The following is a 72,089-nucleotide window of genomic DNA, read 5'->3' as shown; positions in this document are numbered from 1 at the left end:
GCCAAGAGTGTGCAAAGCAGTAATCAAAGCAAAAGGTGGTTACTTTGAAGAACCTAGAATATGACATATTTTCAGTTGTTTTACACTTGTTTGTTATGTATATAATTCCACATGTGTTAATTCATAGTTTTGATGCCTTCAGGGTGAATCTACAATTTTCATAGTCATGAAAATAAAGAAAACTCTTTGAATGAGAAGGTGTGTCCAAACTTTTGGTCTGTACTGTATATATATATCTGATGATAAAGAAAGTGCAACCCTTTAGGCCGAGAAAAGAAGAGATTGACCAGTCTGATTGTGAGAGAGAGAAGCTAGCCCCCATATACAACCTTTGGGAACTACTTTAATTGACTGTAAAGCCTGCATTTCATGTGAATAGTGCTTGTGTGGATCACCTGCTGACCGGCTTCAGTAAAGTGCTGTGGATTTGGTATACCAACACTGGTCTCGTCATAATAACACACTACATTTGCACTGCAAGTTGCTGGCATCACGACAACCGAGACCCTGCACCACACCGTAAAACAGCAACATCAAGGGCACCTCGACAGGAGAACTCCAGAACCAGAGTCTGCTCCGAAAGGGAAGAACCAGTGCACCCTTCCCGTCACTGCATGCCAGCCCGGGGAGCTTCAGGAAACCAAGAGTACAACTACTGCCCCCATCCAGCCACTCACACTCACATGCTCTTCTGCGGCCCGGTTGCTGCACCAGTGTGTATGTAAGATAACTATATGACAATTGCTAATATAGCCTTTGTTCATATTCTGTTCAGTTTGCTATATTTCATAAGTCATGCCCCCTTGTTAGGCAGAGGTCCTATCCATACGATGGCCACTAATGGAGGGTCATGTGACCAGGCAAATCACCTCCTTGTGATGTCTCCGGCTTTCAAACACTCTGCACCTGCACTAAACTCCCAACAGTGCAAGTGCAGATGTCAGGTGCAGTGTATTTGAACAGAGGAAAACATCACATTGATGTGATTTTCCTGGTCACATGACCTTCCATCAGCGGCCATTTTATGGACAGGACCTCTGTGTGGACAGCACAAAAGACTTTGTAAACAAAAGGACATACCTTATGAAATATAGAAGTGTATAATGTCATCCAAGGCTATATTAGTAATTGCCATATAATCATCTTATATATACACTGCTCAATAGTAACCAGAAAGTGGCCAACCCCTGAACATGAAAGAGGACAGTATACAGATGGATCTGGATAAATTGGAGTCTTGGGCAGAGAAGTGGCAGATGAGGTCTAACACTGACAAATGTAAGGTTATGCACATGGGAAGGAACAATACATGTCCCCTGTACATGCAAAATGGGAAAAAAAACAGTGGTGTACTTAGGGTATTTGGCATCCTTTCTCTGGCACCCCAAAAAAAAAAAAAAAATTATTGTATATGTACATGTCCCCCTGTGGCTCCCATACAGTATAATGAACCCCAGTGGCCCCATACAGTATAATGACAGGAGTCATTCTATTGTATGGGGGGGGGGGGCACTGGGGTCATTATACTGTACTGGGGGTCATTATACTCTGTTAGGGGACCACTAGAGGTCATTATACTGTATGGGGGGTACTAGGGGTTATTATACTGTATGGGGGCCACTGGGGGTCATTATACTGTGTGGAGGGGAAATGGGGGTCATTATACTGTACTGGTGGTCATTATACTCTGTTAGGGGACCACTGGAGGTCATTATACTGTATGGGGGGTACTAGGGGTTATTATACTGTATGGGGGCCACTGGGGGTCATTATACTGTATGGGGTAGGCACTGGGAGTCATTATACTGTATAGAGGTCATTATACTGTGTGGATGGGAAATGGGGGTCATTATACTGGATGGGGGTCAGTATACTTTATGGAGGGAACTGAGGGGCTGTCCCACAGCATAATGACCCCCAGTGGCCCCCTCACACAATATAATGACCCACCAGTGTCCCCCTCACACAGTATAATGACCCCCTCCCCCCCCCCCCCCAGTGGCCCCCTCACATACCTGGTTCACAGAAGATATCACAGCAGCATGTCCAGTGTGACTTTTATTGGGGACCAGAGTGCACACACAAGTACGACGTTTCGGCTACGCAGTAGCCTTTCTCAAGTATACTTGAGAAAGGCTACTGCGTAGCCGAAACGTTGTACTTGTGTGTGCACTCTGATCCCCAATAAAAGTCACACTGGACATGCTGCTGTGATATCTTCTGTGAACCATTTATGTCTATGGGACGGCGTTGGATTGGCTGTTCCACCACAGCTGGTGCATTCCAGACAGGCCAGAAGGTCCATTTTGTGCTGCTCTACAATTTATTCTTATCACCCCTCACATACCTGTCATTGCTGGGGGCCTGGCGATCATTTCACTCTCGGAGGGCGCTTATCTCCCAGTGCTTTTTCTCTCCTCTGGCCCAGCGCAGCAGTGACGTCCTGACGTGCCAGGCCTAGAGGAGATGAAGGAGCGCTGGGAGATGAGCTGTGGTCACTGAGTGAAAGGACTTCCGGCTTCCCAGTACTCAAGCAATGAGCGCTTCCATCTATATTGTTGGACACGCTAATAGCAACAGGCATCCCCCTGACTGCTGGCACCCGGGGCGTAACACCCCTCTTCCCCCTAACCATGCCACTGCCCCCAGCCCCAATGCTAAAGGCATATTTGGATAGGAGAATACAGCACTACATACCTCTTACATCCAGTGATGTCTCCTCTGATGTAGATGTTCTCTTTCCTCATCTTCTCCATTTGGCCCAGATAACAAATGACAACACCTTTCAGCCACATTTCGTCTCTGCAGAGTTTACCACACAAACATTAGTGTCCTCACTTCTCTATCATCCTCATCCTCCTGGTGACCAACTTTTTTTTATCATGTGGCTAACCCCAATACTGTGCCCACTGTGCTTCCCAATACCCCCAAATACTTATTGTGCCCAATAATATTGCCCATACAGAACCCCAGTAGTAATAATATCCCATAGTCCCCCAGAAGGGATAATGTCCCATGACAGGGTACTGGTTACTTACACTCGACCCCTTCTTCAGGCTGCTCTCCACACCATCCCTCCTCTACTTCACCTCCAACCTTCCTCCCTTCAAATAACACACCGACACCTGGATGGATAAATTGGCCACAGCAGCCTTTTATTAACAAAAACATACATATATAGTTGTCACATTAACCTAACCCAGGGGGAGGTCCTTGAAGCCCGGAAACCTTGGAAACCATGCCGGGGTGGCCAACCTTACCTCCAGCCGTTGCACCTTAGCTCGGAAGCACCACGGTTGACACACCCCAACAATCCCGCCACAGCCGCCAAGCAACCATGGGAGTCCAGCCCCCACCGTGGGGCCCTCCCATCCTCGTCCTCTGAAAACCCACCGACTCCAAGGACCTCCCACCGCCAATCTAAGCCGCCGCGACAATAACCTTCCTTCTTCTTCCTTCTTCATTCTTCGCCTTTTCTTCTTCCCTTCTTTATCCTTCCCCCTTTTTCCCTTTTTTTTTTTTTAATTATTATTTATTTATTTATTTATTTTTAAAAAAGAACCCTCAATATGCAGACAGCACGCAACCCCAACCCATACCAACAGCTATCTCCCAAGGGGGGGGGGGGGCAGCCCCCTCTCTCCCCCCCCCAAAACAAGGGTGGGTGGGCGGGGGTCAGTACGCACAAAATGGCCCCTGTCTCCTGCCACGCATCCCCTCTTAACCCCTTTTTTCCCCTCCCACCAACTCAAACCTACCAATCCCTAACCATGACCAGGGAGGGGTCTCCTTAAACCACCCCCTGTCATGTTCGCCTCCCCCTATGCTACGCCCTCAGTCCGGCTTCTTCTTGATGCCCCCAGTAGTGATAAAGCCCCCCCCAAGTGCCCCTAGTAGAAATAAGGCCCCTTAAAGTAGTAATAAGACCCCTCAGTAAGGCTCCTGTAGAAATCCCAGTACTTATAATGCCCCCTTCTAGAGCCCAGTGGTTAAAATAACCCCTATAGTGCTCCCGGTAGTTGTAATGCCCCCCTGGTACCCCCAGTAGATATACTGCCCCTATAGTGCCCTTTTTAATTTTATTATACTCACTTATATAGCACAAATATTCTGCAGCACTTTACAGACATTATCATCACTCACTGTTTCCAGTGGGGCTCATAATCTAGGGTCCCTATCAGTATGTCTTTGGAGTGTGTGAGGAAACCTGAGTACCCGGAGGAAACCCACGCAAACACAGGGAGAACATACAAACTCCATGCAGTTGTTGACCTTGGTCAGATTTGAACTTAGGACCCCAGCACTACACTGCGAGGCACCAGTGTAGTTAGAATGCCCCCTGTGGTACCACTAGTAGGTATACTTCCCCCTACGGTGCCCCAGTAGTAGTTATATAGCAGTTATAGTGCCCGCTGTAGCACCCTCAGTAACTATAGTGACCCCTGTAGTGCCACCAAGAGGTACAATGCCCTCCTGTAGTGCCCCTAGTAGGTATAATATTCCTGTAGTGCCCCCAGTATTATAGTGCACCTCTTTAGTGCCCCCAATACATATAGTGGCCCCCTTATAGTTATAATGCTCCGCATATAGTGCCCCAGTAGGTATAATTCCTCTTAGTTCCTCCAGCACTTATAGTACCCCCTATAGTGTTTCCAGTATTTATATAGTGCCCTTGTAGTTATAATGTGCCCCTCCTACATAGTGCCCCCCCAATACCATTTTCCCATATCGCCAGTTAAAAAAAATACTCACCTGACTCCTCTCCACCATCTGCGATTGTGGCCTGCAGCCTGATTATCTGCCTTTTGGGTTCAGGTAGTTGCGTGGAAGTTAATGCACTGCAGGCATGTGTGACGCACCTCCTAAGAACCAGTGCAGTCGGATGCAATGATGACATACAGTCAGGTCCATAAATATTGGGACATCGACACAATTGTAACATTTTTGCCTCTATACACCACCACAATGGATTTGAAATGAAACGAACAAGAGGTGCTTTAACTGCAGACTGTCAGCTTTAATTTGAGGGTATTTACATCCAAATCAGGTGAACGGTGTAGGAATTACAACAGTTTGCATATGTGCCTCCCACTTGTTAGGTGACCAAAATTAATGGGACAATTGGCTTCTCAGCTGTTCCATGGCCAGGTGTGTGTTATTCCCTCATTATCCCAATTACAATGAGCAGATAAAAGGTCCAGAGTTCATTTCAAGTGTGCGATTTGCATTTGGAATCTGTTGCTGTCAACTCTCAAGATGAGATCCAAAGAGCTGTCACTATCAGTGAAGCAAGCCATCATTAGGCTGAAAAAACACAACAAACCCATCAGAGAGATAGAAAAAACATTAGGCGTGGCCAAAACAACTGTTTGGAACATTCTTAAAAAGAAGGAACGCACCAGTGAGCTCAGCAACACCAAAAGACCTGGAAGACCACGGAAAACAACTGTGGTGGATGACCGAAGAATTCTTCCCCTGGTGGAGAAAACACCCTTCACAACAGTTGGCCAGATCAAGAACACTCTCCAGGAGGTAGGTGTGTGTGTGTCAAAGCCAACAATCAAGAGAAGACTTCACCAGAGTGAATACAGAGGATTCACCACACGATGTAAACCATTGGTGAGCCTTAAAAACAGGAATGCCAGATTAAAGTTTGCCAAACGACATCTAAAACAGCCTTCACAGTTCTGGAACAACATCCTATTGACAGATGAGACCAAGATCAACTTGTACCAGAGTGATGGGAAGAGAAGAGTATGGAGAAGGAAAGGAACTGCTCATGATCCTAGGCATACCACCTCATCAGTGAAGCATGGTGGTGGTAGTGTCATGGCGCGGGCATGTATGGCTGCCAATGGAACTGGTTCTCTTGTATTTATTGATGATGTGACTGCTGACAAAAGCAGCAGGATGAATTCTGAAGTGTTTCGGGCAATATTATCTGCTCATATTCAGCCAAATGCTTCAGAACTCATTGGACAGCGCTTCACAGTGCAGATGGACAATGACCTACAGCATACTGCAAAAGCAACCAAAGAGTTTTTTTAAGGTAAAGAAGTGGAATGTTATGCAATGGCCAAGTCAATCACCTGACCTGAATCCGATTGAGCATGCATTTCACTTGCTGAAGACAAAACTGAAGGGAAAATGCCCAAAGAACAAGCAGGAACTAAAGACAGTTGCAGTAGAGGCCTAGCAGAGCATCAGCAGGGATAAAACCCAGCGCCTGGCGATGTCTATGCGTTCCAGACTTCAGGATGTAATTGACTGCAAAGGATTTGCAACCAAGTATTAAAAAGTGAAAGTTTGATTTATGATTATTATTCTGTCCCATTACTTTTGGTTCCTTAACAAGTCGGAGGCACATGTGCAAACTGTTGTAATTCCTACACCGTTCACCTGATTTGGATGTAAATACCATCAAATTAAAGCTGACAGTCTGCAGTTAAAGCACATCTTGTTTATTTCATTTCAAATTCATTGTGTTGGTGTACAGAGCCAAAAATGTTAGAATTGTGTCAATGTCCCAATATTTATGGACCTGACTGTAGCATTGTGACCACCTGCGCCATTCTACTTTCTCAAAGGCCTCAGGTCTGACAGGCAGGGCAGAGGTTGTGACTGACTTAAGAGTAGCATTTTGGTTTGTACTCAGGGTCATTTTGCCTTCTAATGGGGAAGGGCTGGCAGTGGGGAGCTCTGATTCACCTGTGACTGGGAGAGCACCCTATATGACAAAGCAAATTGTGGTTGGCAGTTGGGTGGTCATTCTGGTTGGCAATGTCAGGGCTTTGGCTGATATTGGTCTGCAGTTTATACTCACAGTAAAGCTTATATTACACTGGCAGCTCTCACAGGCGATTGTCGGGAGGGAAGCGTTCCTTCCCGGCAGTCGCCTGCCCGCTAGCGATTACATGCAGTAATCTCCTCCTCAATATAGGGATGAAAGATCGCTAATGGCATCGCTCGTCCCCATACTGAATCATTGTTTGCCGGCTGCAGATTGTGATTAGACACCCAGATCTGCCGCCGGCAAACAATGCTGAACGATTCCAATTACACAATGTATCTCCTGGTGGTGGGATGGCCCTGGGCACAACATGTTTCTACACCATGCAGTGTTTCATCAGGAACCCTAACCACGCTTTTAGAGTATGGCACGGCCGCCCAAGTGTCTGGAGCGTGGCCTCTGAAAGAGAGGGGTTACGCTGGGCTGCTTTCTATTACTGTTAAAGGGGTTATCCGAGTTATGGGAAAAAAAACCATATAAACCTCATCATTACATTACATGCAGCCTTCTCAAACAGCTGATCGGCGGGGGTCCCGGGTGTCGGACGCCCGCCGATCAGATGCTGATGATCTACCCAGAGGATAGATCATCAGTTTAAACAAACTGCAGAACCCCTTTAAGCTTGATTTCTTAAGAAAAAAAAAACATACTTACACCTTTGCATGGTTCTGTTATTATTGCTTTGTTTACATGCTGCAGCAAAGCTGTGGGGGCGTGTAATAACAATGACTGGGCTCTGCCTCATGAATATTTGTGGGTGTAAATAATCTGACCTTCCCTGCCCCCTTCTCTGCACGCCCAAACTATGCATAAAAAACACATTTCACCTTAATTGATCGCCGATCACGATTATTCAGGATTTTTTACCACCACATTTCTTCCTCGAATACGATGGGTCCCCACTATCCTTCCAGTTTTTAATAATGCGTTGGACAGTTCTTAACCCAATTTTAGCAGTTTCTGCAATCTCCTTAGATGTTTTCTCTGCTTGATGCATGCCAATTATTTGGCCCTTCTCAAACAGACTAACATCTTTTCCACGACCCCAAGATGTGTCTTTCGACATGGTTGTTTAAGAAATGAGAAGCAACTCATTGCACCAGTTGGGGTTAAATAACTTGTTGCCAGCTAAAAGATGAGCGCCCATGCAGTAATTATCCAATAGGAGGCTCATAACTATTTGCTTAGTTAAATCCAGGTGGTGACTTTTTTTTTTTGGACAGGCAGTGTACACTCACCTAAAGAATTATTAGGAACACCATACTAATACGGTGTTGGACCCCCTTTTGCCTTCAGAACTGCCTTAATTCTATGTGGCATTGATTCCACAAGGTGCTGATAGCATTCTTTAGAAATGTTGGCCCATATTGATAGGATAGCATCTTGCAGTTGATGGAGATTTGAGGGATGCACATCCAGGGCACGAAGCTCCCGTTCCACCACATCCCAAAGATGCTCTATTGGGTTGAGATCTGGTGACTGTGGGGGCCATTTTAGTACAGTGAACTCATTGTCATGTTCAAGAAACCAATTTGAAATGATTCGAGCTTTGTGACATGGTGCATTATCCTGCTGGAAGTAGCCATCAGAGGATGGGTACATGGCGGTCATGAAGGGATGGACATGGTCAGAAACAATGCTCAGGTAGCCCGTGGCATTTAAACGATGCCCAATTGACACTAAGGGGCCTAAAGTGTGCCCAGAAAACATCCCCCACACCATTACACCACCACCACCAGCCTGCACAGTGGTAACAAGGCATGATGGATACATGTTCTCATTCTGTTTACGCCAAATTCGGACTCTAACATTTGAATGTCTCAACAGAAATCGAGACTCATCAGACCAGGCAACATTTTTCCAGTCTTCAACAGTCCAATTTTGGTGAGCTCGTGCAAATTGTAGCCTCTTTTTCCTATTTGTAGTGGAGATGAGTGGTACCCGGTGGGGTCTTCTGCTGTTGTAGCCCATCCACCTCAAGGTTGTGCATGTTGTGGCTTCACAAATGCTTTGCTGCATACCTCGGTTGCTGCATACCTGGAACTGTTGTCCTGGAACTGTTGTCCATTTTTGTAAACTTCCCTTGCCATCCATCCCCAAAGGTTCTCAATTGGATTTAGATCAGGGGAACACACAGGATGGGCCAAAAGAGTGATGTTATTCTCCTGGAAGAAGTCCTTTGTCCTGCGGGCATTGTGTACTGTAGCGTTGTCCTGTTGAAAAACCCAGTCGTTACCACACAGACGAGGGCCCTCACTCATGAGGAATGCTCTCTGCAACATCTGGACATAGCCAGCGGCCGTTTGACGCTCCTGCACTTCCTGAAGCTCCATTGTTCCACTGAAGGAAAAAGCACCCCAGACCATTATGGCGCCCCCTCCACTGTGGCGCGTAGAAAACATCTCAGGTGGGATCTGCTTGTCATGCCAGTAACGTTGGAAACCATCAGGACCATCAAGGTTACATTTTTTCTCATCAGAGAATAAAACTTTCTTCCACCTTTGAATGTCCCATGTTCGGTGCTCTCTTGCAAAGTCCAAACGAGCAGTTCTGTGGCTTTCAAGGAGACGAGGTCTTTGAAGACGTTTTTTGTTTTTGAAGCCCTTCGGTCTCAGATGCCAGATGATGGTTATGGGGCTGCAGTCAGCACCAGTAAGGGCCTTAATTTGGGTCGAGGATCGTCCAGTGTCTTGACGGACAGCCAATTGGATCCTCCAGCTCAGTGCTGGTGACATTTTTTTGGGTCTTCCACTTGACTCATTTAAGAAATTCTAAATGACTGTCTTAATGCGTCCCACCTCAGCAGCGATGGCGCGCTGTGAGAGACCCTGCTTATGCAGTTCAACAACCCGACCACGTTCAAAAAGGGAGAGTTTTTTTGCCTTTGCCATCACAACTAGGGATGAGCGAACCCGAACTGCATTTTCGTAAAAGTCCGGGTTCGGGTTCGGTGTTCGGCGCTTTCTTGGCGCTTTTTGAAAGGCTGCAAAGCAGCCAATCAACAAGCATCATACTACTTGCCCCAAGAGGCCATCACAGCCATGCCTACTATTGGCATGGCTGTGATTGGCCAGTGCAGCATGTGACCCAGCCTCTATATAAGCTTGGGTCACGTAGCCCTGCACGTCACTCTGCTGATACAAGTGTAGGGAGAGGTTGCAGCTGCGACGTTAGGGCGAGATTAGGCAGTGATTAACTCCTCCAAAAGACTTCATTCAGTGATCGATCTACAGCTGTGGATCATTGAACTGCTGCTATTCAATTGCTCAGTGTTTTTAGGCTGCCAAGAGCGTTTTTCATTCACTTTTTTCTGGCTTGATCGGCGGCCATTTTGTGGCTTGTGGTGTGCCAGCACAAGCTACCACCAAGTACATTTAACCATCAATAGTCAGGTTATTTTTTGCTATATCCTACATCAGGGTCAAGCTGTCACCAAGTCCATTTAACCATCAATAGTGTGGTTATTTTTTGGCTATATCCTACATCAGGGTCAAGCTGTCATCAAGTGCATTTAACCATCAATAGTGTGGTTATTTTTTGGCCATATACTACATCAAGGGCAAGCTGAGCCTGTCACGAAGTGCATTTAACCATCAATAGTGGGGTTATTTTTTGGCTATATCCTACATCAGGGTCAAGCTGTCATCAAGTGCATTTAACCATCAATAGTGTGGTTATTTTTAGGCCATATACTACATCAGGGGCAAGCTGAGCCTGTCACGAAGTGCATTTAACCATCAATAGTGTGGTTATTTTTTGGCTATATCCTACATCAGGGTCAAGCTGTCATCAAGTGCATTTAACCATCAATAGTGTGGTTATTTTTTGGCCATATACTACATCAGGGGCAAGCTGAGCCTGTCACAAAGTGCATTTAACCATCAATAGTGTGGTTATTTTTTGGCTATATCCTACATCAGGGTCAAGCTGTCATTAAGTGCATTTAACCATCAATAGTGTGGTTATTTTTTGGCCATATACTACATCAGGGTCAAGCTGAGCCTGTCACCAAGTGCATTTAACCATCAATAGTGTGGTTATTTTTTGGCTATATCCTACATCAGGGTCAAGCTGAGCCTGTCACCAAGTTATTCTCAATAACTTCACACACACGCTACTGTGCAGATCCAAGTCTAATTCTGTGATTAAACGTATACCTGTCACCCAGCGCCTAATAAATAGGCCTCACATTTATATTCATCCAAATCTGTCATTACTGCTTTAGCTGGTCAAGTTATTTAGTGTCCGTCAAAGCACAGTTTTTGTTCTGGGTTGCTGGCACCCGGGGCGTAACACCCCTCTTCCCCCTAACCATGCCACTGCCCCCAGCCCCAATGCTAAAGGCATATTTGGATAGGAGAATACAGCACTACATACCTCTTACATCCAGTGATGTCTCCTCTGATGTAGATGTTCTCTTTCCTCATCTTCTCCATTTGGCCCAGATAACAAATGACAACACCTTTCAGCCACATTTCGTCTCTGCAGAGTTTACCACACAAACATTAGTGTCCTCACTTCTCTATCATCCTCATCCTCCTGGTGACCAACTTTTTTTTATCATGTGGCTAACCCCAATACTGTGCCCACTGTGCTTCCCAATACCCCCAAATACTTATTGTGCCCAATAATATTGCCCATACAGAACCCCAGTAGTAATAATATCCCATAGTCCCCCAGAAGGGATAATGTCCCATGATGCCCCCAGTAGTGATAAAGCCCCCCCAAGTGCCCCTAGTAGAAATAAGGCCCCTTAAAGTAGTAATAAGACCCCTCCATAAGGCCCCTGTAGAAATCCCAGTACTTATAATGCCCCCTTCTAGAGCCCAGTGGTTAAAATAATCCCTATAGTGCTCCCGGTAGTTGTAATGCCCCCCTGGTACCCCCAGTAGATATACTGCCCCTATAGTGCCCTTTTTAATTTTATTATACTCACTTATATAGCACAAATATTCTGCAGCACTTTACAGACATTATCATCACTCACTGTTTCCAGTGGGGCTCATAATCTAGGGTCCCTATCAGTATGTCTTTGGAGTGTGTGAGGAAACCTGAGTACCCGGAGGAAACCCACGCAAACACAGGGAGAACATACAAACTCCATGCAGTTGTTGACCTTGGTCAGATTTGAACTTAGGACCCCAGCACTACACTGCGAGGCACCAGTGTAGTTAGAATGCCCCCTGTGGTACCACTAGTAGGTATACTTCCCCCTACGGTGCCCCAGTAGTAGTTATATAGCAGTTATAGTGCCCGCTGTAGCACCCTCAGTAACTATAGTGACCCCTGTAGTGCCACCAAGAGGTACAATGCCCTCCTGTAGTGCCCCTAGTAGGTATAATATTCCTGTAGTGCCCCCAGTATTATAGTGCACCTCTTTAGTGCCCCCAATACATATAGTGGCCCCCTTATAGTTATAATGCTCCGCATATAGTGCCCCAGTAGGTATAATTCCTCTTAGTTCCTCCAGCACTTATAGTACCGCCTATAGTGTTTCCAGTATTTATATAGTGCCCTTGTAGTTATAATGTGCCCCTCCTACATAGTGCCCCCCCAATACCATTTTCCCATATCGCCAGTTAAAAAAAATACTCACCTGACTCCTCTCCACCATCTGCGATTGTGGCCTGCAGCCTGATTATCTGCCTTTTGGGTTCAGGTAGTTGCGTGGAAGTTAATGCACTGCAGGCATGTGTGACGCACCTCCTAAGAACCAGTGCAGTCGGATGCAATGATGACATAGCATTGTGACCACCTGCGCCATTCTACTTTCTCATAGGCCTCAGGTCTGACAGGCAGGGCAGAGGTTGTGACTGACTTAAGAGTAGCATTTTGGTTTGTACTCAGGGTCATTTTGCCTTCTAATGGGTAAGGGCTGGCAGTGGGGAGCTCTGATTCACCTGTGACTGGGAGAGCACCCTATATGACAAAGCAAATTGTGGTTGGCAGTTGGGTGGTCATTCTGGTTGGCAATGTCAGGGCTTTGGCTGATATTGGTCTGCAGTTTATGCTCACAGTAAAGCTTATATTACACTGGCAGCTCTCACAGGCGATTGTCGGGAGGGAAGCGTTCCTTCCCGGCAGTCGCCTGCCCGCTAGCGATTACATGCAGTAATCTCCTCCTCAATATAGGGATGAAAGATCGCTAATGGCATCGCTCGTCCCCATACTGAATCATTGTTTGCCGGCTGCAGATTGTGATTAGACACCAAGATCTGCCGCCGGCAAACAATGCTGAACGATTCCAATTACACAATGTATCTCCTGGTGGTGGGATGGCCCTGGGCACAACATGTTTCTACACCATGCAGTGTTTCATCAGGAACCCTAACCACGCTTTTAGAGTATGGCACGGCCGCCCAAGTGTCTGGAGCGTGGCCTCTGAAAGAGAGGGGTTACGCTGGGCTGCTTTCTATTACTGTTAAAGGGGTTATCCGAGTTATGGAAAAAAAAAACATATAAACCTCATCATTACATTACATGCAGCCTTCTCAAACAGCTGATCGGCGGGGGTCCCGGGTGTCGGACGCCCGCCGATCAGATGCTGATGATCTACCCAGAGGATAGATCATCAGTTTAAACAAACTGCAGAACCCCTTTAAGCTTGATTTCTTAAGAAAAAAAAAACATACTTACACCTTTGCATGGTTCTGTTATTATTGCTTTGTTTACATGCTGCAGCAAAGCTGTGGGGGCGTGTAATAACAATGACTGGGCTCTGCCTCATGAATATTTGTGGGTGTAAATAATCTGACCTTCCCTGCCCCCTTCTCTGCACGCCCAAACTATGCATAAAAAACACATTTCACCTTAATTGATCGCCGATCACGATTATTCAGGATTTTTTACCACCACATTTCTTCCTCGAATACGATGGGTCCCCACTATCCTTCCAGTTTTTAATAATGCGTTGGACAGTTCTTAACCCAATTTTAGCAGTTTCTGCAATCTCCTTAGATGTTTTCTCTGCTTGATGCATGCCAATTATTTGGCCCTTCTCAAACAGACTAACATCTTTTCCACGACCCCAAGATGTGTCTTTCGACATGGTTGTTTAAGAAATGAGAAGCAACTCATTGCACCAGTTGGGGTTAAATAACTTGTTGCCAGCTGAAAGATAATCGCCCATGCAGTAATTATCCAATAGGAGGCTCATAACAATTTGCTTAGTTAAATCCAGGTGGCGACTTTTTTTTTTTGGACAGGCAGTGTACACTCACCTAAAGAATTATTAGGAACACCATACTAATACAGTGTTGGACCCCCTTTTGCCTTCAGAACTGCCTTAATTCTACGTGGCATTGATTCCACAAGGTGCTGATAGCATTCTTTAGAAATGTTGGCCCATATTGATAGGATAGCATCTTGCAGTTGATGGAGATTTGAGGGATGCACATCCAGGGCACGAAGCTCCCGTTCCACCACATCCCAAAGATGCTCTATTGGGTTGAGATCTGGTGACTGTGGGGGCCATTTTAGTACAGTGAACTCATTGTCATGTTCAAGAAACCAATTTGAAATGATTCGAGCTTTGTGACATGGTGCATTATCCTGCTGGAAGTAGCCATCAGAGGATGGGTACATGGCGGTCATGAAGGGATGGACATTGTCAGAAACAATGCTCAGGTAGCCCGTGGCATTTAAACGATGCCCAATTGACACTAAGGGGCCTAAAGTGTGCCCAGAAAACATCCCCCACACCATTACACCACCACCACCAGCCTGCACAGTGGTAACAAGGCATGATGGATACATGTTCTCATTCTGTTTACGCCAAATTCGGACTCTAACATTTGAATGTCTCAACAGAAATCGAGACTCATCAGACCAGGCAACATTTTTCCAGTCTTCAACAGTCCAATTTTGGTGAGCTCGTGCAAATTGTAGCCTCTTTTTCCTATTTGTAGTGGAGATGAGTGGTACCCGGTGGGGTCTTCTGCTGTTGTAGCCCATCCGCCTCAAGGTTGTGCATGTTGTGGCTTCACAAATGCTTTGCTGCATACCTCGGTTGCTGCATACCTGGAACTGTTGTCCTGGAACTGTTGTCCATTTTTGTAAACTTCCCTTGCCATCCATCCCCAAAGGTTCTCAATTGGATTTAGATCAGGGGAACACACAGGATGGGCCAAAAAAGTGATGTTATTCTCCTGGAAGAAGTCCCTTGTCCTGCAGGCATTGTGTACTGTAGCGTTGTCCTGTTGAAAAACCCAGTCGTTACCACACAGACGAGGGCCCTCACTCATGAGGAATGCTCTCTGCAACATCTGGACATAGCCAGCGGCCGTTTGACGCTCCTGCACTTCCTGAAGCTCCATTGTTCCACTGAAGGAAAAAGCACCCCAGACCATTATGGCGCCCCCTCCACTGTGGCGCGTAGAAAACATCTCAGGTGGGATCTGCTTGTCATGCCAGTAACGTTGGAAACCATCAGGACCATCAAGGTTACATTTTTTCTCATCAGAGAATAAAACTTTCTTCCACCTTTGAATGTCCCATGTTCGGTGCTCTCTTGCAAAGTCCAAACGAGCAGTTCTGTGGCTTTCAAGGAGACGAGGTCTTTGAAGACGTTTTTTGTTTTTGAAGCCCTTCGGTCTCAGATGCCAGATGATGGTTATGGGGCTGCAGTCAGCACCAGTAAGGGCCTTAATTTGGGTCGAGGATCGTCCAGTGTCTTGACGGACAGCCAATTGGATCCTCCAGCTCAGTGCTGGTGACATTTTTTTGGGTCTTCCACTTGACTCATTTAAGAAATTCTAAATGACTGTCTTAATGCGTCCCACCTCAGCAGCGATGGCGCGCTGTGAGAGACCCTGCTTATGCAGTTCAACAACCCGTCCACGTTCAAAAAGGGAGAGTTTTTTTGCCTTTGCCATCACAACTAGGGATGAGCGAACCCGAACTGCATTTTCGTAAAAGTCCGGGTTCGGGTTCGGTGTTCGGCGCTTTCTTGGCGCTTTTTGAAAGGCTGCAAAGCAGCCAATCAACAAGCATCATACTACTTGCCCCAAGAGGCCATCACAGCCATGCCTACTATTGGCATGGCTGTGATTGGCCAGTGCAGCATGTGACCCAGCCTCTATATAAGCTTGGGTCACGTAGCCCTGCACGTCACTCTGCTGATACAAGTGTAGGGAGAGGTTGCAGCTGCAACGTTAGGGCGAGATTAGGCAGTGATTAACTCCTCCAAAAGACTTCATTCAGTGATCGATCTACAGCTGTGGATCATTGAACTGCTGCTATTCAATTGCTCAGTGTTTTTAGGCTGCCAAGAGCGTTTTTCATTCACTTTTTTCTGGCTTGATCGGCGGCCATTTTGTGGCTTGTGGTGCGCCAGCACAAGCTACCACCAAGTACATTTAACCATCAATAGTCAGGTTATTTTTTGCTATATCCTACATCAGGGTCAAGCTGTCACCAAGTGCATTTAACCATCAATAGTGTGGTTATTTTTTGGCTATATCCTACATCAGGGTCAAGCTGTCATCAAGTGCATTTAACCATCAATAGTGTGGTTATTTTTAGGCCATATACTACATCAGGGGCAAGCTGAGCCTGTCACGAAGTGCATTTAACCATCAATAGTGTGGTTATTTTTTGGCTATATCCTACATCAGGGTCAAGCTGTCATCAAGTGCATTTAACCATCAATAGTGTGGTTATTTTTTGGCCATATACTACATCAGGGGCAAGCTGAGCCTGTCACGAAGTGCATTTAACCATCAATAGTGTGGTTATTTTTTGGCTATATCCTACATCAGGGTCACGCTGTCATCAAGTGCATTTAACCATCAATAGTGTGGTTATTTTTTGGCCATATACTACATCAGGGGCAAGCTGAGCCTGTCACCAAGTGCATTTAACCATCAATAGTGTGGTTATTTTTTGGCTATATCCTACATCAGGGTCAAGCTGTCATCAAGTGCATTTAACCATCAATAGTGTGGTTATTTTTTGGCCATATACTACATCAGGGGCAAGCTGAGCCTGTCACGAAGTGCATTTAACCATCAATAGTGTGGTTATTTTTTGGCTATATCCTACATCAGACAGCTTCAAACAGCTCATGTCGCTTGCTGTCCCACAGTATGTTGTTCCCAGCCGGCACTACTTCTCCAAGAGAGCCGTGCCTTCCCTGCACAACCAAGTATCCGATAAAATCAAGTGTGCACTGCGCAACGCCATCTGTGGCAAGGTCCACCTAACCACAGATACGTGGACCAGTAAGCACGGCCCAGGCGGAGAGCTGTTTGGCGCATGTCCTTCCGCCGCCAAGGATCGCAGGGCAACATTCTTTGCCTCCTGTCTCCTCCTCCTCCTACTCAGCTTCCTCCTCCTCTTCTTCCACCTGCTCATCCAGTCAGCCACACACCTTCACCACCAACTTCAGCACAGCCCGGGGTAAACGTCAGCAGGCCATTCTGAAACTCATATGTTTGGGGGACAGGCCCCACACCGCACAGGAGTTGTGGCGGGGTATAGAACAACAGACCGACGAGTGGTTGCTGCCGGTGAGCCTCAAGCCCGGCCTGGTGGTGTGTGCGATAATGGGCAAAATCTCGTTGCAGCTCTGGGACTAGCCGATTTGACGCACATCCCTTGCCTGGCGCATGTGCTGAATTTGGTGGTGCAGAAGTTCATTCGCAACTACCCCGACATGTCAGAGCTGCTGCATAAAGTGCGGGCCATCTGTTTGCGCTTCCGGCGTTCACATCCTGCCGCTGCTCGCCTGTCTGCGCTACAGCGTAACTTCGGCCTTCCCGCTCACCGCCTCATATGCGACGTGCCCACCAGGTGGAACTCCACCTTGCACATGCTGGACAGACTGTGCGAGCAGCAGCAGGCCATAGTGGAGTTTCAGCTGCAGCACGCACGGGTCAGTCGCACTGCGGAACAGCACCACTTCACCACCAATGACTGGGCCTCCATGCGAGACCTGTGTGCCCTGTTGCGCTGTTTCGAGTACTCCACCAACATGGCCAGTGGCGATGACGCCGTTATCAGCGTTACAATACCACTTCTATGTCTCCTTGAGAAAACACTTAGGGCAATGATGGAAGAGCAGGTGGCCCAGGAGGAGGAGGAGGAAGAGGGGTCATTTTTAGCACTTTCAGGCCAGTCTCTTCGAAGTGACTCAGAGGGAGGTTTTTTGCAACAGCAGAGGCCAGGTACAAATGTGGCCAGACAGAGCCCACTACTGGAGGACGAGGAGGACAAGGATGAGGAGGAGGAGGATGAGGATGAAGCATGTTCACAGCGGGGTGGCACCCAACGCAGCTCGGGCCCATCATTGGTGCGTGGCTGGGGGGAAACGCAGGACGATGACGATACGCCTCCCACAGAGGACAGCTTGTCCTTACCTCTGGGCAGCCTGCCACACATGAGCGACTACATGCTGCAGTGCCTGCGCAACAACAGCAGAGTTGCCCACATTTTAACGTGTGCGGACTACTGGGTTGCCACCCTGCTGGATCCCCGGTACAAAGACAATGTGCCCACCTTACTTCCTACACTGGAGTGTGATAGGAAGATGCGCGAATACAAACGCACGTTGGTAGACGCGCTACTGAGAGCATTCCCAAATGTCACAGGGGAACAAGTGGAAGCCCAAGGCGATGGCAGAGGAGGAGCAAGAGGTCGCCAACGCAGCTGTGTCACGGCCAGCTCCTCTGAGGGCAGGGTTAGCATGGCAGAGATGTGGAAAAACTTTGTCACCACGCCACAGCTAAGTGCACCACCACCTGATACGGAACGTGTTAGCAGGAGGCAACATTTCACTAACATGGTGGAACAGTACCTGTGAAACACCCCTCCACGTACTGACTGATGGTTCGGCCCCATTCAACTTCTGGGTCTCCAAATTGTCCACGTGGCCAGAGCTAGCCTTTTATGCCTTGGAGGTGCTGGCCTGCCCGGCGGCCAGCGTTTTGTCTGAACGTGTATTCAGCACGGCAGGGGGCGTCATTACAGACAAACGCAGCCGCCTGTCTACAGCCAATGTGGACAAGCTGACATTCATAAAAATGAACCAGGCATGGATCCCACAGGACCTGTCCATCCCTTGTGCAGATTAGACATTAACTACCTCCCCTTAACAATATATTATTGTACTCCAGGGCACTTCCTCATTCAATCCTATTTTTATTTTCATTTTACCATTATATTGCGGGGCAACCCAAAGTTGAATGAACCTCTCCTCTGTCTGGGTGCCGGGGCCTAAAAATATCTGACAGTGGCCTGTTCCAGTGGTGGGTGACGTGAAGCCTGATTCTCTGCTATGACATGAACACTGATTCTCTGCTGACATGAAGCCAGATTCTCTGCTATGGGACCTGTCTCCTCTGCCTGGGTGCCTGGGCCTAAATATGTGACAATGGACTGTTCCAGTGGTGGGTGACGTGAAGCCGGATTCTCTGCTATGACATGAAGACTGATTCTCTGCTGACATGAAGCCTGAATCTCTGTTATGGGACCTCTCTCCTCTGCCTGGGTGCCGGGGCCTAAATATCTGACAATGGACTGTTACAGTGGTGGGTGACGTGAAGCCTGATTCTCTGCTATGACATGAAGACTGATTCTCTGCTGACATGAAGCCAGATTCTCTGCTATGGGACCTCTCTCCTCTGCCTGGGTGCCTGGGCCTAAATATGTGACAATGGACTGTTCCAGTGGTGGGTGACGTGAGGCCTGATTCTCTGCTATGACATGAAGACTGATTCTCTGCTGACATGAAGCCTAAATCTCTGTTATGGGACCTCTCTCCTCTGTCTGGGTGACGGGGCCTAAAAATATCTGACAGTGGCCTGTTCCAGTGGTGGGTGACATGAAGCCTGATTCTCTGCTATGACATGAAGACTGATTCTCTGCTGACATGAAGCCAGATTCTCTGTCACGGGACCTCTCTCCTCTGTCTGGGTGCCGGGGCCTAAATATCTGACAGTGGCCTGTTCCAGTGGTGGGTGACGTGAAGCCTGATTCTCTGCTGACATGAAGCCAGATTCTCTGCTATGGGACCTCTCTCCAATTGATATTGGTTAATTTTTATTTATTTTATTTTTATTTTTATTCATTTCCCTATCCACATTTGTTTGCAGGGGATTTAACTACATTTTGCTGCCTTTTGCAGCCCTCTAGCCCTTTCCTGGGCTGTTTTACAGCCTTTTTAGTGCCCAAAAGTTCGGGTCCCCATTGACTTCAATGGGGTTCGGGTTCGGGACGAAGTTCAGGTCGGGTTCGGATCCCAAACCCGAACATTTCCGGGAAGATCGGCCGAACTTCTCGAACCCGAACATCCAGGTGTTCGCTCAACTCTAATCACAACGTGTGAGTACCTGACAGAAAATGACAATGAATCCACATCTTTTCACAGATTTGGCCTTTTAAAGGCATGTGGTCCTAAACTTTGGATCAGCTGAAAAACAGCCTCTTTCAGTTTATTCGTTGTTTTCATTAAATTGAATGCTCAAAAAATGTTTTGTCTCACTCTCATTTCTTCTTGTTGCATGTTGAAGCTCTACTTGGAACCTTGTTAAGATCCAACAATGTAAAATATGATTTTTTGCCATTTTTCAAGTGGTCTTAAACTTTTGATCAGGACTGTATGACAGCTATATGTATCTAAGCAATATGACAGCTATATGTATCTAAGGCTACTTTCACACTGCCGTTTCAGGGTCCGCCTGTGAGATCCGTTTCAAGGCTCTCACAAGCGGCCCCAAACGGATCAGTTTAGCCCCAATGCATTCTGAATGGATAAGGATCCGCTCAGAATGCATCAGTTTGGCTCCGTTCCGCCTCCATTCCGCTCTGGAGGCGAACACCAAAACGCTGCTGTCCGCCTGGTGATGCGGAGCCAAACGGATCCGTCCTGACTTACAATGTAAATCAATGGGGACGTATCCGTTTACATTGACACAATATGGTGCAATTGTAAACGGATCCGTCCCCTATTGACTTTCAATGTAAGTCAGGACGGATCCGTTTGACTTACACTTAGACTTAGACTTATTTTTTGACGGAGTGTATGCAGACGGATCCGTTCTGAACGGATGCCGGCATTTGCATTATAGGTGCGGATCCGTCTGTGCAGATACCAGACGGATCCGCACCTAATCGGAGGTGTGAAAGTAGCATAAGCTATATGACAACTATATGTATCTAAGCTATATGACAGCTATATCTATCTAAGCTAGATGACAGTGATATGTATCTAAGCTATATTACAGTTATAAGTATCTAAGCTATATGACAGCTATATGTATCTAAGCTACATGACAGCCATATGTATCTAAGCTATATGACAGCTATATGTATCTAATCTATATGACAACTATATTCATCTAAGCCGCGGCAGCCAGGAGAGGGTGGGGGGCGGGCACACAAGGCTCTGACGTTTCGTGTAAAGAGCCGGGCCACTCCCTGAGGCAGGGAGAAGCCTGTACATGAGACGTCACCACCGGAGCCTGGTGGGTGACGTCAGGGATCACGTGACCCGCATCGGCCGGTCAGAAACACTGCAGAATAAATTATGTGAGTAAATTACAAATGTATTTTTAATAATGTTATAAGCCACCATAACATATATAATTATAACTCGGACAACCCCTTTAAGGGCTTCTTTAGTTAGTCTAGCGCTGCCCCTGGAAAAGAGAGGGGTAGCAGAGGGCTTCTAGGAGACTTCAACTGTTACTCTAAAATCATGGTTAAGGCTCCTGATGAAACACCGCATGGTGTAGAAACATGTGGAGCCCAGGGCCATCCCACCACCAGGAGATACATTGTGTACAGTGGTCACAGACGTTCTATTAGTGGTAGTTAGGCAGCCTTGGGTGGATACCATATTTATTGGCACTGTTTTGGCACATGAATGAGGTGTCTTGCAAGCAGTAGTCTCTGCTCAAGGTTGTTTAATTATGGTTACACTGATCTGGCACAACTAATAAGTGTTTAGATTATAGCAGCCAGGTTGATACATGTGACGCGCTCTCCTATCCCTTACAGATAATTGAGGTGGGCGATTAAGTGACCATCTTTGATAGACCATTTGTTATCAGAGGTTGGTCAGGTTTTCACATTCTTGTATCACAGTTCAACTCTTTTTGTGGAACCCAGATTCAAGAGTCTACTGGGAGTAAAAAAAAGTACCAACCACCAAAGACACATGATTTATGTTCTCCTCTTCATGATAGTTTTTAATTCAAAGAATTCAAATAAAGTTTTTTTGTTTTCTATTTTAGCAGTGATTTATGTTGATAGAATTGGGACGCAAACAAGCCACGTTATTGTTGTATGTGAGCCTTCTGTAGGCCTTCCATAACTTTGATATTAGTCCCAAGTCGCATTTCCCCATGTGGATATCTAGTTCTTCAAGTATGACACTAGATAATCACAAATGCGATACTAGTGGCATGATGATGTATTGGCGCAATTGGTCTGCAGTTTAGTACACATCTCAAGGAAAGGATCATAGCACTCCAAAAGTTCATGAAAAAACCATCTACACTTATTCACATGACCTATAGCAGTGGTGGCGAACCTATGGCACGGGTGCCAGAGGCGGCACTCGGAGCCCTCTCTATGGGCACCCACACCCTGGAAAAAGTCTGACTGTACCAATATGCCTTAGACCTTTCCTGCCATTCATCAGCGCAGGACGCACCATGAACAGGCAGTGCACTGAATGTAGAAAGGCTATTATAGCTACTACATTATAAAGTACATGAAAGATATACTATCTTGGACTGTAGGATTCTGGTTAACTTGCCGCGTTGGCACTTTGCTATAAATAAGGGGGTTTTGGGGTTGCGGTTTGGGCACTCGGTCTCTAAAAGGTTCGCCATCACTGACCTATAGCAACGTTTCGACCCTGTCCTGGATTTTTCTCAAGCCTCATGTATAAGGTCATGTCTTCTCAAGTGCAATATTAGACCATGCTATAATAATTTAGATTTATCTGTTCTTTTACTATCTTTTACTTTATATATGCAACGTTATTGTATTTTAGCTTTTTATGTTGTATTAACCAGACAGCATTTTGTCTAGTTGCAAATGAAGCAAATACCTGTTTTTTATATGTTCTTTATAGTTCGAAATCTCATATTTTAAATTGTTCTTTGTTCTGTGACTATCAGGACTAATAGAAAAATGTGTACAGGAAATAATGTGTGTTCAACACTTGCATTAGAGGCTACATCTTTGTGGACTGATAAAAATGTATATGAGAATGTTGTCTATTTGTTTAGTGATGTTTGGTAATCTCACTGAGGTTTGAGGAACATCATGTCTCCTCTTTCAATTCAATTAAGGAGCTCTCTCCCTAAGGAGAGCCAGTACCCCCATAACCCTGACAGGCCTCTCACCCAGTCAAGCCAGTACTCTCTGCTCTGCACTGATGAGGGGCAATCACCCCAAAACAGCTGTCTGCAGATGAGGTGCTGGCTTATTTAATATCCAAGTCATGTCTCAAGGCTTAGTTAAAGAGCTGAACATTGACTTATAGGATAGCTGCCTTACATCTGGTGGCATTAGAGGCAGAGCTTGTTAAGAGCTCATTTGCATCCCTTTCCTCCTCTTTCAATGACATGCACCATTCTTAAGACAAATAGTAGTGCAAGGTTGTATTGGCCCACTAGAGTACCAGAGAATACCTTGGTGGATCCCTAAGAAAACAAAGCTTCTATGGTCTAGCAAAAGACAATTTGGACCTGAACTTGAAACTAATAGACAGAATTATTAATGATATGTCCTCTATGTTCAATGATAAAAAATGTTGTCACCAGGAAGGTTCAGCATCGGACTAAAGTTCCTTGGGACCACCACAAGAATTTATTCGGAGGGCTCACCCCCTGAGTATACAGGATATACTAATTTCCACATGGAAAAGGAGTCTTTCACCATGAAATTCACTGTCAATTCACTGACACAATGCCTTGTAGGGCTAGCTCAGCTAAATGTAATGATACATTTCACTTAGCGATCCTTTTGCTTCATTCTGGAGGAGAAAGTACTTTTATTCCATATGCAAATTAGAAAGTAAGTGCACCAAGGGAAGGCCCAAGCAACTCTGTGCACCCTTGCTTCTCCTGCTTCTGGTCAGCCCCTCGCTCTCGCTCCTTGATTTGCAAGGTCAAGTTCCTGAATAGTCATTCCAACTGGTCCTGCTAATCAGGAAGGAAAGAGAGAGCCTGGCAGAGGAAGCAGGAGGAGTCCGGGTGCATCATTACATTCATCTAAGCTAGCCCTACAACCAGGGGCGTAGCTATAGGGGAAGCAGGGGACGGGGCTGCTTTGGGGCCCAGACCCACAAGGAGCTCCCTCAACAGTATTATACAATGACATTATATACAGTGACACTGTAGGAAATGGATGGAACAGCTGCCAGGCCTTTCCGAGTGCTCAATCTTGATTAGCCACAGAAGTGGGGGTTGCATGTGAGTTGGGGGTTGCAAAGAAGTTGCTGGGGGGGGCATTCAAAAATTTGGTGTGGGGCCCAGTCAGTTGTAGTTACGCCACTGCCTACAACTGTAAGTCTGACGTAAGGAACAGAAATGAGTAAATCGATTCTAAAATTTGAAAATCTGACCTGAATTAAAAAAAATAAAAAATTCTGAGTCTACTGAATTCGAACTTTGTGTGATTCGATTTGGGAGAATCAAGGAGAGATAGAGAGGTAGAGAGAAGGATTTTTCCAGGCAATCACAGTACTTTCTTTTTGGGTAAATTTTGTTCTGACCAGAGTTGGAGGGTTGATTCAGCCAAACTGGCCCCAGATAGAATTTTAAGAAATTCACTTCACCTCTAATAGGGAATAATTGTGATGTGAACATGGGGGAAAAAGTAAGAATGTGAAAGGTCTGGAATCAGAGCTGTTCTTGTGAGAAACAGCAGAAAACTGCAGAAAGGTCAGTGAAATTCAGACATGGTCCTCCCGAATTTTCAGAAAAGTTAGACTAGAGAAGGCTCATCAATGTTCTATGGCTAGATAATGTTGGAGTGTGGGTATAGGCGGATTTCTAATGTAAAGGATCTAAGCATTCCTCACCTCGTTTCCCCTTTAGGCGTATAGAACTGGCCCTATATCACCTTGACTTTTGGCTCTACAATGATGACATATCACATAGCCCGAGGGGAGGGTGGATAACGGCCAACACCAGAGAATTAAAGGGCAGCTGAGGTGAGGATTCATCACTTCCCTTATATAAACAAATCGGGAGAACCTCAACCCCCACACTGCGTCAAGAGATAGGGAAGGAGCCCTGGAGTGATTCAGACAGCAAAAAGTTAACAGGCAGCTGTAGGGAGTGACTGAGACTGCGGGCTAAGTAGCTGATGAGTACAGACTATGAGTTGTATAAAGTGATCACTTGATCATGTTCACACATATCACTGACAGTATAATGTAATACAAATCAGATGTGTGATCCCAAAAATTGAACTGTTCAGAATTAGAGATTTTATTCAGAAAACTTGAATTTGAAACTTTTTTATTTATTTTATTTTGTGCACTTATATAGCGCTACTATATTCCGCAGCGCTTTGCAGACATTAGCATCAAGCTGTCCCCAATGGGGCTCACAATCTACACTCGCATTTTGTGCGGATCCGTCAGGGATCTGCACAAACGCATCCGTTACTGATAATACAACCCGAAACGCGTCAACCTTGCCGTGCACCTGATGGTTATGTCTGTTGATGTCCATAACTAATAAAGAAGAGCTGAAAGAGGATTTTATTTGTCTCCGGGACCCTTCCTTTACTATTTTCTGATAATACAACCGTCTGCATCCGTTCAGAATGGATCAGTTTGTATTATCTTTAACATAGCCAAGACGGATCCGTCTTGAACACCATTGAAAGTCAATGGGGGAAGGATCCGTTTTCTATTGTGCCAGATTGTTCAGTGAAAACAGATCCGTCCCCATTGACTTACATTGTGTGCAAGCAGCGTTTTGGTGTCCACCTCCAAAGCGGAATGGAGGCGGAACGGAGGCAAACTGATGCATTCTGAGCGGATCCTTATCCGTTCAGAATGCATTAAGGGCAAAACTGATCCGTTTTGGACCGCTTGTGAGATCCCGGAACGGATCTCACAAACGGAAACCAAAATGCCAGTATGAAAGTAGCCTGACTCGTGTCGCTCGTTGGTTAGATTAAAGGGGTTGTCACGATAGGTCATCAATATCAGATTGGCGGCGGTCCGACTCCATGCACCCCTGCCAATCAGCTGCTTGAAGAGAAGGCAGCGCTATTGCAGTGGTGAGCAGGTGTAATTACACGTATGGAGTCCCCATTCACTTCTATGGGACGGCTCTGTATTATTCCCACAGAAGTGAATAGGGACACCATAGTTGTAATTACACCGGCGAGCAGGTAAACAGAGCAGAGAAGGCAGTGCTCATACTAGTGCTGCCTTCTCTTCAAACAGCTCATCGGCGGGGGTGTCAGGAGTTGAACCCCCGCCGATCAGATATTGATAACCTATTTGGCCGATCAGCTGTTTGAAGAGAAGGCAGCTCTAGTATGAGCTCTACCTGCTCGCCACAGTAATTGGAGCAGTGATCAGGTGTAATTACAACTATGGAATCCCTATTCACTTCTATGGGACAGCAATGTAGTATTCACTTGAACAGACAGAGCCGTCCCATAGAAGTGAATGGGGACGCTATACTTGTAATTACATCTGCTGAACACTGCAATTGCTGCTGCAAGCAGGTAAACAGAGCAGAAAAGGCAGTGCTCATACTAGCACTGCCTTCTCTTCAAACAGTTCATCGGCTGAATAGGTCATTAATATCTGATCGGCGAGGGTCCAACTCTCGGCATCCCTGCCGATCTGATATCGATGACCCTTTCCTGAGGATAGGTCATTAATAGTGATGAGCGGAAGGGGCAATATTCGAATTCACAATATTTCATGAATATTTAGGCGAATATTCATCATAAATTCGAGAATTTGCGATTATTTTCTTGATTGCGAAAATCGGCAATCTAATATTCGCGTAATGCGCGCTCAATACAGGCGTGGGTCACTTTTGCTACATTCTTCAAGCTGCTAGAGGTTTCCTGAGACTGGAGAAAATGGTCGGCACGACAGAACATCACAATAGCTTTATATGCAGATAGAGTGCCCCAATATATTCGCGATTGCACAAATCGGCAATTGAAGATGCGCATATTTTTGCGCAATACATGCAACTTCACATTTTAGCAGGTCTGACTACATATTACTGATTGACGCATTAAGTATTGTTGTAAACTTGTGACATCTCAGCACTATGTCTGTAGCATGTATGTATGGACAGCAGAGGGAGGGTACTGCTGAAAAAAAAATCTAGAATATTCAAAATTACGAATATATATCACTATATTCTACATATTCGCAAATTCTCGAAGTGGCGATATTCGCGATATTCGCGATTCGAATATTTGCGATCAACACTAGTCATTAATAGTAAAAAGCGTACAACCCCTTTAAGAAAGTTGCAAAAAGTATGGCATATGTTCACATGTTCTGCATATTCCACGGGAGAAGCCACAGAGGTTTTGAAAGCAGCGGTCCTACTCTTGGTTTAGCTCAAGTTAAATTGAGAACGGTCTCCTGCTGCAGCGCACCAAGAATGGACATGTGCATTGTTTGCGTGGTTTGGCAAACTGCACGTGAAAAATCTTTGGCCACGTGAACTGTGACACAGCCTACCGTTGAAAACAATGGGAGGTGGATTCAGCACAAATTAGGCGTGGTTTTTGGCAACAACTCTTAAAACTGAAACCTATAATCTAAAATCTGTGTGTGCATACCCGAAGAGTACCTACACACAGGTGCAGGTAAACGTGCAGAAGAGCTTCACGAATTTCCACATCAAAAACTGCATGTAGTAGAAATTCCTAAACGTAAATGACTGTGGATTTCTAAATCTGCACGGCAGGTTAATTTCCTCACAGAAGAAATAAGCAAAGCACTTTGCAGGTGATGTTTTCCGCTGCAGTTTTTCCGTTCGAGAATCTGCAGAAAAATTTTGTGCAATCTGCAACTTGTGCACTGCAGGTAGCTTAAAGGGGTTGTCCGGGATTGGGGACATTGGTGTAATTGTTTAACAAGCACATAAATATTACATACATGACCATCCTACCTTTGCCAGACTTTTCTGATGCCCCGTATTCATTGCACAAATTCTCAGCCGGAAGGGAGTTCCGGGTCACTTTCTGCCCAGCGAAGCCGCTTCTACCGCTTCGCAGGGAGCCCGGTGACATCGCCATCAGCAGTGATTATGCAGAGCACTCGAAGGGGCGGTAACTAGGCGGCAACAGATTGTGCTAAGCCACGCCCTCCGATCCATGATGTCACCGGGCAGGGCGTTTTCTTCTCAATGAAGGAGGCAATATGTGCGGCAGGAGGCGGAATATGATTCGGGGGGGCAGAGTCATGGCGGAGATGATAGTCACCCACAGGGCAGTGCGGCAGGAATTTAGGCAGACATAAGCATAGATGTAAACAGTGCATGGGGACCGTCGGAGCCCTGTAGAAATGGCAAAAAATACCTAAAAATATATGGGGGGACCTTGAATGAGCTGTTAATAGTTAGTACACTTTAAAAAATTGACAACCCCTTTAAGGATGCGTGATCCAGTTTTAGAAGCCAGAACCAGGAGTGGATCCTCTTTTTCACTCCTGTTTTTTGCCTCAAAAACTGAGTAAAAAACCCTGCAGTGTGGCTGTACCCTAAGGCCACCTGCACACGGGAACGGCTTAACGAACATAAGATCCACACGAATTTCTGTGTGGACTTACGTGCCTTTCTGCAGCATATCCATACCAAAATCCGCAATGTCTAATTGTGGGTTGTGGTGCAGATTTTATGCGGCTTTGCCGCAGATCTCACGCTTCCATTGATCCAACGCGAAATCTCGTGTGTGGTGACATATGATGTCATCTCCCTGGCCAGCGTGATGACATCATCATGTACCGCGCAATATTTCGCTCTGGATCTTCAAGCATGATGGCCGCGCCGGCCTCTTCGAGCTCTTATGGATAAGGTAAATACAATTTTTTTTTAAACTGATTAATCTCAGATGCCGCGATGAACTCGGAATCTGAGGGGTTCAATGACGGGGGAGCGGTGCAATTTTTCCCCGTCATTGCACCCGCTATATACAAAGAAATGTCACAAAGAAATTATTTTTTTTAAATTCACAAATCACATTTTTAAGAACTTCGCTCATCTCTACACAACATGTCAATTATGTTTGCGAATTTTGGTGCAAATTTCATCCTTTTCAATGGAAGTGTGATCATCAAATACGGAAGTAGCACGTGCAGATTTGGTTGCGGTTTGGTGTCGAAACGCACATAAATTCACGTGGACTCTCTGCTGGTTTACCCACACGTGTCTGCAGGTACCCAAAGGGTCCACACGGAGCAGCCATGCTGTACTTGTGATGCAGCCAAGTATCACGCGGCCACGTGAACTACAATTGCATCCTGCTAATTAATTACGTCCACATCGTTTCTTCTGTCGTCATTGTTAATGGCCGCACGGTTTTGTGGGTTACAGCACAGTCATTAACAATGAAGACAGAAGAATCAGTGTTGTAATTAGTTGATAGGATGCATTTCCGGCTTGTCCGACCTCGCGGTACTCAGGTGACCGCATCCCACGCTTAGCATGTCCACTCCATGTGCTTGTGCTGGCTTCACAGATGTGTAAACAGCATATTTTGTGTTTTTTTTTTTTATTCTAAAACGCTGCAGACAGATGTTGATCTAAAGTCCTTTGAATGAGTCTCCATACACAGCACTTTGGTTTGTGTTGTTTTTGTGCTCTCTTTGAGGTCAGTGCCATTTTTTAGCAAATCTAAGTATTCTAGGTTTGTAGTTTTTTGGGTTTTCCAGTTTCCCTCCATAGGCTTCTCAATTAGTGTTGAGCGAACTTGTGTTTTAAGTTCTGCGTCCAAAGTTCGGGTTATCGAAGAATCCCATTATGGATTGCAAATTCCGTTATGGTCCGTGGTAGCGGAATCCATAACGGGATTCTTCGATAACCCGAACTTTGGACGCAGAAGTTAAAACACAAGTTCGCTCAACACTATTCTCAACCACACCACAAATCACTGGGACAAAAAGACTTGCACAAAATGAAACAATACAGAGTGATGTATTGTTGGTCAAACCCGCCACAACCGAACAACTATCCAATATGTATGGCCAAAAGGGTCTTCTCTTTTAAACCCTCCATTAAAGGGGTTGTGCAGGCCATACGTATTGATGACCTATTGTCAGGATAGGTCATTAATATCTGATCCACGGGGGTCCAACATCCGACATGCCTGCCGATCAACTGCTTGAAGAGGAGGCGACGCTCAATGTGAGCGCTGTTTCCTGTTCATTACACTACGAGTCGTCTCCTCTCCTTCAAATGAATGCACTGCACCGCCAAAACTTCCAAGACGACAGGCAGTGTAATGACCAGGATGTAGCCCTCACATGGAGAGCCTCCTCCTCTTTAAGCAGCTGATCGGCAGGGGTGTCGGGTGTCGGATCCCTGACGATCAGATGTTGTTGACTTCTCCTGACCATAGGTCATCAATACGTATGGCCCGCACAACCCTGTTAATAGCGATAAAAAAGAAATCCGCTGGCAGACACTTCTGGTGGTGACATCTCCCAAGAGTTTGTTCTCTTCGGGTGAAAAAATTCAACTCTTGAAGAGTTTGCCGTACACATTGGATAGTTGTTCAATTGCACTGAAAATGGCGGGTTTGACCAACAATACATTAATATGTATGGGGCCTTTAAGGCCTAAAGAAGATGGGTACATTTTACAACGGCACGTGCTGCTCCATGTCATCCAGTGAAGTAGTTCCATTAGTGAAGTAAATAATGACTTCGACAATTTAGGTCATTCCCTGTTATGTGCTCCTAATGCTTTCCATGGAATAGGCTGTTAGGTCAAGCAGCAATACTATAGCAGCAAAAATAGGGAAAGCAAATTGTCACCGGCTGACCTGGTTTTACCTTTACTGTTCACATGAGAAAAAAAGACAAAAAAAAAAATGTCCTTCTCCAATGTAACAAGGACATTGTCATCTGTCTCATGTATTAAGCACAAGCAGATGTCTGGGATGGCAGAAACTTAACATTACAAACCCAGTCCTAATATGGTCCCCTAGCTAAGGTCTGGAGACCCAGGACTGCACTGTATATATGCAGTACCCCAGAACAGGGTGACTGCAAAGGGTTAAGTGATGTGATGTTATATTGTTAAGTGAAATATTGCAATTTATTGTAGTTGTGTACCTAATGGTATTGTATGGACAAGTAAAAATTAAACCAGTGTTTACAGGTTGGGTTTCTAGGGAGATGGACCACGGGTCCGCCCCAAGAGGCATATGTTATTAGTTGAGAGGAAGAGGACAGATGTGTGCGAGAATGCTCTGCAGAAAAACTGTTTAAGTTCCACAGAAATGCCATCTCTGAGACTTCTACAGCTAGAGAAAAAAGGACTCCAGAGAGAGAGAAGGAAGTTAGAGGGTCCAGAATCTACAAGGCAGAGCACTGGAGTCAGTCAGCAAGGTATTGTGCACGTTTATGGCAGAGAGAGACCTTACTGCTGTCAGAGGGAACATTGCTAACATATCCTTCCACATTTTGAGATTGTTTGGCCAGCTGTATCTTAATTCTGCACCCCTCAGTTAGGGAATTTTCAGAAGCATTTAAAGGGCATCTGTCAGCAGTTTTGTACCTATGAAACTGGCTGACCTGTTACATGTGCACTTGGCAGCTGAAGACATCTGTGTTGGTCCCATGTTCTTATGGGCCCACATTGCTGAGAAAAAATATGTTTTAATAGATGTGAATGAGCCTCTAGGAATAAAGAAAATGTAATTTTCATTAAATCTTCAAACACCACTGAATCTATCCAGTGAGAAAAAGTATCCAAAATGATTTGTGTCTGATGCATCTCGCCAGCAAACCAGTGCCCTACTCTGCACAGATGTGATGCAAAAACAAAAAAGTGTTATCCACAGATGGGTGTCTGTGGTAATTGCATATTTTTTCCCATGTTGCATTGTCTGAAAAACAAGTTTCCATACACTGCTGTGTCTCTTCAATGAGAACCAGTAAATTACCCCCCCCCCCCCCCCCCATGAAAGGGACCTAACAAACCAGATAAATCAGGGACATATACTTCATGCACAACACGCTGTACAACCTCTGTTGTAGGAAGCCAGAATACTGGCCCCATAGACTTCTATGGGACCCTACTGTACATAGGCGTCTATCTATGTGTATGAGGCTGTATATATATATTTTTTATTATTATTATTTTTTATTACTATTATAATTATTATTATTTTTAAATTGTAAATGTTTTGATTGTGGATATTTTATTACTTTTTGTGTAAATGATGTGAGTGCCTAGTGGCAATAACATTTCTGCAACTGCTAGTATACTAAGCCATATTGACATTCTGTAGAGCCACGGGCAATCAGCCTTTTATAAATCATTCTCATCTGAAACAGGAGATTTATTTTAAAGGGATAATTGCCATTTTGGGGGCGCTGTCATACAATATGGACCTTCCTAAATTGGTCTTTCAAAGTTAACAAGTAAAACAGCCTAATGGCCATGCCTTAGTAATAGACATCACAGGGAGAATCTGAGGGGAAAGACATAGATCATTCGCAGGCCTGTCTGCAGTTCCCGAGGCCAAAAAAACACATGTTGGGTTTTTTTGGCCATAGGAAACGGTCAAAAGGTCATTTGTGGCCGTGTGACTTCACATCAATGGACTTACTGTATGTATTATACAAGTTTAATTTGTAACGAGCATGGGCAGAGGTTTAGGATGGAAATTAGGAATTACTGGTGAATGGGATGTACACTAGTGTTGATCGAGTACCAAAGTGCTCGAGTAGAACACTTTGCGATGCTCAGGTGCTCTACAGAGCACCCGAGCACAATGGAAGTCAATGGGAGAAACCGAGTATTAAACCAGGCACTATAGAGGAGCTCATAGACTTTCTTGCGCTCAGCAGTTAGGAGAAGCTGCTGAGCGCGGCTAAGCGCTTCTGACCCCTCATTCTAGTGATCGGTGGGAGTCTCAGAGCTGGGATCCCGCCAATCAACACTTCTGATATCTCCCTATGACATGTCAAAAATGTAAAAAAGTGTAGTTGCTCTTTAAAGGTGTATGGCCACATGTTTGCATGCTAGAGACAGTCACATCCTTTAGCCAGTGGTTCCCAAACCTACAGCTCCTAAGTTGCAAAACTACAAGTCCCATCATGACCTGACAGACAATGCATAATAGAAGTTGTAGTTTTGCAATAGCTGAAGAGCCTCAGGCTGCACAACACTGCAGTAGACCTACGCTCAATAACTTGTGATAGTTTACATTTTGAGGATGATTCCATACAATGTAAACCTTACTAAATGTTTTTAACAAGTAAATCCCCTGATGCCATGAATGTAAATCTTTCCTGGAATTTTCCTGAAGTCATTGACTTTCTATGACCAGCACTAAAGACGGGACAATTCTGTAGCCGATTATTGGGAATGAAGCGTTCCTTCCCGACAGTCTGCTGCTCGTTCAGTGAAGGAGACTGCTGCATTTAAATGCAGCAATCTCCATCACTGTATGAGGACTAGGGATTGCAATTGCGATCCCTCGTCCACATACAAATTCATGGGTTCTCAGCAGCAGATCGCTGTTTAGACCGCACTGCTGCCCAGAAACTATGATCGGTGGTGCCTGCATGAACGAAACGGTGCATTTAGCTCGTCATCGGGTGATCGGCGGCACATTTACATGGGCAGATAGTCAATAACGACCTTTCGCAGGAAGGGTCGTTCCCGATAATCTGGACGGTTATTGGCTTGTGTAAATGCAGCTTACGGTGAAATGGGCTAGGCACTCAAGCGAATGCCTTATTGCCCATCACCCTACTTTTGGACATTGGGGAATTACCAGGTCAAAGTTTATAGACCTCCACTGGTCGTCCTCTGAAACAACTTCGACATCGTCAGTAGGTGACGTTTATCTAATATTAACCATAATATAAAGACCATTGGATTGAGATTCTGCTTGTTGCATTATCTGTGTGACAAGGTATATTTTTAGTGGTTGTTTCAATTTAATTATTCCCTATCCTTTTAATATAGTGATATTCCTTGTAATCTAGTTGATTAGTTGTACCTGGTACCAGGCTGCGTTTCTAAAGGTTGAGGTAACTGTACATGTACTGCATACTGAAGACATTTGAGAGGGGCTAGTGGGGGCCAGGAAGCTAGAAAACATGTATACATGTAACAAAGAGCTCAGCTCCATTGAGTAAAATGTGTCTTGTGATTACCACCTCTCTTTGTATCAGACAGATGCAATGTAATGTTAGGAACTGGTTGATGGGGAGATCCCTCATTTGTTCACGGCCTAGTTGATTGTTACTGACTTTACTCTGTATGTTATATTTTGTGTGTATATATATATATATATTTAGCATAGTTTGGCAAATTTTTATGCACCAAATCCTTGTCAAGCCTATTTTATTCCCGGATCTCAGAATTGAAGGTAAAACACATCTTACAGTATATCAAAAGGAGAATTGACAACTAAAACAATGGCTTCTCCTGTAGATACAAATGTGCAATAAAGTAATAGAAAATCCACCAAATATAAAATATCTTTTTTACAGTCATTGTCAAAAGATGCAAAAATGTGACCAGGACATGTCAAAGATGATGTAATTTGCTCCAAAGAACAAAAAATAATCACGCAATAGCATCATGTAATGTAAATATAATGGTCACATATTTAGATACTAAGAAAAACCCCAAACAAGCAAAAAACAACACAGCATTGCCTCCTGTAATACTCCTATTCGGTCTCATAAAACAATGATAATATGTAATGAATTCTTCTACTTCAGCCATTTTCCCCATTCTCACAATATTCCTTCACCATAAAGTGGTCAAAATTCCTTCTAACCCTATTTTGGTAATTGGAAATATCTGTATTAATAAACCACTCTGCCATTCTGCAGTTTTCACACTGGCCACGAGCTTCACAAGAGGCTGACACTTCATGTTCTGTAAAGATTACTTCTCAGCAGTCATCTCATTATCATTGCAGGCAGGATTACAATGACAGATAACACCCCCCTTGCACAATGACCTCTTTACAGGTCACAGAACATTCCACAACACTCTCCCATAGAACCCTGTTGCAGTGCAGGCAATTACAGCTTCCTCTCCCTCTACCCTGCATCACAGCTACAATGTAGACAGCATACAGGTAAACACTGAAGAGGATGCAACGTCCCTTGAAAGAGCTGATCCACGGGGGTACTAGGAGTTGGACCACCACCGATCTTATATTGATGGCCAGTCCTGAGGATGGGTCATCAATACCATGAAACCAGACAACCCTTTTAAGAAGGTAGTACAGCTATCACAGGTTTATCTTGCAGTTCAACTTCTGATATAGCATACAGTAACTGGACACTTAAAATGTTAAATGCATGTTTGCTGCAAACTTTAAAATTGATACAACACAAAAAAAACATTGAAAAAGTCAAGTTAACCACCTCCGGACCGCCTAACGCAGGATTGCGTTCCGGAGGTGGCAGCGCTGCGCAGAGTCACGCATATACGCGTCATCTCGCGAGATTTCGCTCAAAGCCGGCCCGCGCATGCGCATCGCGGGCCGGCAAAATTAAAAGAAGTATTTCGTCACCAGCCTGCCAGCAACGATCATTGGCTGGCAGGCTGGCGATTTTCAAAAAATCCAATCCAAAGTCATATAACAGATCATATTAGTAAATATGATCTGTTATATGGCTTCTCTGCTCCTGTGCTGGTCCTTTTCGTCGGTTGGATCCAGCACAGGAGCAGACTGAACTGTGAGTAGCACCAACACTACACCTTAGCCCCAGATCACCCACCTGCACCCCAATTAACCCTTTGATCACCCCTTTGATCGCCCCTGTCAATCACTAGTAAAAGGAAAAAAAGTGATCAGTGTAAACTGTCACTTTTTTTTTTTTCACTGGTATTGACTGATAGGTTTTAGGGATAGTTTAGGCCCCTTGGTTAGGTAGTTAGCGTCAGTTAGCGCCCACCGCACCGCAGTCACTTTTATTCGCTGTTTAGCGTATCGCTAATCAGCATTTGTACTTTTATAGTATCTGTAAGTGATCAAAACTGATCACGGTCAGATCTATAATAGTATTAGTGTCACTTTAGTTCGCCCTCCACCCAAAACGCAGTGTTTGCCCGATCAGGCCTGATCGGTCGCCCACACGTGCGTTCACCCACGCCCGCCCCACCGCAGTGACAAAAAATATATATTTTTTGATCACTGCACATTCATTTTACACGCACTGCGGCGATAAAAAAATCAGTTTTGATATTTTTTATCAACCGCAGCGGCCTCCGGTACTTCGCTAGCCTCCCCTTTGTAAGACAGGTTTGCTTTTTTTCTTGGGTAGTCTCAGGGAATACCCCTAAATTTAGTAGTCCAAAATGTCAAACAGGGGGTATTCTTCTGAAGAGGCCTACAGGATTCTGACCCAGTCGGATGAGGAGTGGGAACCCTCATCTGACGAATCTAGCGGGTCAGAATATGAACCTGTGGAAAGCAGTGGCTCTCTGACCCAAAGTTCGGACGAGGAGGTGGAGGTCCCTGGCAGCACCAGGCGTACCCGGCCCCATGTCGCTAGACCACAGGTTACGCAGGATCCGCTTCAAGAGCAGCAGAGTGGGGCTGTCGCTGCCGGATCACGTGGTGAGGCATACACCAGCAGCGCAGCCCTTCCTGGACCTAGTACCAGCACTGCCGTACAACCTGGTGAAGTAGCGAGCACCAGAAGGGCAGTTGAAGCTGGTACGGTGGCACGTGCACTAGTTACCCCGTCGCAGCCACCGCGCAGACAGGCCCGTAGAGCCCCTAGAATCCCTGAGGTGCTGGCAAACCCTGATTGGCAGTCACCAACTTCAGCCGCACCAGTAGTTCCCCCTTTCACCGCCCAGTCTGGAGTTCGGGTTGAGACGGCTCAAATCGGTTCGGCCCTGGGATTTTTTGAGCTGTTCTTGACTGCGGAGCTCTTGGACTTAGTCATGGCAGAGACCAACCAGTATGCCACACAATTTATAACCGCTAACCCGGGAAGCTATTATGCCCAGCCTTTCCGGTGGAAACCAGTCCAAGTTTCCGAACTTAAAATTTTTTTGGGCCTTCTCCTCAACATGGGCCTGACAAAAAAGCATGAATTGCGGTCATATTGGTCAACGCACCCAATTCATCACATGCCCATGTTCTTTGCTGCTATGTCCAGGACACGATTTGAGACCATCCTGCGTTTCCTGCACTTTAGCGACAACACCACCTCCCGTCCCAGAGGCCACCCTGCTTTTGACCGGCTCCACAAAATTCGGCCCCTCATAGACCATTTCAACCTGAAATTTGCAGATTTGTATACCCCTGAGCAAAACATCTGCGTAGACGAGTCCCTAATACATTTTACCGGGCGCCTTGGCTTCAAACAATACATCCCAAGCAAGCGTGCCCGGTATGGGGTCAAATTGTATAAGCTCTGTGAAAGGGCCACAGGCTATACCCACAAATTTCGGATCTATGAGGGAAAAGATCAGACCCTGGAGCCGGTCGGTTGCCCTGACTACCTGGGGAGCAGTGGGAAGACAGTCTGGGACTTGGTGTCACCCTTATTCGGCAAGGGGTACCATCTTTATGTGGACAATTTCTACACAAGTGTGGCCCTCTTTAGGCATTTGTTTCTAGAACGGATTTGCGCCTGTGGCACCGCGCGAACTAGTCGCGTGGGCTTCCCCCAACGGCTTGTAACCACCCGTCTTGCAAGGGGGCAGAGGGCTGCCTTGTGTAACGAAGAACTGCTCGCGGTGAAATGGAAAGACAAGCGTGACGTTTACATGCTCTCCTCCATTCACGCAGACACGACAATCCAAATTGAGCGAGCAACCCGTGTCATTGAAAAGCCCCTCTGTGTCCACGACTATAATGCGCTCATGGGAGGGGTGGACTTCAATGACCAGATGTTGTCTCCGTATTTAGTTTCCCGCAGAACCAGACGCTGGTATAAGAAGGTGTCTGTATATTTAATTCAATTGGCGCTCTACAATAGTTTTGTTCTCTACAGTAAGGCTGGGAGAACAGGATCCTTCCTCAAATTCCAGGAAGAGATCATCGAGAACCTCCTTTACCCAGGAGGTTCCGTGGCCCCATCCACCAGTGTAGTTAGCCGTCTACACGAGCGACATTTCCCCAGTGTCGTTCCTGGTACCTCAACCCAACCGTCACCCCGAAAAAGATGTCGTGTCTGTAGCAGGAGTGGAATAAGGCGTGACACCCGCTATTTCTGTCCTGACTGTGCTGACCACCCTGCCCTATGCTATGGAGAGTGTTTCCGGAAGTACCACACACAGGTACACCTAGCATAGGGATCACATCTCACCAGGACAGGCACACAGGGCTATTAGGGCCCATTCACTCACAGCTGCTGCAAACCTCTCCTTTCACCTGGTATAAAGTGCATAACGTACTTCGCCACATCCTTGGGCGATTTGCGCTTTGCACATTGTCCCATGGGGAAGGAGAGGTTTGTTCTATAAAGGTAAAAAAAACTAAACAAAAAAAAAAATACCGGTAAGTAAAAAAGTTAAACGTTCAGTTAAAAAAGTTAAAAAAAAGTTTCTATGTTCTGTTCAACAGTTAATAAAGTTATTGCTTTGCGGCCTGGTTTTTTCTTTTTTGTTTTGTTTTTTTTACCTTTCAGGTGGACCAACCGATCGACCAGCTGCAGCACTGATGTGCATTCGGACAGAAGCATTGCGCTGCTGTCAGATTACACGCAAGTCGGTGTATGCGGCGCTGCAAGACGAGATTTCTCCTCTGCAGTAAAAGATACGTTTGCCGAGGCATATGAGCTGAGGAGGTGGCGGTGTTCATATACTTTGGCAAACACTTTGTATATATAAAAAAAAAAATCCCGGCAATGATTTATTCATCCACATCGATTGATGTGAATGGAGAAATCTGGTTTGCCAGGGCATACGAGCTGAAGTGGGTATGGATGTTGGGCGGAGCTCCTATGTTCTGGCAGACGCCTTTCCCCACCTTTTTCTTTTTTTGGCAGAGATTTTTTCATCCACATTGATCGATGCGAATGAAGAAATCTGTGCCGTTCATTTTTTTCTTTCAGCCCAGAGGCTGAACGGAAAAAAAAAATCTCATTACCCGTATGCTCAATATGTGCCAAAAAATTTTTTTTTTCAATGAACTCGCCATGCCCCTCATTGAATACCTTGGGGTGTCTTCTTTCCAAAATGGGGTCACATGTGGGGTATTTATACTGCCATGGCATTTTAGGGGCCCCAAAGCGTGAGAAGAAGTCTGGTATCCAAATGTCTAAAAATGCCCTCCTAAAAGGAATTTGGGCACCTTTGCCCACCTAGGCTGCAAAAAAGTGTCACACATGTGGTATCTCCGTATTCAGCAGAAGTTGGGGAATATGTTTTGGGGTGTCATTTTACATATACCCATGCTGGGTGAGAGAAATATCTTGGTCAAATGCCAACTTAGTATAAAAACAATGGGAAAAGTTGTCTTTTGCCAAGATATTTCTCTCACCCAGCATGGGTATATGTAAAATGACACCCAAAAACACATTCCCCACCTTCTCCTGAGTACGGAGATACCAGATGTGTGACACTTTTTTGCAGCCTAGGTGGGCAAAGGGGCCCACATTCCAAAGAGCACCTTTCGGATTTCACAGGTCATTTACCTACTTACCAGACATTAGGGCCCCTGGAAAATGCCAGGGCAGTATAACTACCCCACAAGTGACCCCATTTTGGAAAGAAGACACCCCAAGGTATTCCGTGAGGGGCATGGCGAGTTCCTCGAATTTTTTAATTTTTGTCACAAGTTAGTGGAAAATGATGATTTTTTTTTTTTTTTTTTTTTTCATACAAAGTCTCATATTCCACTAACTTGTGACAAAAAATAAAAATTTCCATGAACTCACTATGCCCATCAGCGAATACCTTGGGGTCTCTTCTTTCCAAAATGGGGTCACTTGTGGGGTAGTTATACTGCCCTGGCATTCTAGGGGCCCAAATGTGTGGTAAGGAGTTTGAAATCAAATTCTGTAAAAAATGACCTGTGAAATCCGAAAGGTGCTCTTTGGAATATGGGCCCCTTTGCCCACCTAGGCTGCAAAAAAGTGTCACACATCTGGTATCTCCGTACTCAAGAGAAGGTGGGGAATGTGTTTTGGGGTGTCATTTTATATATACCCATACTGGGTGAGAGAAATATCTTGGCAAAAGACAACTTTTCCCATTTTTTTATACAAAGTTGGCATTTGACCAAGATATTTCTCTCACCCAGCATGGGTATATGTAAAAAGACACCCCAAAACACATTCCTCAACTTCTCCTGAGTACGGGGATACCAGATGTGTGACACTTTTTTGCAGCCTAGGTGGGCAAAGGGGCCCACATTCCAAAGAGCACCTTTCGGATTTCACAGGTCATTTTTTACTGAATTTGATTTCAAACTCCTTACCACACATTTGGGCCCCTAGAATGCCAGGGCAGTATAACTACCCCACAAGTGACCCCATTTTGGAAAGAAGAGACCCCAAGGTATTCGCTGATGGGCATAGTGAGTTCATGGAAGTTTTTATTTTTTGTCACAAGTTAGTGGAATATGAGACTTTGTAAGAAAAAAAAAAAAAAAAAAATCATCATTTTCCGCTAACTTGTGACAAAAAATAAAAAGTTCTATGAACTCACTATGCCCATCAGTGAATACCTTAGGGTGTCTACTTTCCGAAATGGGGTCATTTGTGGGGTGTTTGTACTGTCTGGGCATTGTAGAACCTCAGGAAACATGACAGGTGCTCAGAAAGTCAGAGCTGCTTCAAAAAGCGGAAATTCACATTTTTGTACCATAGTTTGTAAACGCTATAACTTTTACCCAAACCATTTTTTTTTTACCCAAACATTTTTTTTTTATCAAAGACATGTAGAACAATAAATTTAGAGCAAAATTTATATATGGATGTAGTTTTTTTTGCAAAATTTGACAACTGAAGGTGAAAAATGTCATTTTTTTGCAAAAAAATCGTTAAATTTCGATTAATAACAAAAAAAGTAAAAATGTCAGCAGCAAAGAAATACCACCAAATGAAAGCTCTATTAGTGAGAAGAAAAGGAGGTAAAATTCATTTGGGTGGTAAGTTGCATGACCGAGCAATAAATGATGAAAGTAGTGTAGGTCAGAAGTGTAAAAAGTGGCCTGGTCTTTCAGGGTGTTTAAGCACTGGGGGCTGAAGTGGTTAAAGAGCGTTGCATCTGCCACATTAAAGGGGCTAAATTAAAGAGAAGGGGTGAAATAATAAAACAAGTTATAATTTACTTATTGGTTCGAAGCCCCTCTACTTTAGCACTGGTGCTCTGATCCTCCATGCTGCTGCAGCCATGCTGTCATCTTCTTGGCGGCAGTGATGACAAGTGATGAGCAGCATCTAGAATTCGAGATCTCCAGTCATTATTTTCTTGATTGCGAAAATCGGCAATGTAATATTCGCGTAATGTGCGCTCAATACAGGCATGGGGCACTTTTGCTACATTTTTCAAGCTGCTAGAAGTTTCCTGAGACTGGAGAAAATGGTTGGAAGCAACTTTCGTGACTGTGAGGAAGAACTCCTGATCACTGTAAGTAATTTTACATTACAGCACTGTTTTTGATTACATTTTGCATGCATGGCAGAACAATAGCTTTATATGCACATAGAGTGCTACAATATATTCGCGATTGCGCAAATCGGCACTAATTATACAGGGAGTGCAGAATTATTAGGCAAGTTGTATTTTTGAGGATTAATTTTATTATTGAACAACAACCATGTTCTCAATGAACCCAAAAAACTCATTAATATCAAAGCTGAATATTTTTGGAAGTAGTTTTTAGTTTGTTTTTAGTTTTAGCTATTTTAGGGGGATATCTGTGTGTGCAGGTGACTATTACTGTGCATAATTATTAGGCAACTTAACAAAAAACAAATATATACCCATTTCAATTATTTATTTTTACCAGTGAAACCAATATAACATCTCAACATTCACAAATATACATTTCTGACATTCAAAAACAAAACAAAAACAAATCAGTGACCAATATAGCCACCTTTCTTTGCAAGGCAAAAGCCTGCCATCCATGGATTCTGTCAGTGTTTTGATCTGTTCACCATCAACATTGCGTGCAGCAGCAACCGCAGCCTCCCAGACACTGTTCAGAGAGGTGTACTGTTTTCCCTCCTTGTAAATCTCACATTTGATGATGGACCACAGGTTCTCAATGGGGTTCAGATCAGGTGAACAAGGAGGCCATGTCATTAGATTTTCTTCTTTTATACCCTTTCTTGCCAGCCACGCTGTGGAGTACTTGGACGCGTGTGATGGAGCATTGTCCTGCATGAAAATCATGTTTTTCTTGAAGGATGCAGACTTTTTCCTGTACCACTGCTTGAAGAAGGTGTCTTCCAGAAACTGGCAGTAGGACTGGGAGTTGAGCTTGACTCCATCCTCAACCCGAAAAGGCCCCACAAGCTCATCTTTGATGATACCAGCCCAAACCAGTACTCCACCTCCACCTTGCTGGCGTCTGAGTCGGACTGGAGCTCTCTGCCCTTTACTAATCCAGCCACGGGCCCATCCATCTGGCCCATCAAGACTCACTCTCATTTCATCAGTCCATAAAACCTTAGAAAAATCAGTCTTGAGATATTTCTTGGCCCAGTCTTGACGTTTCAGCTTGTGTGTCTTGTTCAGTGGTCTTTCAGCCTTTCTTACCTTGGCCATGTCTCTGAGTATTGCACACCTTGTGCTTTTGGGCACTCCAGTGATGTTGCAGCTCTGAAATATGGCCAAACTGGTGGCAAGTGGCATCTTGGCAGCTGCACGCTTGACTTTTCTCAGTTCATGGGCAGTTATTTTGCGCCTTGGTTTTTCCACACGCTTCTTGCGACCCTGTTGACTATTTTGAATGAAACGCTTGATTGTTCGATGATCACGCTTCAGAAGCTTTGCAATTTTAAGAGTGCTGCATCCCTCTGCAAGATATCTCACTATTTTTGACTTTTCTGAGCCTGTCAAGTCCTTCTTTTGACCCATTTTGCCAAAGGAAAGGAAGTTGCCTAATAATTATGCACACCTAATATAGGGTGTTGATGTCATTAGACCACACCCCTTCTCATTACAGAGATGCATATCACCTAATATGCTTAATTGGTAGTAGGCTTTCGAGCCTATACAGCTTGGAGTAAGACAACATGCATAAAGAGGATGATGTGGTCAAAATACTCATTTGCCTAATAATTCTGCACGCAGTGTATATATGAGCTAACTAACTATCTAATGTAATTGAATAAGGATCCAGATGACTCAGCAAAGCACAGACAATGACACTGCTCTCTCTCTCAGAACTCCATAAAACTGCAGAAAGTGGCTGCTGGGGAGTCTCTTATATAGTAAGGGGTAGGCAACTTTTCTATTGGCTGCTAGGGATGTTGCTAAGCTCAGACAAAGATATTGCAGCCTTCTCATTGGCCCACAAGCAAGAAGCAGGGAGTATACTGATGAAAAAACATCAAGAATAATCGCGATTACGAAGATATAGCACTATATTCTAGATGTTCTGCCTATATTCGCAATAAAAATTTGCGATTAGAATATTCGCGATCAACACTAGTGATGACATGCCTGGTATCAATATTGGTGAGGCCAATGACTGGCTGCAACGATCATTTGCCTTTACCGCTGCAACCATGTAAACAAAGCCTTGCCGGGGGGACCAGAGCAGCAGAACATGAGTGGAGGGGGTTTGACTCGGTCAGTATAACTTGTTTTATTATTTTAACCCCTTCCCTGCTATTTAGCAATTTTTATTTTGTGGTAAACCCTTTAAGAGTCCAGTTAACATTTGCTACATCTGTACAATGATTTCAGAGGTTGATACGGTACTTACAGGCACAATAGAGAAGGACCTGGCACTGGAGAGGTTAAAGCAAGTGTTTATATGGGGCAGGGAATACAGCAGTCAGGACGCCAGCTCCCGTCTTCCCATTGTACAGTAGAGCGCCTCACCTCAGCTCACCTCATTTCAATATTATTTCTTAATTAATTAGTCAGCCAGCTGCCGGCTTTTATCATTCTCTACTGTAATCCATTCAAAACATTGCTGGAATCAGCTCGCTAAACCAATCTCCCTTCCTCAACCACTTGGCCAGCTTTCCACGATATCAACCACAATCTTATGCTGCATGTTTTAATGTTTGACGGAGTGTCGGTATGCTAAATGGATCTGGCGGATTGATTGCTGTTATTCTACAAAGGCAGTGAGGCATATCCAAAGTTACCCAACTAATACAATGCAGGGACATATATCAGAACGTGAAAAGCATGGCTGCTTTCTTACAGAGACCGCATCACACACGTCTATGGGTTATGTCTGGTATTGCAGTACATGTCCAAAGGAGGCTGATTTGCGATACTACACATAAGTTGTGGGCAGGCACGACACCACTTTTGAAGAAACCAGCCATGTTTTTCTAATTATAGATTATCCCTTTAAGGGGTTATCTGAGGCTGGAAGCCCCCCCCCCCATACACCCGGGCCCCTCACACTGATTCTTCTTACCTGGCTCCCCGCTCTGCTCCTGGTCTCCGCACTGCCACAGCTGCTTCTCCTCGTGCGCGGATGAAAACATCCGGTGTCCAGAAGGGGGGGGGGGGGGAGCAGCCAATGGCAGTTGGTGACGGGGACGAGCCTCCCTAGGAAGCCTTGTCCCGGTGCTATTGGCTGCCTGCGCACGGGGAGAAGCAGCTGTGGCAGTGCGGGGACCAGGACCATCGCAGGGAGCCAGGTAAGTAGAATCAGTGTGAGGGGCTCAGGTGTATGGGGGGCCATTTCCAGCCTCGGATAACCCCTTTAAGGCTATGTACACCGTCGGAGGCAATTTTTGCTTATTATTGGATTTTACAAATTTTTGACTAAAAATCATATTTTCAATAAGCCTTTATTAAAAATATTGAGCTGTTCTGTCGCAAAGGGTTAACTGTTTTTCTAACTGTGTGACTGGTACTTTCACTTTGTGCTAGTCATCTAATGAACCTTATCTCTAAACTACTAAGCAGTCATAAACATTTATTTAAGCCATATTCTTATCAGTAAGATAAGAATTGAGCTATAATGAGTGTTTGTAATGTCAGAGAGCAGAGATAAGGAGCCTGTCAGCTCCCCAACTGACGGAAAAGAGAGAAAATCTAAAGATTGTTATAAGAGCAGAACAGCTATGTAGAGAAAATGGGGATCCATCCTTTTAATAAAGACCAATTGAAATTTTTTATTTAGCTCACAATGAGTACAACGCAATAATAAAACAAAATTGCCCCCACAATGTATACATAGCCTTTAAATAGAATCTGTCACCATGAAATGCAGTGCAATCCGGAGGCAGCATGTTATAGAGCAGGAGGAGCTGAGCAAATGGATATACATTTTTGGGAAAAGATTCAGCAAAATGTGTAATTTATTCATTAATGTATAAATTACTAGTTTTACTGAATCTTCTCCAAGAAAACTATATCCATCTGCTCAGCAACTCCTGATCTTTAACATGCTGCCTTGGGATTGCACTGTATTTCATGGTGACATGTTCTCTTATAAAAAGGGCAAGATTGCACATTTTTAAATATTAAACCTTGACTAGAGATAAGAGGATTGATTCATTGCAGCTTATATTGAATTGTCACCTTTAAAGGGGTTGTCCAGCTTCAGATTGTTTCCCTGGGACCTGTCAATGGAAGCATACTTACCTGCTCCTTGAAGCTTGGGTCTGGCTATTAAAGTACTGCTCTTATTGAAGTCAATGGGAGCAGCATTGTAATAGCGAGCTTCGTCTACTACAATGTTGATGGTACTGTGTAGCTCCGGCATCGATATCAAAAATTAGATTAACCCAGATCAGGATTAACAGAGACAGAGAAAAGGGAAGTATGGCAGAAGACCGAGGTATATATTAGCAGCATGCCAGAGGCAAAGGAGAAAGCGCGAGTAGAAGTTCTGTAGAGAAATGCCATCTGAAAAGACCTTTGAGTTAGACCGCCACCAATCTTATATTGATACAAAAGTCATAATAAAATTGTTCCTATCACATAGCTTAAATACTTGAGCTGCAGGTCCCAGAAGTGAAGTGGGTATATTCACACAGAGATATGATGCAATATTTATGGAACCGCGCTGCTTCACATTCGAAAAACTTTATCCTTTGGTGCAATCATCCACATTGTCAGACCCCAGATATCAATACTCCCAAAATTGATTTTAACATTGAACCCATAGAGGTCCGGTTTAAGATCAATGTTGGGAGTATTGATGTCCGGTGTCTGACAATGTGGATGATTGCACCAAAGAATAAAGTTTTTCGAATGTGAAGCAGCGCGGTTCCATAAAAATCTTATATTGATGGCCAGTCCTGAGGATGGGTCATCAATACCATGAAACCAGACAACCCCTTTAAGAAGGTAGTACAGCTATCATAGGTTTATCTTAAAGTCCAACTTCTGATATAGCATACAGTAACTGGACACTTAAAATGTTAAATACATGTTTGCTGCAAACTTTAAATTGATACAACACAAAAAAACATTGAAAAAGTTAAAACCCCCCACATTAACGGGGTTGTAGGGGTTAAAAATTGCTAAATGGATGGGAAGGGGGTAAAATAATAAAACAAGTTATACTGTACTTATTGGTTCAAAGCCCCTCTACTTTAGCACTGGTGCTCTGATTCTCCATGCTGCTGCAGCCATGATGTCATCTTCTTGGCGGCAGTGATGACGTACCGGTCTACCACATGTGACCACTGCAGCCAATCACTAGTCTCAAGATTGTTGAGGCCAATGACTGGCTGCAATGATCATTTGCTTTTACCGCTGCACCCATGTAAACAAAGCCTGGCCGAGAAGACCAGAGCAGCAGAACATGAGCGGAGGGGGTTTGACTCGGTCAGTATAACTTGTTTTATTATTTTAACCATTTCCCTGCCATTTAGCATTTTTTATTTTAAGATCTGGATTGAAAGAGCCAGAGAAAAGTGAAGTATGGCGGAAGATCGAGGTATTTATTAGCAGCATGCCAGAGGCAAAGGAGGAAGCACGAGTAGAATTTCTGTGGAGAAATGCCCTACATATGACCATGTAGTTGCTTGAAGCAATGCCTATGGGAAAAATAGCTGTATACTAAACCAAAATATAAAATGTATGAGATCACTTTATTAAGACATATCAAATACAATTAAAAGATAACAGCGCAGGAAGGAAATGGCGACATCAGTGGAGGAGATCACTTGGGCAGTGACACATGTATAGATGATCAACATAGAATACCATATGCAGCACGGTAAACATAGCCCTTGCTATTGAGATAAGGTTACCAATAATGTGTCATCATGCGCGTTTGGTCCTTCGTTCCCCAAATTTTTTTATTGCAGTCAATTACAAAAGTATTTAAATCCAGGTGCTGGTTTGAAAAATTTAGAATATGTTTTGTACACAACCCCTTTAAGGAGAGCCAGTAACCCTCCCCACCTTCCCCAAACAAATTAGTTGGAAAAAGGGAAATTTTGTTAACAAATTGGGGAATAAGATTTTGTTCTGGCCACCTTCATGCTCAGTTTTTGGAGGCATATTATTATTTTGTGTTATTTTGTGTGAGGGTTCTTCCAAGCGGTTTTAAAGTTATATTGAGTAGCCTAGGGGCTCATGCACACAACCATATGTATTTTACGGTCCACAAAACAGGGATCCGCAAAAAATAAGGATGACGTCCATGTGACACCAATATTGCATCAGTTTTTAGTTTTTTTTGCAGATCCATTGTTACAATACCTGTCCTTGTCTGCAAAAACGGACAAGAATAGGACACGCTCTATATCAGGGATGGCCAACCTGCGGCTCTCCAGCTGTTGTAAAACTACAACTCCCACCATGTCCTGCTGTAGGCTGAAAGCTGCAGGCAGTATGGACATGCTGGTAGTTGTAGTTTTGCAACAGCTGTAGAGCCGCAGGTTTGTCATCCCTTCTCTATATTTTTTGCCGGGCTACAGAACGGACATACGGATGCGGATGGCACACTGTGTGCTGTCTGCATTTTTTACGGACCCATTAGAATGAATGGGTCTCCATGCTATCCACAGAAAAAATGGAACGGACAGGCAAACAAAATATGATGACTGAGCCTTAAGAAGAAGGAGAATATAGAGCGTGTTGCATTTTGCATAATTTGCTTCATGTTACACTTCTGCTTTCAGCCAAAGTAGGGAAAGATACAAATGGCTATAAGAAACAATCAGATGGCGGCTAGAAATGTTTACATAAAAATTAGTATCTACGCGGCTGCCATTGTTTTTCTTGCCTTGACTAGTTTTCTGTTGTGTTACTTCTTTATCTTCCAGCAAGAGACCAAGTACTAAACCAGCGGACAAAGACAAGGTTCAGAAGCCAATCCTAAAGGCTGCGGTGAGTGGCAGGCAGAGCAATTTAGAAACTAACCAGAATCAATACAAAAATCAAAGCAAAAAAAATATATCTTTTTTTCTGCGATACATAATGTGATGCTTGGCAGAGGAAGCAGGGAGCTCCATAAGATTAGGCAGGGTTCCTTCCTGGCACAGACGATCAGTGGGTAGCAGGAATAATCAATCACATACAAGGAAACTCCCTGCAGCTAGAAATCACTCACCTTTTACAAAAGTTTCTACTTGCTTAATAATTGAAAAACTTGTTACTTAGTTCCCTTTACAGGTAAATGTTAGGCCTGTTTATAATCAGGGGCTGATAAGATCCTTAATAACCCATTAGCTGCAGCTTGATGAAGGGGAAGGCATCACTGCGCATCTAATGCAAGACCGCGTGCACTTGTCATTCATAATTAACTTGCACCATGGCCGTACATGACCTTATTCTATAGCTGATGAACAGGCATGGATAGATTGAGCTCTAACAACTTGCTTCCATGACTGGACGAATCTCATAACATACAAGAGCATTGTCCAACAGATTTCAAGATTTTTTGAAGGGAAGTCAAGTAAAATGATTATGGGTGGGTGGCCTACTCGAGAGTAGGTGAGACATCTGTCCGACTGTGACCACCTGATTCCATTAGTTAGTAAGTATACATGGCCTTTGATTACCTAACCCTTGTTTCTGGCCTGCTAACTTTTTGCCTGTTTTTGATCCTATCCTGCCGCCCATTGATGATGCCAGTGGATTTAAGAGGTTTTCCAGGAGTTCGATATTGATTGCCAATGACCACATGGCAATGATTTTATAACATAAGAGAATCTACCCTCAGGATAAATATCTGATCCGTGGTCCAACTCCCGACACCACCACCGATCATCAGTCACAAGGTCTATTTGCTTGGAAAACTGTGAGGAGGCCACAGCCCCCACCAGAACGTTCTTCAAACAGCTGATTGGCACGGTGCCAAATATCAGCTATTGATCACCTATCCTCAGGATAGGCCATTGAACCCATGGAAAACCCTTTTATTAACTAGTGGAAACACGTCTGGAAAGAATTGATAGGATTATAGTATGGTCATCTTTGCAGGGTTGGCCTTTTGGATTAGGTGCTTTACCAGGGACCAGTGTAGGACAGCTACAGCCTAGGTCAATCTCTCCTGACACCACCACCACAAATTGAACACCAAGAGGTTCATTTATTACCTGAAATAAACCTATATTAGGCATATTTCTGGTGCAGATTGCGGCGCAAAGGTGTTGTGCACAGGGAAGGGCAGGCCCGTCTCATTCAACACCTGTTTTAGGCGTAGAAAATGGTCTAAATGTAAGACAGCTAGGAAGCTGTCTCACATTTAGACTGGCGCTGGATGCGGCGAAGTTATGTAGAGGCCGGTGCCTCTTCATAACTTTGGCGGATCTTAACAAATGACCCCCCAAACGCCTTGCGTCACTGTCTTTGTGGGTAATGTATGATATGGGTGTGGCCCAAACCATTTGTTGCACCACTAATCTGTTTCTGGTTCATCGCTGTAATTTTTTATATTTTGTTTTTTTTTAACTTTTGGATTAGAAGTTACGTTTTAAAGGCATTTTTTTCACATTGATTGAGACATATCCCTTTGGACACTGTATGTTCACAGGTCTTCTCCTTTAGAAATTCTGGACTCTGTGGGATAATATATTCCTATACATGTAGTCTGAACAGTACAGTAACACATAAGAACTGTGCGACTCCATACTAAGGAGCCCTTTGTGCAGTTGTAATGAATTGGATGCCCCCATATATCTGAAGGCTTAGAACATCTTTACAGCTGGCAAAGAGAGTGACTATAATGCTAATATTATGAATGGCTCATAATGCTGTACCATAATGCGGTATTCTAATAATACAGATACAGAAACAACAGATGTAGAGAGAAGTATAACCATCAGCATTTCTTCCAATATATTTAACACCAGACACATATTTGACCAGATCCTGCTACTCAGTAGTGTATATATATCCATGAAAAATCAACGCAGCACTCTCCTTGTAAAAAAACCGCAGTGTCTTTATTCACACATATGACACAAAATAGGCAACGTTTCAATCCCCTTACGGGATCCTTCTCAAGCCAAGTGCACTTGGCTTGAGAAGGATCCCGGAAGGGGATTGAAACGTTGCCTATTTTGTGTCACATGTGTGAATAAAGACACTGCGTTTTTTTTACAAGGAGAGTGCTGCGTTGATTTTTCATGGATATACATGCCTGAGGTCAAGGGTGAGACGCGTGCACCTGATAAACTATAAAAGCGAGTGCTGACGGAATTTATATACTATATATATATATATATATATATATATATATATACACACACATAAGACAAGACCAGGGATAATAAGTGCAAATAATTAAAGTTATCATTACATTATAGACACGAGCAGCTTGACTTTCTCTGTCAGCCTATTAACATATAGAAACCTAAGCTGCTGAATCATCTATAAAGCAGAGGGAGATCACTCAGTAACACTATCCCCTAATTATTTCCATCAATTACTGCATGCTGGGTAAAAATAATCCAAACTTAGAGGCACGTAGTTTGTACGGAATATTCTTATGGGGATCACGTCGGGTAACCACCTGCTAAGAGTCTTCAGACACAAATGGAAACCTGTCTGTGTGGGGAAAGGGAAGTTTGAGTTAGTAAATTTTATATATGTGCATTTAAATATATGGATTGATATAACTCATGTACAGGGGTTCGGGCCCTGGATGTTTTGTTCGGGGCAATGAATTGGAGATGAGTGAATCCATTCTAAAGGAATCGGATTCGTTATGAATTTCACATAAATCACTTTCGACGAATGGTGCTCATATGAACGCTGCCTTGTCTCCAGACAGTTGATCGTTCGGGGTGTTGTGAGTCGGACCCTCACCGATCTGATGTTGATGACCTATTCTGAGGATAGGTCATCAATAGTAAAAAACAGACAACCCCTTTAATTGTGCCTCTGTCTTTAACCCCTTAGGGACGCATGACGTACCGGTACGGCATGTTTCCCAAGTCCTTAAGGACCCATGACGTACCGGTACGTCATGGGTTTGAAAAAAGCAATTGCGGCGTGGCGGGGGTTAATCGGAACAGGATGCCCGCTGTGCGGCTGTGCGGCGGTGCCATCGGGTCCCCATGGGGCTGTAGGGGGGACCCGATGGCATGGAAGGCAGCGTGATGTCTACGGAAGGCATCGCGCTGCCTTCCGATGAAGAGCCTGTGAGATCCAGCCCCCTGGATCTCACAGGCCCCGGAAGCTGTATGAATAATACACACAGTATTACTCATACAGCCAATGCATTCCAATACAGAAGTATTGGAATGCATTGTAAAGGAATATAACCCCCAAAGTTCAAGTCCCAAAGTGGGACAAAAAATAAAGTGAAAAAAAAAGTTTTAAAAATAAAGTTTCCCCCCTAAAAATTAAAAGTTTCAAGTAAAAATAAACAAAAACGTCATTTTCCCCAAATAAAGTAAAAAAAAATTGGTAAAAAATAGGAGGGGGGGAAGTATACATATTAGGTATCGCCGCGTCCGTATCGACTGGCTCTATAAACATATCACATGACCTAACCTCTCAGATGAACACCGTAAAAATAAAAAATAAAAGCTGTGCTAAATAAAAAAAAAAATTTGTCACCTTACATCACAAAAAGTACAACAGCAAGCGATAAAAAAGGCGATTGCCCACCAAAATAGTACCAATCTAACCGTCACCTCATCCCGCAAAAAATGAGCCCCTACCTGAGACAATCACCCAAAAAATAAAAAAACTATGGCTCAGAATATGGAGACACTAAAACATAATTTTTTTTGTTTGAAAAAAGCTGTTATTGTGTAAAACTTACATAAATAAAAAAAAAGTATACATATTTGGTATCGCCACGTTCATATCGACCGGCTCTATAAAAATATCACTTGACCTAACCTCTCAGATGAACACCGTAAAAAATAAAAAATAAAAACTGTGCTAAATAAACCATTTTTTGTCACCTTTCATCACAAAAAGTGCAATAGCAAGCGATCAAAAAGTCATATGCACCCCAAAATAGTGCCAATAAAACCGTCATCTTATCCCGCAAAAAATGAGACCCTACCTAAGATAATCTCCCAAAAACTGAAAAAACTATGGCTCTCAGAATATGGAGACACTAAAACATGATTTTTTTTTTGTTTCAAAAATTATATTATTGTGTAAAACTTACATAAATAAAAAAAAAAGTATACATATTAGGTATCGCCGCGTCCGTATCGACCGGCTATATAAAAATATCACATGACCTAACCCCTCAGATGAACACCGTAAAAAATTTAAAATAAAAACTGTGCTAAATAAACCATTTTTTGTCACCTCACTTTACAAAAAGTGTAATAGCAAGCGATCAAAAAGTCACACGCACCCCAAAATATTAGTGCCAATAAAACCGTCATCTCATCCCAGAAAAATCATACCCTACCCAAGGTAATCGCCCAAAAACTGAAAAAATTATGGCTCTCAGACTATGGAAACACTAAAACATGATTTTTTTTGCTTCAAAAATGAAATCATTGTGTAAAACTTACATAAATAAAAAAAAGTACACATATTAGGTATCGCCGCATCCGTGACAACCTGGTCTATAAAAATATCACATGATCTAACCTGTCAGATGAATGTTGTAAATAACAAAAAATAAAAACGGTGCCAAAACAGCTATTTCTTATTATCTTGCCTCACAAAAAGTGTAATATAGAGCAACCAAAAATCATATGTACCCTAAACTAGTACCAACAATACTGTCACCCTATCCCGTAGTTTCTAAAATGGGGCTACTTTTTTGGAGTTTCTACTCTAGGGGTGCATCAGGGGGCTTCAAATGGGACATGGTGTCAAAAAAAACAGTCCAGCAAAACTTTTTGGTAAATTTTTGGGAAATTTTGGGTAAATTTGGTATTTTGTTTTATAAATAAAAATGAAATTTTTTTTACTCCATTTTACCAGTGTTATGAAGTACAATATGTGGTGAAAAAACACTCTCAGAATGGCCTGGATAAGTCAAAGCGTTTTAAAGTTATCAGCACTTAAAGTGACACTGGTCAGATTTGCAAAAAATGGCCTGGTCCTTAAGGTGAAATAGGGCTGAGGGGGTTAAATTACAGAAAAAACACTTGCAATTTTGCTAGTACCGTTTAATAATCTGTGTTCCAGTATATGACTTTTCTTTTATAGGCCTCATAATAAAATGTCTGGTATACAGAAGAGTACAAAATGAAAGACCCAGGCCTCATCATCCGAGAGTCAGAATGTGGATTTTAGTGCATACAGCAGTAGCATTACCAGCCATCAGGCCAGTAGCAGTAGTAGTAGTCATAGGCTATAGTTTTCCCTGGTGCCACATTATTATTGAGGACAAAGAGGATGAGATTGTGGACTGGGTGGCGCACTCCTCCTCTCAGTCACAGCAGGATGATGTGGAGGTCACATCTGAGTCTGATACCGTGCCTTGGAGGTAGTGGGTCACAACATTCATCCTGCGTCTCCTTCTTTTGGCCCCAGAAAAGCCTTTTGGTTGCATCATCTCTGACTTCACTGCTCTCCTAGTGGGGTGCTTTCTTTTTTCCTAAGAATAGGTAATAAAACCCCATGCGCTATGGAAGACACTCAAAAGAGTCTCCCTGTTGATGACTTGTGTAATAAGCATCAGAATTTGCACTGGAGGAGTAGGAGGTTCAAGTGAAGGCGGTGGACCCCATGCATAACTGTGTTGGTGGTAGTAGTAGGAGTGGCACTTCTAGCCACTGTGGTGGTGGCAGGGGCAGTGGGAGTGACAGTGGCAATGGGGGGCTAATGCAGAACAGGGAATCGAGGGGGCCAAGGAGCCCAAGATGACATATGACAGTCTGATAAAAGTGCCGAGGAGGTTGAGGTCTTTGATGATGTTTGTCTGTTGGATAGGACTTGTGAGCCAGATCGGGTGCTAAGGAGCCAGAGACCTCTGAGGAAAAAGGTGATGGCTGTGGTGGCAACAAAGAGCTGAAACAATGTACAGCCAAAACCTCCAAAAGAACTGCCAGGGCCAAATCTGCTTTTATTGTGATCAGCTCGGGAACTGGTGATGTCACTGTAAATGTGGGCACGGGCTCAAAATGTGCCAGACCTAGGCCGAGCTCAGCTGCTGCTAGCTCTATGCAAATATCTCCCATATGGCAATTTTTCTACACAAGGCCTGCAACAAAACCACAGCCATGTGCAGGATCTGCAGGATTAAAATAGGCAGTATGAATTTAAACCCAAGCATAGGTACCAGGTCTCTATTGCAGCACATGAGGTGGCATCACCAGATCCTGTGGGAAAATAGAATTAGCCAGCATTCTGAATCAGATCAAGTCTGTCCTCCTTCTCCCAGTCTTCTTTGTAGCCGCCAGACCATATCTCCAAGCAGTACATTGCTGCTTCCTCCGGCCTCCTGTTCAGTCTCCTCCTTGCCCTCCACTCCACTATCAGACAACTGTAGCACACCCAGTAGCGGGGGAAATGATAGAAGTGATTGTAGCAAGAATGGGCCCTGGGCCATGCAGTGATGGGAAGGGCGGACCTTTCTTCCCCTTGGGGCACACCCTGGTTCTGGGGGTTCTCCTGCCTGATGGTGGTTCGAGGTGCACTTGATGGTGATAAATTGTTGCAAGGCAGGGACCCTTGGCAACCAATAATGGTTTGGTAGTGCAGTGTGACAGTGCAGGTAATAATGGCACCAGGTTAACAGCAGAATTGTTCATCAAGTTCAGGTGCATTAGTCGCAGTTCTCAGCATACATGGACTGACAGTTCTTATACAATGTGCAATTTTCACAGTTCTCATGGGTTACATGGCTGCAAAGGTAGTTAATAGGCCAAGATTTTTTTTTTAAGCAATTTTCCTCACGTTGCACTTCTCTAGCATAGGCCTCCAGTAATAGGGGTGTAACACTTCTCTTTCATTATTCAACAACAAGATGGCCCCCAATGTCAGGCTAAGTTCTACACCATTTTCATAGGTTGCTGTACTGACAGTTAAAAGTATTACAGGTTTCCACTGCAGCATGTAGTATAGTAGGCATATCTGAATTCTGCTTTTAAGTCTGTCCATACACTAAAAGACTTAAAAGGGTTTTCTGAGATTTTATTGCTAATGACCTATCTTCAGTCCTCATCTATCCGCCGTACCACTCTATGGCATCTATCCAGTACTTGATCTCCAGCCCAGGGCGGATGATCCAAATTCCTCTTGGCTAACTCTTCTTGCCAGACTTTCTTATTCTGCACACTTCTCAGCCATGTTGCTTTCATCTCTTCCAGAAGAGCTACTTTAGTTATGAACTGTTGGTACAGGAGGCTGGTGAAATCCACTTCAGCCAAAGCACACCTCTACTTACTGGCTGCGAAGGCCGCAACCCCCTCCTCCACACAGTGTTTGCTGTCTAGATCACCCATTCTGTCTAAGGCTAGCAAACACACTCCGTTTCCTTCTCTAGCCATGTACAGACTCTTTCTGTGGGGTACAGACCCACCCCCTAAGTTAACTTGTATTAGCAAGGAGGTAACTGGTTTTCTTGCCAGAAGCAGGTCGGTACAGACATTCGGAGGCACAATGTAAGTCAGTGGTGGCGCAGCAAGCAATTTTTTTCTAACTTTTTAGAAAGGGGTGGTCTTGACTTTTCCAGTATTAGAGTGTAATGACCGACGTCACGCACAGGGAGGAAAACAGGGAAAGCCCTGCCCAAGGGAGAGGGAAAGGTGGTGACCCCTAACTCACCTTGCGGCTGGCACCTGACTGCCCTGACGTCCCTAGACGGGTTCCTCACCCATGCGGCGATCACGTGCCTAAACCCTGGCTTTCCCTAATATGAGCCCTAGATAGTGAACGGGCCGGTGGGATCGCTAGTCCGCACCACTATCACTAAGAGGGAAACACCAGGGAGAGGACAGACAAAACAGACAAACACATACACCCAGGTGGGCGACCACAATAGACCAAAAAGGTCCAACAGGGATCCGGAGGGTAGCGTTCTGGACCAACTACCAGAGAACGCAGCAACACAGCTCCAGAAGGTCAGAATAGATGTCCAGGCAGGAAGCTCTATCTCTGGCAACCAGAGAAGTGTGAGAGAGGAATATAAGGAGGTCTGGGAGTGCTGGACAAGGAACAGCTGAGGAGAAGGAGCTACGGATCCCTGAGTGAGCCAAAAGGGTTTGCAAAGCAAACCCAGAAAGCTACCATAAGGAAAACAGTCCTATCTTAAATAGAGCGTGCAGCCAACCGCTGCGACTTCCTGACCCCGGGTATAACGGAGTCAGGCGTGGTTCTCGATACCCTCCTGACAGTACCCCCCTCTCTACGAGGGGACTCCGGACACTCAGGACCAGGTCTCTCAGGATGAGAGGCATGAAAAACCCGAACTAACCTGTCGGCGTTTACCTCTGACGCAGGAACCCACATTCTTTCCTCGGGACCGTAACCTCTCCAATGCACCAGATATTGAAGAGAGCGGCGGACCCGACGAGAATTAACAATTTTGGATATCTGAAATTCTAGATTACCATCCACGACAACAGGAGGGGGTGGCAGCGGTGATGGTTGTAGAGGTGGAACATATTTTTTGAGTAACGACTTATGAAAAACATTATGAATTTTAAAAGTCTGAGGTAACTCCAGGCGAAAAGCCACGGGGTTGATGATGGCTACAATTTTGTAAGGGCCAATAAACCTAGGACCCAGTTTCCAAGAGGGAACCTTCAATTTAATATTCCTAGTAGACAACCACACATAGTCATTCACTCCTAGGTCCGGACCTGGCGACCGTCTCTTATCAGCCATGCATTTGTATTTACCTCCCATATTTTTCAAGTTAGCTTGCACCTTCTGCCATACCGATGAAAGAGATGACGAAAACCATTCCTCTTCGGGAACCCCAGAAGACCCCCCCTCTTTGAAAGTACAGAATTGGGGATGAAAACCATATGCACCAAGAAATGGTGACTTGCCAGTTGATTCCTGACGACGATTATTTATGGCACTCAGCTAACGGTAAATATGATGACCACAACGCTTGGTTTTCAGACACAACATCTTAGATATGTCTCAAGGTTTTGGTTGGTACGCTCAGTCTGTCCATTCGACTGAGGTGTACCCCCAAACGGGAACAAAAAGCTTTCCAAAATTTAGAAATAAACTGGGTACCCCGATCCGAAACAACATCGGAGGGGACCCCGTGAAGCTTCACGATTTCACTGACGAATACCTGAGCAAGAGTCTTAGCATTAGGTAGTGCGGGTAACGCAATGAAGTGTACCATTTTGCTAAACCTGTCCACTACTACCAAAATAACAGTTTTACCCGCAGACAAAGGTAAGTCAGTGATAAAATCCATTGACAGATGTGTCCACGGTCTATTGGGAATGACGAGTGGTAATAGAGACCCTGCAGGACGTGTATGTGAAACTTTTGCGCGCGCACAGGTAGAACAAGAAGACACAAAATCCAATACATCCTGACGCAACCTTGGCCACCAAAAACGACGAGACAATAGCTCCAAGGTTGCTTTACTACCCGGGTGCCCAGCAAGTGCCGAATTATGATGTTCCTTTAATAATTCGAAATGTAAGTTCAACGGTACAAACAATTTCTCTGAGGGGCAAGAGAATGGGGCGTCCCCCTGGGCCTCTAACACCTTCCCCTCCAAAACAGAGTGTACCGCAGAAACAACCACTCCTCTTTGAAGAATGGGCACCAGATCACTCACATTACACCCTCCAGTGAAACAACGAGATAGTGCATCAGCCTTGGTGTTCTTTGCCCCAGGACGATAAGTAATCACAAAGTTAAACCTGGTAAAAAATAGCGACCACCTAGCCTGTCTAGGGGTGAGACGCTTAGCTGATTCGAGGTACAGAAGATTTTTGTGGTCCGTAATCACAGTGACGGGGTGGACTGCCCCCTCTAAGAAGTGACGCCACTCCTCAAACGCAAGTTTAATAGCTAATAGTTCCCTATTGCCAATATCGTAGTTCTTTTCTGCTGCAGATAGTTTTTTTTAGAAAAGAAAGTACAAGGACGCCATTTGCCAGGAGACGGACCCTGAGACAGCACCGCCTCCACTCCCACCTCTGACGCATCGACTTCAACAATAAAAGGCTGAGAGACATCAGGTTTGACTAGTACAGGTGCCGAGGTAAACCTCTCTTTTAGAGAGGAAAAAGCAACTTTAGCGGCGTCAGACCATTTAGAAAAATCAGTCCCCTTCCTAGTCATGTCAGTAAGCGGTTTTACAATAAGTGAATAATTTTTAATGAATTTCCTATAGAAATTTGCGAAGCCCAAGAACCGTTGTAGTGCTTTGAGGTTCTCAGGAAGATCCCAATCTAAAATTGCCTGGACCTTCCTAGGATCCATACGGAAACCTGAAGCAGATAAAAAATAACCCAGGAATTGTATCTCCTGAACGGCGAAGACACATTTTTCAATTTTAGCATATAATTCATTCGTCCGTAGGACCTGCAGTACTTGTCTGACATGCACCTCATGTGTTTTCAGATCAGACGAATAAATTAAAATATCATCTAGGTATATTACCACAAACCTGCCGATTAGATGACTAAAAATGTCATTACCGAAATGTTGAAAGACGGCAGGAGCATTGGTCAGACCGAAAGGCATAACTAGATTTTCATAATGCCCCTCAGGGGTGTTAAACGCTGTCTTCCACTCATCCCCCTCCTTAATACGAATCAGATTGTAGGCCCCCCTAAGATCAAGTTTGGAGAACCACCTAGCACCCGCAATCTGATTAAACAGGTCAGGAATGAGAGGAAGAGGGTATGGGTCTCGGATGGTTATCCGATTTAATTCGCGAAAATCTAAGCAAGGACACAGGCCCCCATCTTTCTTTTTAACGAAGAAAAACCCTGCAGCCACGGGTGAAGAAGAGGGTCTGATGTGTCCCTTAGCCAAGCTCTCGGAGATATAATCTTTCATGGCTTGTCTCTCTGGACCCGAAAGATTATATGACCTGGTCTTGGGTAATTTTGCGCCGGGAATAAGGTTAACCGGGCAATCATAAGGATGATGAGGTGGTAACTTCTGACAACCCTTTTCAGAAAAAACATCCTCAAAATCCGAAATAAATGTAGGTAGGGTAGTTATGGAGGCGACTAAGCAATTGCTATTTAAGCAATTTTCTCTGCAATGCTCACTCCACTCCGATATCTCCCTGGCCTGCCAATCCACCACTGGATTGTGCGCTACCAACCAGGGAAGACCCAGCACTACCGGAGTGGGAAGCCCCTCCAGAACATACCCTGAAAGCATCTCGTTATGGTGGTCCCCTACCCGAAGGTGTAAATTATGAACAATGTGGGTGAGGTTTCTCTGAGACAGGGGAGCAGAATCAATAGCGAATATGGGAATGGGTCTCTGTAAAGTACAGAGAGACAAACCCAAAGTGCGGGCAAAATGGGCATCTATCAAATTTACCCCTGCTCCACTGTCTAGAAAGAAAGAAATAGTCTCCGTCTTATCACCAAAAATAATAACCGCTGGCAACACAAATTGCGATGTACGTATGGAGGAAACGTATACCCCCCGGCTGACATCCTCCACACAGCCTGGGGTTAGTAGTTTTTCCGACGGTCTTTTGTTTCTGAGGAAAGAAGGACAGACATTAATGAAATGACCCCTCTCCCCACAAAAAAAACAAACCCCACACCTACGGCGAGCCTCAGGAGGACGGACCTGACGAGTAGTTCCTCCTAGCTGCATAGGCTCGTCTAAGTCCGTACAGACTAACTGCTGCTTGGGAGGGGTTACCAATTGCTCCGTTTTTTTCAACCTGTCCCTAAGGCGTCTCTCTGTACGGATAGAAAGGGACATAACCGCATCAAGGGAAAAGGGGGTCTCATATAATGCAAGCGCATCCTTAACCCTTTCGGATAACCCAGAGCAGAACTGACTCCTGAGAGCCGGGTCGTTCCATTGGGTATCCGTAGCCCACCTACGGAATTCAGAGCAATACTCCTCTACCGGCCGCTCTCCTTGTAAGAGTCTCAGTAATCTTGATTCAGCCAGTGCGACTCGGTCAGGGTCGTCATATATGAGACCCAAGGCCCCGAAGAACTCATCCACTGACCGAAGAGCCTGGGAATCAGTAGGTAAAGAGAACGCCCAGGACTGCGGATCCCCCTGCAGCAGGGAAATAACAACCCCCACCCGCTGATCTTCATTACCAGAGGAGTAAGGGCGCAGTTTAAAATATAACTTACAGGCCTCATGGAATGTCAAAAACTTGTCCCTTCCCCCAGAAAATCTGTCAGGGAGAGGGACCTTGGGTTCCGCAACAACCTGGTTACCAGTAGCAACCGCTGGGCTTGCAGTCAGTTGCAATCGCTGCTGTTGCTGGAGGACCGACTCCTTCAATTCTACCACCTCCAAAGACAGGCCATGAAATAGTTTGGACAGAGCAGCAATTTGATCCATACTGGATTCTAAGTAGGTAAAAAAAATATTTTTTTTTATTTATTTTTTTACCTACACAAAATAAGGGCCAGAGATAATGTAATGACCGACATCACGCACAGGGAGGAAAACAGGGAAAGCCCTGCCCAAGGGAGAGGGAAAGGTGGTGACCCCTAACTCACCTTGCGGCTGGCACCTGACTGCCCTGATGTCCCTAGACGGGTTCCTCACCCGTGCGGCGATCACGTGCCTAAACCCTGGCTTTCCCTAATATGAGCCCTAGATAGTGAACGGGCCGGTGGGATCGCTAGTCCGCACCACAATAGACCAAAAAGGTCCAACAGGGATCCGGAGGGTAGCGTTCTGGACCAACTACCAGAGAACGCAGCAACACAGCTCCAGAAGGTCAGAATAGATGTCCAGGCAGGAAGGTCTATCTCTGGCAACCAGAGAAGTGTGAGAGAGGAATATAAGGAGGTCTGGGAGTGCTGGACAAGGAACAGCTGAGGAGAAGGAGCTACGGATCCCTGAGTGAGCCAAAAGGGTTTGCAAAGCAAACCCAGAAAGCTACCATAAGGAAAACAGTCCTATCTTAAATAGAGCGTGCAGCCAAGCGCTGCGACTTCCTGACCCCGGGTATAACGAAGTCAGGCGTGGTTCTCGATACCCTCGTGACATAGAGAGGCTCTCACCACAGCAATGGCACAGCGGCAATTTGTACAGCACGATAGTCTTTTTACTGACAGCAAACAATGGTAGTGATGCACAAAGTTTAAAATTGTCAACTTTTAACACTCCACGCATGTAGTAGGACTCTTGCAGATACTATAGGGGCTATTATAACTACAGGGGGGAGCACTATAGGAGGTATTATAACTACTGGGGGCACTACAGGGCGCCATTATAACTACTAGGGCACTACAGTAGGCCATTATAATTACTGGGTCTACTAGATAAGGCATTATAACTATTGGAAGCACTATAGAAGGCATTATAACTACTGGGGGCACTAAAGGAGGCATTATAACTACTGGGGCACTATATAAGGCATTATAACTATTGGGGGCACTATAGAAGGCATTATAACTATTGGGGCACTATAGAGGATATTATAACTACTGGGGGCACTATAGAAGGCATTATAACTACTGAGGGCACAATAGGAGGCATTTTAACTACTGGGGGCACTAGAGGAGACATTATAACTAGTGGGCACTTTACAGTGGGGCCTTATGGAGGGGTCTTATGTCTGTCCGGAATGGAGAAGATAAGAAAAGAGAATGTGTACATCAGAGGAGACATCACTGAGTGCCATACTCTCCTTAATATAATGTACATCCAAACATACCTTTAGCACTGGGGCTAGATTGAAAATTGAACATATGTGCATTGGGGCTTGGGCCCTGAATCTTTACATGGTACAGTGTACTTCTGTCTGGATGATCCAAAGAAGCAGCATAAATACAGCATATTCTGTACATAATGATAGGGGCTTGGCCTGAATAGGCTTTGCACCTCATGGTGCCATTGAAACATGTTACTATGGGCTTTGGGTTTTCTGCCCTTTTCCCCTTTTTCTGTTCCCTTGTTTTTCTGTTTATCTTCCTCAGGTGAAGTAAGCCAGTTGGATACCGGGCAGCTTCAGGATTGGTCAGTTTGGCTGAAGGGTCAGTGATTATTATTGGTTAAATCTCTTGCTGTCCGGTTGCTGGGCCTTGTTCTATTTTTATCTAGGTCCTGGATTGGTTTGCGGTGCGGTTCGGCGGGAAAGCTACCTATTTAAGAAGGTATCGTACCTGTGGAGATCAGTCGCCGTGTCAAGAACAGAGAAGAGGCTTGTCCCGCCCGCCCTCCCTGAATATTGTCACGGTCTTTGTTTCATTTAAGGGGGGGGTTAGTCGCTCAGAATTCTGGGTGGATTTAAATTAATTCAGTAAATGGACTTTAATATTATTAATATGGTTTTATATTGGTTTAAAATGGTTGATTTATGTAACCCCCAATAATTTAATAAAGACGGCGGCCTTTTCATCCATTTGAAGTTTTTGTTGTATTATTAATTATTTAAAAGGTTATTGTTGAATATGGCACCATATATAATACCACAAATTCAAAAAGTAGTTAGTACAATGGATTTTACAGGGGTTACATGAAAAAAATGCATTTTTTTTTCCACTGTTGTCTATGGGCTGCGTGTGGTATTGTAGCTCGGCCACATTCTAGTGCAGGGATGGGCAAACTCGGCCCTCCACCTTTTTTAAAACTACAAATCCCATCAAGCCCTGCTGTAGGCTGATAGCTGTAGGCAGACTGGGAATGATGAGATTTGTAGTTTTACAACAGCTGGAGGGCCGAGTTTCCCCATCCCTGTTCTAGTGAATATTGTAATATCAGAGACTTATATTGGACAAGGGTGGCTCTGTTTCTGGAAGAATGGAGACCCTTTAGACCATTAAAAGCTTAATCAATATTCATAAGAAAACCCCTCTCCATACGTACAACACACAGGGGGCCCAGGACAGAGAGTCACTGTGTAAGAACATCTCCCGCTGTGGCTCACTTGGTGCATTCATGCATTACTTGACAGCCATTCATTTGAATGTCTGCTATGTAATGCTACATTTCCCCAGGAGTGACCGCTGCAGAGTAAATTTATAGCTGATCTCTGGGTGGTTATATAAGGCAGACCTTTGGTGATACAACCGATCCCCTTGCTGACCTCCATTGAATCGTTCCTTAAAGGAATGTTGTTGGTTTTTTTTTGTTAGTTTTTTTTTTGGGGGGGGGGGGGGTTATATTAATGGCCTTTCCTCAGGGTAGGTCTTTAATATCGGATCTTGGAGGTTTAACACCTGGCACCGCTGCTGATCAGCTATTTGAGGAGGCCACGGCACTCCGGTTTGCCCTGAGGCTTCCTCACAACATACCAAGCACATTGGTGTACATTGCTTAGTGGCTAGGCTTTGTATTGGAGCCCGGCCTATTCACTTGGAATAACAGATAGGCCATTTTTTTTTAAAGGATCAACCATGATCTTTTTTCATTTTCTCCACAGTTCAACGTCCCCCCAAGACTAATGTATCTGTAAACTGTGTTTCTTCATAGAGAGCTCTTGTCTCTGACTAAGGGCCCATTCACACGGCCGTATAAACGGGTCCACAATTTTGCGGAACAGGTGTGGACCCATTTATTTCAATGGGTCCGCATCAGTAGTTCCGTTCCGCGGCCCCGCAAAAAATATAGAGTGTGTCCTATTCTTGTCTGCAATTGTGGACAAGAATAGGCATTTTCTATAAGAGCGACGGCCATGTGCGTTCCGCAAATTGCAGACATACGGCCGTCTGAATAAGCCCTTACAGATGAGGGTCTAGAACAGGGGACATAAGTAGCTTGGAATCCCATAATAAAATACATGAAAATGAAATGTTAAGATTTTTTTAATTAACCCCATTTAATATTTCTAATCCAACTTCAGGGTTTAACATTCAAGATGTAAGGCCAGTAATTTGTCAGCCAGTAGTTTAGAGACACGCTACTTTGAAGTTAAGATTAAGATTACATAGTATTCTGATGAACTCATTAAAGAAAACTAAGGTTTAACATGACATGACCTGAGGAAATTCAAGATGTCAGCCTGGTTTCAATGTCCCAAGATCAATACAATGGACACAGTTCTTCTGATGGATTGTTTTTAAACACGTCGCACATTGGATCCCTGACCAATGGCTATTGTCTGAAGGCAGCGAGCGTGCCTTTTTTATTAGTTTTACATTAACAGACTAATTCATTGTTATTGTGGACAGTTTTATATTTTATTTAGTTTTGTTGTCTATTAGTCATGTTCCTGTCATTTTTTTAAACACAAATTTGGGGGAACATTTATCATCTCCCTGTTTGTGACTTTTTTAATGCTACTTGGGACATATTTTGTTGTAGGGGAGTGGGCGGGGCCAACCGGTCCACCACATTTTCTTCAGGACCAAATGGTAGAAGTCTAGGGCAGCTCCCCACTGCCATAGATGTCATTCTGGCACACCAACGGCTGAAGGATGGGCCTAATTTATGACGAGGCCTATGTAAAACTTTGGACATTTTTCATTCCTTAGAAACCAACTTGAACAGAGCCCCAACGCACGTTTTCGCGTAAGCTTCTTCACTCTCCCCCCTGAAGAAGCTTACGCGAAACGTGCGTTGGGGCTCTGTTGGTTCACCACTCAGGTATTCACTTCATGGCTTTTGTATGGCTTTCTCTATGTGATTTACTCATGCACTTTGTCATTCTCTGCACTATGCACTTTATATCTTGGCATGTATTGTACTTCACCCTGATTTAGGCCCGTGAGCCTTGGCTAGGTTTTATATATTTGATATTTGGCTTTGTGCCATACATACATATTTTAGGATATTTTTATCATCCCTCTAGCCTTGATACTTTCTGTTATCCAGTGGTGCTCCATTATTCTGAGTGCTCCCCACTTACCATTGTATTGTTTTTTATGTGCATTTTAATACATTTTTGTCTCTTGTTGAGACTATAATAAAGTTTACATCCATCATTATCTGTGCTAGCCTTGTTTCTCTTTTTTGGTGTTACATCGTACGTGCAGGCTTAGCACGTGTACTCACATTCTCTGTGAGTCATTCTTTATTGGTGATATATAGACCTAGACTCGAGTATAAGACGAGGGGGCTTTTTGAGCACTAAAATATGTGCCAAAAAACTTGTCTTATACTCGAGTATATACGGTATGTGTTTAGTATTGGGTAGTTTTTAGTATTCCACCTTTAGCTTGGTAAGAATTTAAGGGGAGATTTATCAAACTGGTGTAAAGTAGAACTGGCTTAGTTGCCCATAGCAACCAATCAGATTCCACCTTATATTTTCACAGCCCCATTGGAAAATGAAAGGTGGAATCTGATTGGTTGCTATGGGCAACTAAGCCAGTTCTACTTTACACCAGTTTGATAAATCTCCCCCTAAATTCTTTACCTGGCCATCATTCCACAGATGATTGGACCCTGCTTCACAAATGAGTAGTGGGATAGAAGGCCCCTGTCCAGCAGCATCAGATATACACTCACCTAAAGAATTATTAGGAACACCATACTAATACGGTGTTGGACCCCCTTTTGCCTTCAGAACTGCCTTAATTCTATGTGGCATTGATTCAACAAGGTGCTGATAGAATTCTTTAGAAATGTTGGCCCATATTGATAGGATAGCATCTTGCAGTTGATGGAGATTTGAGGGATGCACATCCAGTGCACGAAGCTCCCGTTCCACCACATCCCAAAGATGCTCTATTGGGTTGAGATCTGGTGACTGTGGGGGCCATGTCAGTACAGTGAACTCATTGTCATGTTCAAGAAACCAATTTCAAATGATTCGAGCTTTGTGACATGGTGCATTATCCTGCTGGAAGTAGCCATCAGAGGATGGGTACATGGTGGTCATGAAGGGATGGACATGGTCAGAAACAATGTTCAGGTAGCCCGTGGCATTTAAACGATGCCGAATTGGCACTAAGGGCCTAAAGTGTGCCCAGAAAACATCCCCCACACCATTACACCACCACCACCACCAGCCTGCACAGTGGTAACAAGGCATGATGGATACATGTTCTCATTCTGTTTACGCCAAATTCGGACTCTACCATTTGAATGTCTCAACAGAAATCGAGACTCATCAGACCAGGCAACATTTTTCCAGTCTTCAACAGTCCAATTTTGGTGAGCTCGTGCAAATTGTAGCCTCTTTTTCCTATTTGTAGTGGAGATGAGTGGTACCCGGTGGGGTCTTCTGCTGTTGTAGCCCATCCGCCTCAAGGTTGTGCGTGTTGTGGCTTCACAAATGCTTTGCTGCATACCTCGGTTGTAATGAGTGGTTATTTCAGTCAACGTTGCTCTTCTATCAGCTTGAATCAGTCGGCCCATTCTCCTCTCACCTCTAGCATCCACAAGGCATTTTCGCCCACAGGACTGCCGCATACTGGATGTTTTTCCCTTTTCACACCATTCTTTGTAAACCCTAAAAAATGGTTGTGCGTGAAAATCCCAGTAACTGAGCAGATTGTGAAATACTCAGACCGGCCCGCCTGGCACCAACAACCATGCCACGCTCAAAATAGCTTAAATCACCTTTCTTTCCCATTCTGACATTCAGTTTGGAGTTCAGGAAATTGTCTTGACCAGGACCACACCCCTAAATGCATTGAAGCAACTGCCATGTGATTGGTTGACTAGATAATTGCATTAATGAGAAATAGAACAGGTGTTCCTAATAATTCTTTAGGTGAGTGTATATGGCCAAACTGGACTACAGATGCCAGATCATACTCCACTAGAATATATCTCTTTGGACAGAACATGACATAATCCAAAAGGCAATAATGTACCACCATTGTTAGTAATGGTACTCTTAGTTAGGGCTCATTCAAATGACTGTATGAATGGGTCCGCATCCGTTACGCAATTTTGTGAAACGGGTGCAGACCCAATCATTTCAATGGGGCCGCAAAAGATGCAGACAGCAAACCGTGAGCTGTTCACATTCGTTGTTCTGTTCCGCAGCCCCGCAAAAAAGATAGATCCTATCCTATTCTTGTCCTCAATTGCGACAAGAATAGGCATTTCTATCAAAGTGTTGGCCATGTGTGGAACGCACACGGGCCAGTATCCGTGTTTTGCGGATCCGCAAAACACTATGGTTGTGTGAACGTAGTCTAAGCCTGCGATGGGGATATGACATGGTCTGACTTGGCCCAATTCTGACAGGATAATTCATTGACTTTATTCCTAGGCTGTGCTTTAGGCCTCCTACACTCGAACGTGTGCTGCCCGTTGCCGTATTGCGGACCGCATTTGTGGATCCACAATACATAGGCACCGTTCCGTGGGCATGCAGCATCACGGATACGGACCCATTCACTTGAATGGGTCCGCAAATCCGGAGATGCGGAATGGTGCGGAACGGAAGCACGGAACAGAACCCATACTTCCTTTCCGCAAAAAGATAGAACATGTCCTATCTTTTTGCGGAACAGGCGGATCGCGGACACAGTAAAGTAAATGGGTCCGCGATCCACTGCGGCTACCCTACGGTCGGTGTTCGTGCATTGTGGCCTCAGCATGGCCACAGGGCGCAGGAGGCCTTATAGTGGTGATGTCATAATTGTGATTGTCTTTTTATTCTTAGGCTATGCTCTGTGATAATGATGTCACAATAGAGTGTTGATCACACAGTAGTCTCAGAACAATCATCACTGAAGAAGACTCCCATAAGAAATTTATGTCGGGCGGGGTGTGACTCCCCTGCCTTCTTGGTCAGTATTATTATTATCTACTTTCAAGTAGGACTTTACTTGTGGGTTGGCGTTTAAATGCATTCCACTGGGCTATTTTAGCCTGGTATATTAATGTATGATATGGGATATCTTCCTCACTTATCTCCCCTTTCTATATAATATATCCGTTACTTGAATTGTAATGAGTGATATACCATTTAGACCACATGTGGTAATGATTGGGAGAGGTTGTTTTTATCATCTCAATGTATGGATTCTGTCACATTTTATTGTATTTTGCTATTATATTGATTGTCAATAAAGATTATTTGATTTTACATGAGGTGTATTATTTGTATGCCCTTATGGTGTTTAATGGATATCAACAGTGTAAGGCTCCATTCACACGTCCGCAAAATGGGTCCGCATCCTTTCCGCAATTTTGCGGAATGGGTGCGGACCCATTCATTCTCTATGGGGACGGAATGGATGCGTACAGCACACAGTGTGCTATCTGCAGCCGCAATTGCGGAGCGCGGCCCCGATTTTGGGTCCGCAGCTCCGCAAAAAGATAGAGCATGTCCTATTCTTGTCCGCAGCTTGCGGACAAGAATAGGCATTTATATGGGGGTGACGGGCTGGTGTGTTGCGGACCCGCAATTTGCGGGTCCGCAACACACCATGGACGTGTGAATGTAGCCTAAGGCCTCATGCACATGAACGTTGATTTGGTCCGCATCCGAGCCGCAGTTTTTGTCAGCAGGCTGAGTCATAACCAGGAGCAACAGTGCAGGACCAAAGGACGAGACAGTGGCGAAGTCTAACATGCAATAAGGCAGGCGTCACAGGTACAGGTCAGGCAATCCGGGTCGGTAATAGGAGAGTCAAGGCAAGCAGGCAGGGATCAAACAGGTAGCAGAGTCCAGGAATACAAGTACGGATCAGGAACACAAGCAGATAACAGGAACCTTAGCAGGACACAAGGACCTTGACACTAAGGCATCTGGGAAGGGGGCTGAGCCACTTATATATGTGCAGGAGGGCTAGGATTGGTCAGCAAGGTCACATGACCTAATCCATAAAGCATAAGAAGTGCTTAAAGAAGTTGTCCAGATTCAGAGCTCCTCTGTGCTCTCCAGACCGTAACACTTCTCCCATGTGAAGTCACGTCCCCGTCCCCCCCGCTCCTTTGGTTGACACCAATGGCTCACTTGACAGCGACGTGTTGAGATCCTGAGAATGTTCCTATGCATGAATGGGTGAATGGGGATTGCGGTACACAAATGTGGAGTCTGTAGGAACCTTAGACTGCGCATGCACCGCAATCCCCATTCACAGCGCATACGGGATGTGTGTGTGTCAAAGAAGGTGCAGGCATGAACTCACAGGGCAAAAACAATGGTGCTTATAGAACAGACTACACAGTGTAGAGGTATACTGTATATTCTGTGGCACAGTGTATGCTATATGTGTATAATACCCCTTCTTTGTGGCCTCAGTAGATGCCCCTATATTGCCCACCAATAATGTGCCAGTAAAAAGTGCCCCCCAATCATGTGCCAGTAACAAGAGCCCCCCCAATCATGTGCCAGTAAGAAGAGCCCCCCAATCATGTGCCAGTAACAAGAGCACCCCAAATCATGTGCCAGTAACAAGAGCCCCCCCAATCATGTGCCAGTAACAAGAGCACCTCCCCCAGGCCCCCAATCATGTGCCAGGAACAAGAGAACCCCCCATCATGTGCCAGTAACAAGACCCCCCCATCATGTGCTAGTAACAAGAGCCTCCCCCATCATGTGCCAGTAACAAGAGACCTCCATCATGTGCCAGTAACAAGAGCCCTCCCATCATGTGCCAGTAACAAGAGCCCCCCCATCATGTGCGAGTAACAAGAGGCCCCCCATCATGTGCGAGTAACAAGAGCCCCCCCATCATGTGCCAGTAACAAGAGCCCCCCCATCATGTGCCAGTAACAAGAGGCCCCCCCATCATGTGCCAGTAACAAGAGGCCCCCCATCATGTGCCAGTAACAAGAGGCCCCCCATCATGTGCCAGTAACAAGAGCCCCCCCATCATGTGCCAGTAACAAGAGCCCCCCCATCATGTGCCAGTAACAAGAGCCCCCCATCATGTGCCAGTAACAAGAGCCCCACCAATCATGTGCCAGTAACAAGAGGCCCCCCCATCATGTGCCAGTAACAAGAGCCCCCCATTATGTGCCAGTAACAAGAGGCCCCCCATCATTTGCCAGTAACAATAGCCCCCCATCATGTGCCAATAACAAGAGCCCACCCATCATGTGCCAGTAACAAGATGCCCTCCCCCCATAATGTGCTAGTAACAAGAGCCTCCCCCATAATGTGCCAGTAACAAGAGCCCTCCCATCATGTGCCAGTAACAAGAGCCCCACCAATCATGTGCCAGTAACAAGAGCCCCCCCATTATGTGCCAGTAACAAGAGGCCCCCATCATGTGCCAGTAACAATAGCCCACCCATCATGTGCCAGTAACAAGAGCCCACCTATCATGTGCCAGTAACAAGAGTCCCCCCATCATGTGCCAGTAACAAGAGCCCCCCCACATCATGTGTCAGTAACAAGACCCCCCATCATGTGCCAGTAACAAGAGGCTTACCCCATCATGTGCCAGTTACAAGAGCCCCCCATCATCTGCCAGTAACTAGAGCCCCCCATCATGTGCCAGTAACTAGAGCCCCCCATCATGTGCCAGTAACAAGAGGCCCCCCATCATGTGCCAGTAACAAGAGGCCCCCCATCATGTGCCAGTAACAAGAGGCCCCCCATCATGTGCCAGTAACAAGAGCCCACCATTATGTGCCAGTAACAAGAGGCCCTCCCATCATGTGCCAGTAACAAGAACCCCCCCATCATGTGCCAGTAGAAAAAGCCCCCCCATCATGTGCCAGTAACAAGAGCCCCCCACCATCATTTGCCAGTAACAAGAGCCCCCCCATCATGTGCCAGAGCTGCCTATCAGAGACACAGGGAAGAGACACACCTCTCCCTTCCCTGCCCCACCGCAGCACAGCCATCTGTATCGCTGTCCTGAGGACAGCAATACAGATGACTATGGAGATGAGCACTTCCACAATGGAAGCGCTCATCTCCCTGTGCCCTGCCGCTGCTGCCCCCTACTTTTAACCAGGGCCGCGCCGCCAGCTCGGGGGGAGGGGCAATTGCCCCGTTGCCCCCCCCGGATCCGCCAGTGGGCCAAGGCGGCCTATCGGGCTGGTGGGCCTAATTTCATGCAGGGGCCATCCGCCCCTACGTTAATCCGGCCCTGATTAGGAGACAGTAGAGCCAGCACAGGGGACTGGAGAGAAGGGGAACAGGTAAATAATATTATATTTCAGAGGGCAGGCTGTGGGCACTTGTTTAAAAAAAATTTTTACAAAAAAAAATTTTTTAAAGGTACAGCCACATGGAGTGGCCGTGCTGCGGTCAGGAACTGCTCAGCCAGTTAGCCCTCAGCTTCCTTTCATTTAACTAATTAAGACCAAACTGTATAGTCAGACTTCATTGTTAATGGCCATTAATAATGAAGACCAACTAAACAGTGCGATCCTGTTTTTTTTTTTGTTTTTTTGGTAAAATAAATTTTTAAGGAAGCCTGCCACCTTTGTATTTACCTCCTCCCCTGTTTAGTCGGTCTTCAGTGTTAATGGCCCCAATACTGCACTGCCACCACGAAGACCGACTAAACAGTGCGACCCTCATTAGATAAATGAAAGGAAGCTGGGGGCTAATTGGCTGCACGGTTCATGAGCACAGCACGGCCGCAACCCGATCGGATCATGGCCACTCCGTGTGACCGTACCCTAAGAGCCAGCCCTTATCACCCAATATTAGCACCTAACCTCACAAGCAGAAGGGG

The sequence above is a fragment of the Bufo bufo genome, chromosome 3, assembly GCF_905171765.1.
Source record: "Bufo bufo chromosome 3, aBufBuf1.1, whole genome shotgun sequence".
NCBI classification, from domain to species: domain Eukaryota; kingdom Metazoa; phylum Chordata; class Amphibia; order Anura; family Bufonidae; genus Bufo; species Bufo bufo.
Note: the sequence above shows the minus strand (reverse complement) of the source record.